This window comes from Temnothorax longispinosus, chromosome 3 (genome assembly GCF_030848805.1).
Source record: "Temnothorax longispinosus isolate EJ_2023e chromosome 3, Tlon_JGU_v1, whole genome shotgun sequence".
Lineage (NCBI taxonomy): Eukaryota > Metazoa > Arthropoda > Insecta > Hymenoptera > Formicidae > Temnothorax > Temnothorax longispinosus.
This window is the reverse complement of record NC_092360.1, coordinates 24,623,335-24,686,080: the sequence shown is the minus strand read 5'-3', so window position 1 is coordinate 24,686,080 and position 62,746 is coordinate 24,623,335. Positions and strand designations below refer to the sequence as shown.

General features: G+C 33.4%; 1 protein-coding gene, 1 long non-coding RNA gene and 3 pseudogenes across 4 annotated transcripts; 3 read left to right on the top strand and 2 right to left on the bottom strand.

The window, feature by feature from the left end:
* Nucleotides 1-17,804: 17,804 nt before the first annotated feature.
* LOC139810149 (T-box protein 2-like) lies at nt 17,805-24,094 on the top strand (annotated as a pseudogene).
* Nucleotides 24,095-32,097: 8,003 nt separating this feature from the next.
* Nucleotides 32,098-38,575, top strand: LOC139810522 (T-box protein 2-like; annotated as a pseudogene).
* Nucleotides 38,576-43,270: 4,695 nt separating this feature from the next.
* LOC139809726 (uncharacterized) lies at nt 43,271-48,293 on the bottom strand. Of its 3 annotated transcripts, none has more exons than XM_071772865.1 (7): nt 47,765-48,293; nt 46,057-46,237; nt 45,764-45,990; nt 45,364-45,489; nt 44,133-44,295; nt 43,881-44,009; nt 43,271-43,627 (listed from the first exon to the last, which is right to left on the bottom strand). In XM_071772865.1, exons 1-3 carry the CDS (start codon nt 47,812-47,814, stop codon nt 45,919-45,921), a joined length of 303 nt encoding a protein of 100 aa, XP_071628966.1. In that variant the 5' UTR covers nt 47,815-48,293; the 3' UTR covers nt 43,271-43,627; nt 43,881-44,009; nt 44,133-44,295; nt 45,364-45,489; nt 45,764-45,918. The 3 variants fall into 3 exon arrangements, with proteins under 3 accessions (XP_071628966.1, XP_071628963.1, XP_071628965.1); XM_071772862.1 differs by having other exon boundaries at nt 45,775-45,990; nt 47,765-48,291; XM_071772864.1 differs by having other exon boundaries at nt 44,133-44,292; nt 45,775-45,990; nt 47,765-48,291.
* Nucleotides 48,294-50,672: 2,379 nt separating this feature from the next.
* On the top strand, nt 50,673-52,539 carry LOC139810387 (uncharacterized). The gene is made up of 4 exons (XR_011731312.1): nt 50,673-51,141; nt 51,325-51,630; nt 51,889-52,095; nt 52,437-52,539. It is a non-coding gene; the product is annotated as an uncharacterized lncRNA (long non-coding RNA).
* A 784-nt stretch (nt 52,540-53,323) lies between these two features.
* Nucleotides 53,324-55,499, bottom strand: LOC139809861 (ovochymase-2-like; annotated as a pseudogene).
* Between the last annotated feature and the right edge of the window lie 7,247 nt (nt 55,500-62,746).

Here is a 62,746-nt window from a genome sequence, read left to right as displayed (position 1 = left end):
AAACAGGTCATTCCTTTAGAATTTTTATTTTTAAAATAGAATTATTTTTTATTTGTAATTAAATTAATTAAATTAAATTAAATTAAATTAAATTAAATTAAATAGGTACTTGCACTGTTCTTTCAGGTAGATTAAATACGTCGTGTGTTTCTCAAGGATTACGTATGGTCCGATCCATGAGACTCGAGTTTTTTCGAACGTCCGCGTCGCATTGTCTCGTCGTGTAATAGTACCTTGTCACCTACTCTTTAAACGTGTCCTTGTTACTCTTCTTATCGAATGGTTGAGATAAAAAGCGTAATAGTTTTAAATAAAATAAAATAAAAAATTTCTTTTTTTAGGTTATGATTCTGTAAAATACAAACATAAAATTCATATTAAACACTCAAAATAATCAATAATTCAAAAGATAATTCTTAAATGCTTAGAATTTTCTAATGGCTTTTGTACTCTTGTACATATGGGGTGTTTATATTTTCATTCGTTTATAGGGACTTTTAACAATATCTTGAATATTATTTATATGTATTTATAATTGAATTTTGATACATATATACCTATTGATTTTCCAATTGAATTATTTCTGTACAAAGAGATGAATTTTGTACAAAAATCTTGATTCTTGATTCTAAAAAGGTTCATTTCTTAGAATTTTTATTTCTTAAATTGAATTAATTTTTTATTTGTAATTAAATTAAATTAAATTAATTTTTAAATTATGTACTAATACCAATACTAAAAAATATATATATATACACATATATATATACATATATATATATATTGATAATATCCAATTAACCTGTGATCTTAACAATTCACATTTATTTAATTACCTCTCAAATTTTTCACATCCTCGAAATTGTAAATAAATATGTTTCATTGACAGAATCGAAGTCTCTTAAAATGTTTAAATTTACGTAATATACGATATATAAAAATTCTGGAATCAATTCTCACTTCAACTTAAAAATTTTTTGTGATTGATGTCTTGTCATAAGGTATCGTAAGGTATCATACTCACGTCCGCAACATTATATCTTTTTTTACACCCATATGTAAATCTTTAAAACAATTGGATTTGACATCAATTAGGATTTCTACTGCTCATTTATTAAGATTAATGAAAAAATTTGGCAGGTTTTTAACACACCTGCGGTTAATTTAAAGAGACTACGATCCCGTGTTATTCTTCTGAGGCGTTTATCTACTGCGTAGATATGGCTCAACGACCTCATATCTAGGTTTTTAAAAATTTTTAATATTATGGTCCGATCCATTGGGACTCGAGTTTTTTCGAACGTCCGCGTCAATTTTTCATTTGTAATTAAATTAAATTAATTATGTACTTACACTGTTCTTTCAGGTAGATTAAATACGTCGCTGTGTTTCTCAAGGATTACGTAGGTCCGATCCATTGAGACTCGAGTTTTTCGAACGTCCGCGTCGCATTGGTCTCGTCGTGTAATAGTACCCTGTCACCTACTCTTTAAACGTGTCCTTGTTACTCTTCTTATCGAATGGTGAGATATAAAAGCGTAATAGTTTAAATAAAATAAAATAAAAAATTCTTTTTTTTAGGTTATGATTCTGTAAATACAAACATAAAATTCATATTAAAACACTCAAAATACTCAATAATTCAAAAGATAATTCTTAAATGCATAGAATTTTCTAATGGCTTTGTACTCTTGTCACATATGGGGTGTTTATATTTTCCTTCGTTTATAGGGACTTTTAACAATATCTTGAATTTATTTATATGTATTATAATGAATTTTGATACATACTATACCTATGATTTTCCAATTGAATTATTTCTGTACAAAGAGATGAATTTTTTGTACAAAAAATCTGATTCTTGATTCTAAAAAGGTTCATTTCTTTAGAATTTTTATTTCTTAAATTGAATTAATTTTTTATTTGTAATTAAATTAAATTAAATTAATTAATATGTACTAATACCAAACATAAAAATAATATATATAGACACATATATATACATATATATAGATTTATTGATAATATCCAATTAACCTGTGATCTTAACAATTCACATTTATTTAATTACCTCTCAAATTTTTACACATCCTCGAAATTGTAATAAAATATGTTCATTGACAGAATCGAAGTCTCTTAAAATGTTTAAATTTACGTAATATACGATATAAAAAATTCTGGAATCAATTCTCACTTCAACTTAAAAATTTTTGTGATGATGTCTTGTCATAAGGTATCGTAAGGTATCATACTCACGTCCGCAACATTTATCTTTTTTTACACCATATGTAAATCTTTAAAACAATTGGATTTGACCATCAAGTTGGATTTCTACTGCTCATTTATTAAGATTAATGAAAAATTTGGCAGGTTTTTAACACACCTGCGTTAATTTAAAGAGACTACGATCCCGTGTTATTCTTCTGAGGCGTTTATCTACTGCGTAGATATGGCTCAACGACCTCATATCTAGGTTTTTAAAAATTTTTAATATTATGGTCCGATCCATTGGGACTCGAGTTTTTTCGAACGTCCGCGTCAATTTTTCATTTGTAATTAAATTAAATTAAATTATGTACTTACACTGTTCTTTCAGGTAGATTAAATACGTCGCTGTGTTTCTCAAGGATTACGTATGGTCCGATCCATTGAGACTCGAGTTTTTTCGAACGTCCGCGTCGCATTGTCTCGTCGTGTAATAGTACCCTGTCACCTACTCTTTAAACGTGTCCTTGTTACTCTTCTTATCGAATGGTTGAGATAAAAAGCGTAATAGTTTTAAATAAAATAAAATAAAAATTTCTTTTTTTAGGTTATGATTCTGTAAAATACAAACATAAAATTCATATTAAAACACTCAAAATAATCAATAATTCAAAGATAATTCTTAAATGCATAGAATTTCTAATGGCTTTTGTACTCTTGTACATATGGGGTGTTTATATTTTCATTCGTTTATAGGGACTTTTAACAATATCTTGAATATTATTTATATGTATTTATAATTGAATTTTGATACATACTATACCTATTGATTTTCCAATTGAATTATTTCTGTACAAAGAGATGAATTTTTGTACAAAATCTTGATTCTTGATTCTAAAAAGGTTCATTCCTTTAGAATTTTTATTTCTTAAATTGAATTAATTTTTTATTTGTAATTAAATTAATTAAATTAATTAAATTATGTACTAATACCATACTAAAAATAATATATATATACACATATATATACATATATATATATATTGATAATATCCAATTAACCTGTGATCTTAACAAATTCACATTTATTTAATTACCTCTCAAATTTTTACACATCCTCGAAATTGTAAATAAAATATGTTTATTGACAGATCGAAGTCTCTTAAAATGTTTAATTTACGTAATATACGATATATAAAAATTCTAATCAATTCTCACGCAACTTAAAATTTTATTGATGTCTTGTCATTTTTCATACTCACTCCGCACACATTATATCTTTTTAACACCCATAAAATCTTTAAAACAATTGGATTTGACATCAATTAGGATTTCTACTGATCATTTATTAAGATTAATGAAAAAATTTGGCAGGTTTTTAACACACCTGCGGTTAATTTAAAGAGACTACGATCCCGTGTTATTCTTCTGAGGCGTTTATCTACTGCGTAGATATGGCTCAACGACCTCATATCTAGGTTTTTAAAAATTTTTATATTATGGTCCGATCCATTGGGACTCGAGTTTTTTCGAACGTCCGCGTCAATTTTTCATTTGTAATTAAATTAAATTAAATTATGTACTACACTGTTCTTTCAGGTAGATTAAATACGTCGCTGTGTTTCTCAAGGATTACGTATGGTCCGATCCTTGAGACTCGAGTTTTTTCGAACGTCCGCGTCGCATTGTCTCGTCGTGTAATAGTACCCTGTCACCTACTCTTTAAACGTGTCCTTGTTACTCTTCTTATCGAATGGTTGAGATAAAAAGCGTAATAGTTTAAATAAAATAAAAAAAAATTTCTTTTTTTTAGGTTATGATTCTGTAAAATACAAACATAAAATTCATATTAAAACGCTCAAAATAATCAATAATTCAAAAGATAATTCTTAAATGCATAGAATTTTCTAATGGCTTTTGTACTCTTGTACATATGGGGTGTTTATATTTTCATTCGTTTATAGGGACTTTTAACAATATCTTGAATATTATTTATAGTATTTATAATTGAATTTTGATACATACTATACCTATTGATTTTCCAATTGAATTTTTCTGTACAAGAGATGGATTTTTGTACAAAAATCTTGATTCTTGTATTGTATAAATATATAACAGTATTTATATAAATAACTATATACTAATATATATGTATTTAATAAATTGCTACACATCCGTTACCTCAATAAATATGTCAATTCATCACTCACCGACCGTGATTCGCAACAGTGGAGTTATATCTGCCGCGTAGCTACGTTGAATTGTATAACATACAAAAATAAAATTCATAGATATTAAAATTGAGATTAAAATGGTGTTCAAAAAACATAATGTTTTAAAATGTAATTCCTATAGCATCAAACGTTTCATTCATTATTCAATTGGTTATTTATTTAAATAATATTTAAATAATAGCACATTTTCTAAAATGATATTTATAAGAATCAATTTTTATAAAATTACTCCTTTTCTTCTAACTCTTACTTCTGAATCATGATGAAATAAAAAGTCTCAAGAATAAACAAAAAAATTACTTTACACAAAATAAAAATCAATATTACCGCAAAGTTGTTCCGCTGGTGCCCGATGCCTCTTCCAGGCCTCCTCCTCCTCTCAGGCTGTCCTCTCGGTTCGCTCGATGTTCGACACAACTCCACCGGCATCACACGTACACGCGGATAACTATAATCGCGCGATAATGCTTTTAATAAATATACAACATTATATCTTTTTTGCACCATATGTAAATCTTTAAAACAATTGGATTTGACATCAAGTAGGATTTCTACTGATCATTTATTAAGATTAATGAAAAATTTGGCAGGTTTTTAACACACCTGCGGTTAATTTAAAGAGACTACGATCCCGTGTTATTCTTCTGAGGCGTTTATCTACTGCGTAGATATGGCTCAACGACCTCATATCTAGGTTTTTAAAATTTTTACTATTATGGTCCGATCCATTGGGACATGAGTTTTTTCGAACGTCCGCGTCAATTTTCATTTGTAATTAAATTAAATTAAATTATGTACTTACACTGTTCTTTCAGGTAGATTAAATACGTCGCTGTGTTTCTCAAGGATTACGTATGGTCCGATCCATTGAGACTCGAGTTTTTTTTTTCGAACGTCCGCGTCGCATTGTCTGGTCGTGTAATAGTACCCTGTCACCTACTCTTTAAAACGTGTCCTTGTTACTCTTCTTATCGAATGGTTGAGATAAAAAGCGTAATAGTTTTAAATAAAATAAAATAAAAATTTCTTTTTTTTAGGTTATGATTCTGTAAAATACAAACATAAAATTCATATTAAACTCTCAAAATAATCAATAATTCAAAAGATAATTCTTAAATGCATAGAATTTTCTAATGGCTTTTGTACTCTTGTACATATGGGGGTTTATATTTTCATTCGTTTATAGGGACTTTTAACAATATCTTGAATATTAGATATATGTATTATAATGAATTTTGATACATACTAACCTATTGATTTTCCAATTGAATTATTTCTGTACAAAGAGATGAATTTTGTACAAAATCTTGATTCTTGATTCTAAAAAGGTTCATTCCTTTAGAATTTTATTTCTTAAATCGAATTAATTTTTTTTGTAATTAAATTAAATTAAATTAAATTATGTACTATTACCAATACTAAAAAATAATATATATATACACATTATATATTGATAATATCCAATTAACCTGTAATCTTAACAATTCACATTTATTTAATACCTCTCAATTTTTACACATCCTCGAAATTGTAAATAAAATATGTTCATTCACAGAATCGAAGTCTCTTAAACTTTAAATTTACGTAATATACGATATATAAAATTCTACTCACGTCCGCAACATTATATTTTTTTTTTTTTGCATCCATATTGTAAATCTTTAAAACAATTGGATTTGACATCAAGTAGGATTTCTACTGATCATTTATTAAGATTAATGAAAAAATTTGGCAGGTTTTTAACACACCTGCGGTTAATTTAAAGAGACTACGATCCCGTGTCATTCTTCTGAGGCGTTTATCTACTGCGTAGATATGGCTCAACGACCTCATATCTAGGTTTTTTAAAAATTTTTATATTATGGTCCGATCCATTGGGACTCGAGTTTTTTTTCGAACGTCCGGGTCAATTTTCATTTGTAATTAAATTAAATTAAATTATGTACTTACACTGTTCTTTCAGGTAGATTAAATACGTCGCTGTGTTTCTCAAGGATTACGTATGGTCCGATCCATTGGGACTCGAGTTTTTTCGAACGTCCGGGTCAATTTTTCATTTGTAATTAAATTAAATTAAATTATGTACTTACACTGTTCTTTCAGGTAGATTAAATACGTCGCTGTGTTTCTCAAGGATTACATATGGTCCGATCCATTGAGACTCGAGTTTTTTTCGAACGTCCGCGTCGCATTGTCTCGTCGTGTAATAATACCTTGTCACCTACTCTTTAAACGTGTCCTTGTTACTCTTCTTATCGAATGGTTGAGATTAAAAGCGTAATAGTTTTAAATAAAATGAAAAAAAAAAACAATTTTTTTTTTAGGATATGATTCTGTAAAATACAGATATAAAATTCATATTAAAACGCTCAAAATAATCAATAATTCAAAAGATAATTCTTAAATGCATAGAATTTCTAATGGCTTTTGTACTCTTGTACATATGGGGTGTTTATATTTTCATTCGTTTATAGGGACTTTTAACAATATCTTGAATATTATTTATATGTATTTATAATTGAATTTTGATACATATTAACCTATTGATTTTCCAATTGAATTATTTCTGTACAAAGAGATGAATTTTGTACAAAAATCTTGATTCTTGATTCTAAAAAGGTTCATTCCTTTAGAATTTTTATTTCTTAAATCGAATTAATTTTTTATTTGTAATTAAATTAAATTATTACTAATACCAATACTAAAAAATAATATATATACACAATATATATATATATATATATATATATTATATATAATATATGATAATATCCAATTAACCTGTGATCTTAACAATTCACATTTATTTAATTACCTCTCAAATTTTTACACATCCTCGAAATTGTAAATAAAATATGTTCATTGACAGAATCGAAGTCTCTTAAAAATGTTTAAATTTACGTAATATACGATATATAAAATTCTGGAATCAATTCTCACTTCAACTTAAAAATTTTTGTGATTGATGTTTTGTCATAAGGTATCATAAGGTATCATAACTCACGTCCGCAACATTATATCTTTTTTTACACCCATATGTAAATCTTTAAAACAATTGGATTTGACATCAATTAGGATTTCTACTGCTCATTTATTAAGATTAATGAAAAATTTGGCAGGTTTTTAACACACCTGCGGTTAATTTAAAGAGACTACGATCCCGTGTTATTCTTCTGAGGCGTTTATCTACTGCGTAGATATGGCTCAACGACCTCATATCTAGGTTTTTAAAAATTTTTAATATTATGGTCCGATCCATTGGGACTCGAGTTTTTTCGAACGTCCGCGTCAATTTTTCATTTGTAATTAAATTAAATTAAATTATGTTCTTACACTGTTCTTTCAGGTAGATTAAATACGTCGCTGTGTTTCTCAAGGATTACGTATGGTCCGATCCATTGAGACTCGAGTTTTTTCGAACGTCCGCGTCGCATTGTCTGGTCGTGTAATAGTACCCTGTCACCTACTCTTTAAACGTGTCCTTGTTACTCTTCTTATCGAATGGTTGAGATAAAAAGCGTAATAGTTTTAAATAAAATAAAATAAAAAATTTCTTTTTTTAGGTTATGATTCTGTAAAATACAAATATAAAATTCATATTAAAACTCTCAAAATAATCAATAATTGAAAAGATAATTCTTAAATGCATAGAATTTTCTAATGGCTTTTGTACTCTTGTACATATGGGGTGTTTATATTTTCATTCGTTTATAGGGACTTTTAACAATATCTTGAATATTATTATATGTATTTATAATTGAATTTTGATACATACTATACCTATTGATTTTCCAATTGAATTATTTCTGTACAAAGAGATGAATTTTTGTACAAAAATCTTGATTCTTGATTCTAAAAAGGTTCATTCCTTTAGAATTTTTATTTCTTAAATCGAATTAATTTTTATTTGTAATTAAATTAATTAAATTAAATTAAATTATGTACTAATACCAATACTAAAAAATAATATATATACACACACATATATATATTGATAATATCCAATTAACCTGTAATCTTAACAATTCACATTTATTTAATTACCTCTCAAATTTTTACACATCCTCGAAATTTTATATAAAATATGTTCATTGACAGAATCGAAGTCTCTTAAAATGTTTAAATTTACGTAATATACGATAAAATATAAAAATTCTACTCACGTCCGCAACATTATATCTTTTTTTTTTGCACCCATATGTAAATTTTTAAAACAATTGGATTTGACATCAAGTAGGATTTCTACTGATCATTTATTAAGATTAATGAAAAAATTTGGCAGGTTTTTAACACACCTGCGGTTAATTTAAAGAGACTACGATCCCGTGTTATTCTTCTGAGGCGTTTATCTACTGCGTAGATATGGCTCAACGACCTCATATCTAGGTTTTTTAAAATTTTTGATATTATGGTCCGATCTATTGGGACTCGAGTTTTTTCGAACGTCCGCGTCAATTTTTCATTTGTAATTAAATTAAATTAAATTATGTACTTACATTGTTCTTTCAGGTAGATTAAATACGTCGCTGTGTTTCTCAAGGATTACGTATGGTCGATCCATTGAGACTCGAGTTTTTTCGAACGTCCGTGTCGCATTGTCTCGTCGTGTAATAGTACCCTGTCACCTACTCTTTAAACGTGTCCTTGTTACTCTTCTTATCGAATGGTTAGATAAAAAGCGTAATAGTTTTAAATAAAATAAAATAAAAAATTTCTTTTTTTAGGTTATGATTCTGTAAAATACAAACATAAAATTCATATTAAAACTCTCAAAATAATCAATAATTCAAAAGATAATTCTTAAATGCATAGAATTTTCTAATGGCTTTTGTACTCTTGTACATATGGGGTGTTTATATTTTCATTCGTTTATAAAGACTTTTAACAATATCTTGAATATTTTTATATGTATTTATAATTGAATTTTGATACATACTATTGATTTTCCAATTGAATTATTTCTGTACAAAGAGATGAATTTTTGTACGAAAATCTTGATTCTTGATTCTAAAAAGGTTCATTCCTTTAGAATTTTTATTTCTTAAATCGAATTAATTTTTTATTTGTAATTAAATTAAATTAAATTAAATTATGTACTAGTACCAATAATAAAAAATAATATATATACACATATATATATTGATAATATCCAATTAACCTGTAATCTTAACAATTCACATTTATTTAATTACCTCTCAAATTTTTACACATCCTCGAAATTGTAAATAAAATATGTTCATTCACAGAATCGAAGTCTCTTAAAATATTTAAATTTACGTAATATACGATATATAAAAATTCTACTCACGTCCGCAACATTATATTTTTTTTTTTGCACTTATATGTAAATCTTTAAAACAATTGGATTTGACATCAAGTAGGATTTCTACTACTGATCATTTATTAAGATTAATGAAAAAATTTGGCAGGTTTTTAACACACCTGCGGTTAATTTAAAGAGACTACGATCCCGTGTTATTCTTCTGAGCGTTTATCTACTGCGTAGATATGGCTCAACGACCTCATATCTAGGTTTTTAAAATTTTTAATATTATGGTCCGATCCATTGGGACTCGAGTTTTTTCGAACGTCCGGGTCAATTTTTCATTTGTAATTAAATTAAATTAAATTATGTACTTACACTGTTCTTTCAGGTAGATTAAATACGTCGCTGTGTTTCTCAAGGATTACGTATGGTCCGATCCTTGGGACTCGAGTGTTTCGAACGTCCGCGTCGATTTTTCATTTGTAATTAAATTAAATTAAATTATGTACTTACACTGTTCTTTCAGGTAGATTAAATACGTCGCTGTGTTTCTCAAGGATTACGTATGGTCCGATCCATTGAGACTCGACTTTTTTCGAACGTCCGCGTCAATTTTTCATTTGTAATTAAATTAAATTAAATATGTACTTACACTGTTCTTTCAGGTAGATTAAATACGTCGCTGTGTTTCTCAAGGATTACGTATGGTCCGATCCATTGGGACTCGAGTTTTTTCGAACGTCCGGGTCAATTTTCATTTGTAATTAAATTAAATTAAATTCGTGTACTTACACTGTTCTTTCAGGTAGATTAAATACGTCGCTGTGTTTCTCAAGGATTACATATGTTCCGATCCATTGAGACTCGAGTTTTTTCGAACGTCCGCGTCGCATTGTCTCGTCGTGTAATAATACCTTGTCACCTACTCTTTAAACGTGTCCTTGTTACTCTTCTTATCGAATGGTTGAGATTAAAAGCGTAATAGTTTTAAATAAAATGAAAAAAAAAAAACAATTTTTTTTTAGGATATGATTCTGTAAAATACAGATATAAAATTCATATTAAAACGCTCAAAATAATCAATAATTCAAAAGATAATTCTTAATGCATAGAATTCTCTAATGGCTTTTGTACTCTTGTACATATGGGGTGTTTATATTTTCATTCGTTTTATAGGGACTTTTAACAATATCTTGAATATTATTTATATGTATTTATAATTGAATTTTGATACATACTATTGATTTACCAATTGAATTATTTCTGTACAAAGAGATGAATTTTTGTACAAAAATCTTGATTCTTGATTCTAAAAAGGTTCATTCCTTTAGAATTTTTATTTCTTAAATCAAATTAATTTTTATTTGTAATTAATTAAATTATGTACTAATACCAATACTAAAAAATAATATATATACATATATATATATATATATATATATATATTGATAATATCCAATTAACCTGTGATCTTAACATTCACATTTATTTAATTACCTCTCAAATTTTTACACATCCTCGAAATTGTAAATAAAATATGTTCATTGACAGAATCGAAGTCTCTTAAATGTTTAAATTTACGTAATATACGATATAAAAATTCTGGAATCAATTCTCACTTCAACTTAAAAATTTTTTGTGATTGATGTTTTGTCATAAGGTATCATAAGGTATCATACTCACGTCCGCAACATTATATCTTTTTTTACACCCATATGTAAATCTTTAAAACAATTGGATTTGACATCAATTCGGATTTCTACTGCTCATTTATTAAGATTATGAAAAAATTTGGCAGGTTTTTAACACACCTGCGGTTAATTTAAAGAGACTACGATCCCGTGTTATTCTTCTGAGGCGTTTATCTACTGCGTAGATATGGCTCAACGACCTCATATCTAGGTTTTTAAAATTTTTAATATTATGGTCCGATCCATTGGGACTCGAGTTTTTTCGAACGTCCGCGTCAATTTTTCATTTGTAATTAAATTAAATTAAATTATGTACTTACACTGTTCTTTCAGGTAGATTAAATACGTCGCTGTGTTTCTCAAGGATTACGTATGGTCCGATCCATTGAGACTCGAGTTTTTTCGAACGTCCGCGTCGCATTGTCTGGTCGTGTAATAGTACCCTGTCACCTACTCTTTAAACGTGTCCTTGTTACTCTTCTTATCGAATGGTTGAGATATAAGCGTAATAGTTTTAAATAAAATAAAATAAAAAATTTCTTTTTTTAGGTTATGATTCTGTAAAATACAAACATAAAATTCATATTAAAACTCTCAAAATAATCAATAATTGAAAAGATAATTCTTAATGCATAGAATTTTCTAATGGCTTTTGTACTCTTGTACATATGGGGTGTTTATATTTCATTCGTTTATAGGGACTTTTAACAATATCTTGAATATTATTTATATGTATTTATAATTGAATTTTGATACATACTACACCTATTGATTTTCTAATTGATTATTTCTGTACAAAGAGATGGATTTTTGTACAAAATCTTGATTCTTGTATTGTATAAATATATAACAGTATTTTATATAAATAACTATATACTAATATATATGTATTTAATAAATTGCTACACATCCGTTACCTCAATAAATATGTCAATTCATCACTCACCGACCGTGATTCGCAACAGTGGAGTTATATCTGCCGCGTAGCTACGTTGAATTTGTATAACATACAAAATAAAATTCATAGATATTAAAATTGAGATTAAAATGGTGTTCAAAAAACAGAATGTTTTAAAATGTATTTCTATAGCATCAAACGTTTCATTCATTATTCAATTGGTTATTTATTTAAGTAATATTTAAATAATAGCACGTTTTCTAAAAATGATATTTATAAGAATCAATTTTTATAAAAATTACTCCTTTTCTTCTAACTCTTACTTCTGAATCATGATGAAATAAAAAGTCTCAAGAATAACAAAAAAAATTACTTTTACACAAAATAAAATCAATATTTACCGCAAAGTTGTTCCGCTGGTGCCCGATGCCTCTTCAGGCCTCCTCCTTCTCTCAGGCTGTCCTCTCGGTTCGCTCGATGTTCGACACAACTCCACCGGCATCACACGTAACACGCGGATAACTATAATCGCGCGATAATGCTTTTAATAAATTTTACAACATATATCTTTTTTTGCACCCATATGTAAATCTTTAAAACAATTGGATTTGACATCAAGTAGGATTTCTACTGATCATTTATTAAGATTAATGAAAAAATTTGGCAGGTTTTTAACACACCTGCGGTTAATTTAAAGAGACTACGATCCCGTGTTATTCTTCTGAGGCGTTTATCTACTGCGTAGAAATGGCTCAACGACCTCATATCTAGGTTTTTTAAATTTTTAATATTATGGTCCGATCCATTGGGACATGAGTTTTTTCGAACGTCCGCGTCAATTTTTCATTTGTAATTAAATTAAATTAAATTATGTACTTACACTGTTCTTTCAGGTAGATTAAATACGTCGCTGTGTTTCTCAAGGATTACGTATGGTCCGATCCATTGGGACTCGACTTTTTTCGAACGTCCGCGTCAATTTTTCATTTGTAATTAAATTAATTAAATTATGTACTTTACACTGTTCTTTCAGGTAGATTAAATACGTCGCTGTGTTTCTCAAGGATTACGTATGGTCCGATCCATTGAGACTCGACTTTTTTCGAACGTCCGCGTCAATTTTCATTTGTAATTAAATAAATTAAATTAGCTACTTACCACTGTTCTTTCAGGTAGATTAAATACGTCGCTGTGTTTCTCAAGGATTACGTATGGTCCGATTTTTTTTTCGAACGTCCGCGTCAATTTTTCATTTGTAATTAAATTAAATTAAATTATGTACTTACACTGTTCTTTCAGGTAGATTAATACGTCGCTGTGTTTCTCAAGGATTACGTATGGTCCGATTTGGGACTCGAGTGTTTCGAACGTCCCGCGTCGATTTTTCATTTGTAATTAAAAATTAAATTTGTACTTACACGTCTCCGTTCCCTGAGAAGGACGCGTGGACAAAGCAGATGCAACAGCTACGTGCCGCCGGGTCCGCGTCACAATTGACGCAGTCACGCAACTCCTTTCATGCAACCTGCAACAAATAAACCCTCATATCATGTTATACGAGCACATTCTCTTTGTCTGGAGACAAAAGTTTATAATCAACTGGCAAGATGTCTCACAGCGAAGAAAGAAATTAATATCTAATGTGTAAGAAAGTATCCAGAGGAATTGTTACCCTTCTCGCATCATAAAATTCCAAGATTCCATGCATACTTTGTACTCACCAAAAGAATCGACGAAATAGGCAACAGCGTGAGATTCAGAAACGTCCTTACACACCGACGTGCCGACACGAACGTTAAGGGCTTTGCGGATATCTCGCGGTGATGGTTTGATTACACAGAGAAAATGCAATGTATACACCGCCTATACTTTTACCGCGACTCGACGCTCAAAGTCCTCATTATCTAGGTTTTTTAAAATTTTTAATATTATGGTCCGATTGTATTGGGACTCGACTTTTTTCGAACGTCCGCGGTCATTTTTCATTTGTAATTAAATTAAATAAACTTATTGTTCCTACACTGTTCTTTCAGGTAGATTAAATACGCTCGCTGTGTTTCTCAAGGATTCGTACGTATTGGTTTTTTCGGATCGATTGGTACTCGAGTTTTTCCTGAACGTCCGCGTCGATTTTTCAACGTCCGCGGCAATTTGTAATTAAATTAAATTAATTATGTACTTACACTGTTCTTTCAGGTAGATTAAATACGTCGCTGTGTTTCTCAAGGATTACGTAATGGTCCGATCCATTGGACTCGACTTTTTTCGAACGTCCGCGTCCAATTTTTCATTTGTAATTAAATTAAATTAATTATGTACTAACCACTGTTCTTTAGGTAGTAGATTTAGATTAAATACGTCGCTGGTTTCTCAAGGATTACCCTAATGGTCCTATCCATGGACCTCGATTTTTCGAACGTCCCGCGTAATTTTTCATTTGTAATTAAATTAAATGTAAATGATGTACTTACACTGTTCTTTCAGGTAGATTAAATACGTCGCTGTGTTCTCAAGGAGAGTTACGTAATGTCGATCTTGAGATAGAACGTTTTTTCGAAACACGTCCCGTCAATTTTTCATTTGTAATTAAATTAAATTAAATTAGATATACAATACTTCTTCAGGTAGATTAAATACGTCCCGCTGTGGTTTTTCTCAGGATTACGTATGGTCCGATCCATTGAGACTCGAGTTTTTTCGAACGTCCGCGTCGCATTGTCTCGTCGTGTAATAATACCTTGTCACCTACTCTTTAAACGTGTCCTTGTTACTTTCTTATCGAATGGTTGAGATAAAAAGCGTAATAGTTTTAAATAAAATAAATAAAAAATTTCTTTTTTTAGGTTATGATTCTGTAAAATACAACATAAAATTCATATTAAAACACTCAAAATAATCAATATTCAAAAGATATTCTTAAATGCATAGAATTTCTAATGGTTTTGTACTCTTGTACATATGGGGTGTTTATATTTTCATTCGTTTATAGGGACTTTTAACAATATCTTGAATATTATTTATATGTATTTATAATTGAATTTTGATACATACTATACCTATTGATTTTCCAATTGAATTATTTCTGTACAAAGAGATGAATTTTTGTACAAAAATCTTGATTCTTGATTCTAAAAAGGTTCATTCCTTTAGAATTTTTATTTTTAAATAAATTAATTTTTCATTTGTAATTAAATTAATCGTTAATCAAATCTTACTAATCAAATAGTATATCACATGAGTAATTGTATCTCCAATAATAACCTGTGATTCATCATTCATTTAGAGAATGCCTCGCAAATTCTCGACACAACTCGAAACGGTCATCACACGTACATTCACGAATCGAACTCTAAAATATTTAAATTCGCGCGATAATGCTTTATATAAATTCTTCACTCCACAACATTATATTCTTTTTTTGCATCCATATGTAAATCTTTAAAACAATTGGATTTGACATCAAGTAGGATTTCTACTGATCATTTATTAAGATTAATGAAAAAATTTGGCAGGTTTTTAACACACTGCGGTTAATTTAAAGAGACTACGCTCCCGTGTTATTCTTCTGAGGCGTTTATCTACTGCGTAGATATGGCTCAACAACCTCATATCTAGGTTTTTTAAAATTTTTAATATTATGGTCCGATCCATTGGGACTCGAGTTTTTTCGAACGTCCGCGTCGATTTTTTATTTGTAATTAAATTAAATTAAATTATGTACTTACACTGTTTTTTCAGGTAGATTAAACACGTCGCTGTGTTTCTCAAAGATTACGTATGGTCCGATCCATTGAGACTCGAGTTTTTTTCGAACGTCCGCGTCGCATTGTCTCGTCGTGTAATAATACCTTGTCACCTACTCTTTAAACGTGTCCTTGTTACTCTTCTTATCGAATGGTTGAGATAAAAGCGTAATAGTTTTAAATAAAATAAAAAAAAAATTTTTTTTTTAGGTTATGATTCTGTAAATACAAACATAAAATTCATATTAAAACGCTCAAAATAATCAATAATTCAAAAGATAATTCTTAAATGCATAGAATTTTCTAATGGCTTTTGTACTCTTGTACATATGGGGTGTTTATATTTTCATTCGTTTATAGGGACTTTTAACAATATCTTGAATATTATTTATATGTATTTATAATTGAATTTTGATACATACTATACCTATTGATTTTCCAATTGAATTATTTCTGTACAAAGAGATGGATTTTTGTACAAAAATCTTGATTCTTGTATTGTATAAATATATAACAGTATTTTATATAAATAACTATATACTAATATATATGTATTTAATAAATTGCTACACATCCGTTACCTCAATAAATATGTCAATTCATCACTCACCGACCGTGATTCGCAACAGTGGAGTTATATCTGCCGCGTAGCTACGTTGAATTGTATAACATACAAAAATAAAATTCATAGATATTAAAATTGAGATTAAAATGGTGTTCAAAAACATAATGTTTTAAAATGTAATTCCTATAGCATCAACGTTTCATTCATTATTCAATTGGTTATTTATTTAAATAATATTTAAATAATAGCACATTTTCTAAAAATGATATTTATAAGAATCAATTTTTATAAAAATTACTCCTTTTCTTCTAACTCTTACTTCTGAATCATGATGAAATAAAAAAGTCTCAAGAATAAACAAAAAAATTACTTTTACACAAAATAAAAATCAATATTTACCGCAAAGTTGTTCCGCTGGTGCCCGATGCCTCTTCCAGGCCTCCCTCCTCCTCTCAGGCTGTCCTCTCGGTTCGCTCGATGTTCGACACAACTCCACCGCATCACACGTACACGCGGATAACTATACTCGCGCGATAATGCTTTTAATAAATTATTTACAACATTATATCTTTTTTGCACCCATATGTAAAATCTTTAAAACAATTGGATTTGACATCAAGTAGGATTTCTACTGATCATTTATTAAGATTAATGAAAAATTTGGCAGTTTTTAAACACACCTGCGGTTAATTTAAAGAGACTACGATCCCGTGTTATTCTTCTGAGGCGTTTATCTACTGCGTAGATATGGCTCAACGACCTCATATCTAGGTTTTTAAAATTTTTAATATTATGGTCCGATCCATTGGGACATGAGTTTTTTCGAACGTCCGCGTCAATTTTTCATTTGTAATTAAATTAAATTAAATTATGTACTTACACTGTTCTTTCAGGTAGATTAAATACGTCGCTGTGTTTCTCAGGATTACGTATGGTCCGATCCATTGAGACTCGACTTTTTTTCGAACGTCCGCGTCAATTTTTCATTTGTAATTAAATTAAATTAAATTATGTACTTTACACTGTTCTTTTAGGTAGATCAAATACGTCCGCTGTGTTTCTCAAGGATTACGTATGGTCCGATCCATTGGGACTCGAGTGTTTTGAACGTCCGCGTCGATTTTTCATTTGTAATTAAATTAAATTAAATTATGTACTTACACGTCTTCCGTTCCCTGAGAAGGACGCGTGGGACAAAGCAGATGCAACAGCTACGTGCCGCCGGGTCCGCGTCACAATTGACGCAGTCACGCAACTCCTTTCAATGCAACCTGCAACAAATAAACCCTCATATCAGTTATACGAGCACATTCTCTTTGTCTGGAGACAAAGTTTATAATCAACTGGCAAGATGTCTCACAGCGAAGAAAGAAATTAATAATCTAATTGTAAGAAAGTATTCCAGAGGAATTGTTACCCTTCTCGCATCATAAAATTCAAAGATTCCATGCAATACTTTGTACTCACCAAAAGAATCGACGAATCTGCAACAGCGTGAGATTCAGAAACGTCCTTACACCCCGACGTGCCGACACGAACGTTGAGGGCTTTGCGAATATCTCGCGGTGATTACACAGAGAAAATGCAATGTATACACGCCTCTACTTTTCCGCGACTCGATGCTCAACGTCCTCATATCTAGGTTTTTTAAAATTTTTAATATTATGGTCCGATTTATTGGGACTCGACTTTTTTCGAACGTCCGCGTCAATTTTTCATTTGTAATTAAATTAAATTAAATTATGTACTTACACTGTTTTTTCAGGTAGATTAAATACGTCGCTGTGTTTCTCAAGGATTACGTATGGTCGGATTCATTGGGACTCGAGTTTTTTCGAACGTCCGCGTCGATTTTTCATTTGTAATTAAATTAAATTAAATTATGTACTTACACTGTTCTTTCAGGTAGATTAAATACGTCGCTGTGTTTCTCAAGGATTACGTATGGTCCGATCCATTGGACTCGACTTTTTTCGAACGTCCGCGTCAATTTTTCATTTGTAATTAAATTAAATTAAATTATGTACTTACACTGTTCTTTCAGGTAGATTAAATACGTCGCTGTGTTTCTCAAGGATTACGTATGGTCGGATTCATTGGGACTCGAGTTTTTTTTTCGAACGTCCGCGTCGATTTTTCATTTGTAATTAAATTAAATTAAATTATGTACTTACACTGTTCTTTCAGGTAGATTAAATACGTCGCTGTGTTTCTCAAGGATTACGTATGGTCCGATCCATTGGGACTCGACTTTTTTTCGAACGTCCGCGTCAATTTTTCATTTGTAATTAAATTAAATTAAATTATGTACTTACACTGTTCTTTCAGGTAGATTAAATACGTCGCTGTGTTTTCTCAAGGATTACGTATGGTCCGATCTATTGGGACTCGAGTTTTTTCGAACGTCCGCGTCGATTTTTTATTTGTAATTAAATTACGTCGTGTAATAGTACCCTTGTCACCTCTCTTTACTCTTTAAACGTGTCCTTGTTACTCTTCTTATCGAATGGTTGAGATAAAAAGCGTAATAGTTTTAAATAAAATAAAATAAAAAATTTCTTTTTTTAGGTTATAATTCTGTAAAATACAAACATAAAATTCATATTAAAACACTGAAAATAATCAATAATTTAAAAGATAATTCTTAAATGCATAGAATTTTCTAATGGTTTTGTACTCTTGTACATATGGGGTGTTTATATTTTTATTCGTTTATAGGGACTTTTAACAATATCTTGAATATTATTTATATGTATTTATAATTGAATTTTGATACATACTATACCTATTGATTTTCCAATTGAATTATTTCTGTACAAAGAGATGAATTTTTGTACAAAACCTTGATTCTTGATTCTAAAAAGGTTCATTCCTTTAGAATTTTTATTTTTTAAATAGAATTAATTTTTCATTTGTAATTAAATTAATCGTTAATCAAATCTTACTTCAAATGTATATCAAGTGAGTAATTCAGAAATAATAACGTGAGATCAAAAGAGAGGCTCGATGCTCGACACAACTGCACCGGCATCACACGTACACGCGGATAACTATAATCGCGCGATAATGCTTTTAATAAATTATTTACAACATTATATCTTTTTTTGCATCCATATGTAAATCTTTAAAACAATTGGATTTGACATCAAGTAGGATTTCTACTGATCATTTATTAAGATTAATGAAAAAATTTGGCAGGTTTTTAACACATCTGCGGTTAATTTAAAGAGATACGATCCCGTGTTATTCTTCTGAGGCGTTTATCTACTGCGTAGATATGGCTCAACGACCTCATATCTAGGTTTTTTAAAATTTTTAATATTATGGTCCAATCCATTGGGACTCGAGTTTTTTCGAACGTCCGCGTCACTTTTTCATTGTAATTAAATAAATTAAATTATGTACTTACACTGTTCTTTCAGGTAAATTAAATATAACTTATCTCTATAAAGAGATGACTTTTGTTATTAAAATGCGCGCGTTTTAGCGGACGACGCCTGCTTGTCATTGACAATCTTCTGCCCTGTCCGGAAGTTTCTGTTTGTTTCTTTTGCGGTAAACTGTGTTTATAAATTCGTAACTAAACGAACTTTTTTTGTTAAATAATATTTAATAATAACTTGATAATATAATTATATTAACTAAACGGTCATATAAATTTTTTTAATAAAAAAAATTTTTTTTAAACAAAAAAATTAAAAAAAAAGTCTGATTTTAAGCCAGAATAGTTCTAAGTAACTCATTTGATTCCTTTCGAAACGTTCTAGAGTTCTTTATAAGTAAAAAGTTCCAAAACCTTAGAATTGTTTTAAAAAAATCATCATCAAAACTTACGCAAATGTCGTTCACGGCAGACCTTTGAAGTCGAATATCTTCTTAACTAGTGACCGGATCGTTTTCGATCATAGAAATTCCTTTCAGAATTTTTAGAGTTCTACTAAAAAACGGGACTCTTATCAGAACGTCTAGAACTTTCAAAATAATTTTTATGCGGACTTAGTCGAATTTTACGCATTGCATTCTCGAAGTCGAATATCTTCTTAACTAGCCCTTAAAAAGTTAATATATTATGTTTTGCTCAACATTTAGAGATTAAGTTAAAAGTACCAATACCCGGACATGTACCTATATCTGGACATTTTTATTATTTATAAGTATAACGCGAATTAAAATCAAAGATAAAAAAATTTTTTTTTTATAGTTTGAAACTTTAGTTATGATATCCAAACGTTTATTTCCATAAATTTATATTTTTTTAAAGGTATCTAGACATAGATACGTGTCCAGGCATTGGTACATTTACCTACTCTTAAGTGTCCGAGTATTAGTACCTTTATACCTTAATTGGATTTGAAAATTGAATAATTTTTCTCCACACTAGCCGAAATAATTAATAAGATTCTTTTTTATATTATATGCAAAATAAAGATAAACTTTATATTCTACAAATTTAGATTTTGTATTAGACATAATGATTAAATGTTTAATACAAAATCTAAATTTGTTCGAATTTTTATTAGAGAATTCGATAATTTGTATATGACAATTAAAAATAAATCCATATAATTAATTGCATTTTTAAGCTTATCGGTTAAATGGGTTTTGATAAATGATAGCATTTATCTTGTGTTTTTACTAAATCTAGAATTTATTGGTACCTACAGTATATGATAATGAATAGTTCACAAAAGAGTACTTTTTAATGAGAAGTAGATTACAGCAGATATACTGAATAGTCCGAGCTTGTGAAAACATCGTTTTGTTAATGATACCACATAAATGTAATTTTCAAAAAAGACAAAAAAAGGCGCCAAGTATACATTTATAATATATACATTAATGATACGCGAGATTCACTTACGTGTACAAGCTAAATGTCTATTGTTTTCTATTTTTTATACTTTGAGTATAATTATGTATTTTTATTTTAATATTGAAAGGCGCACATTATGTCATCGGGTGAAGTTCGACCGAAACAGTCGTTTATTATAAGTTTTAATACGATATCGTTAACACGCAATTTGGCGATTTGGCGTGAAAACGTAAATTTTCATTACCGCAGAGAGAGAGAGAGAGAGAGAGAGAGAGAGAGAGAGAGAGAAAAAGTGAAAAATCTCGAGATTCCCCGTGTACATGGATTTTTACGTAAATTTAACATTGTAATGACTTAAAGCATTTTTATTTTTCGATATCTTCTTTCTATATTTGTAAAGAGTGTACAGAAGAATAGTGCACGGAAAGAACGGTTTTACTGAAGTATCAAAAAATTTAGCTAGATACAGATCTGAAAATAATTTTGTTGCATCATCAAAATAAATATGTAAAACAATCAAACTGATTACTAAAATATCAAAATTTGTACAGCACTATCATCATACCTCAGCGACCTACTACAATTATTTTAATGGTGCAACAAAATTATTTTCAGACAGAAAACCGTTTTTTCCGTATGTGCATGTAGATTAAAGGCGTGCATTTCCATGATGCGTGAATAAGAAACTCTGCATGTCTTTGGCTTTCGTTTGCGCTTCACAAAACCGAATTTTGTACCCGTAGTATTTAAAAATTTAGCTAGATACAGATCTGAAAATAATTTTGTTGGTCCATCAAAATAATTATGTAGAACTTAAACTGATTGCTAAAATGTCAAAATTTTTTACAGATTCATCATATTTCAGCAACTTACTATAATTATTTTAATGGTGTAACAAAATTATTTTCAGATCTGTATATTTAGCCAAATTTTTAGATACTTCAGCACAACCGTTCTTTCCGTGCACATATTTTTATCAGGGTCTAAATATCGCTAATATATGTCACTAATGTAAAATGTACATAAAAGAAGCCAGTTGTTGCCGTACATACATTAATCTAATAATTTCTTTGTCTGAACGTTGTTGGAATATTATCGAATCATTAGAGAATCTTAATATCTTGAGTTCGACTGATCGAGATTCAGCGGAAAGGTAAATATGTATAATATATGAGAAGCTTGTAGAAGTGCAGGATGTCTCTACTGAGATTACCCGGAAAAGGAACAGACAGTATCTGAACATTTTTAATCCTTTAGGGGCCTGTGTACATAATTATGTACTAAACAAAAAAACCTAAAAAACTAAAAAACTTTCATCAGGGACGTCTTTTAAGACTACCTTATAAATTATAACATTTTACTCCAACGGGATTGATGTGTGGCCCTTAAAGGGTTAAAGAAAGAGAAATTTACGACAAATAGATTAACAACGCGTAATGAATTAATATTTATTTTAACTAGCTCATTAGGTTAGTGTGATTATGGCATTTAAAATTATCATGTGAACGATATTTGTTACTTTATATATTACTTTTTGTAAATCGCAGTAGAAAGGACAAAAGGTTCATGGACGCATAGTTGTCTCATGTGTTGGCGCCGAACGACCGACGACACATATATATTTCGCCTAGTTTCGGCGGATTGCACTGATCCCGTTTTGTGATACTAGGTCACTGGTAGGCGAGAACCGGTTGTCTCAGTTCCATTCTACAACTGCACTGTGATTTCGACGTTCGTTCTGACCATTTCCGTGTTTGCCTTATACCTTACACCGACGGTGTCGGAGGAGAAACGTCGATCATCGGAGATGTTTCTTCAGGATCCAAACAACACACTGATGCTACTGGAACTGAATATGCAACTGGTATCACCACTCTTCGCGCAGTCACCGATCGCTCTACAACGCAAATTAGATGAGAGGATGAATTCAAGCGAATGGGTATTTCAACCCCCATTGCTGCGCGGAGTCAACATGGAGCTGCTTAATCGAAACCTCTGGCAGCAATTCTACGAGAATAATACAAAAATGATAATTACCAAGAGCAGTCGGCGCATGTTCCCGTCCGTTTAAATAAACGTAAACGGTTTGGAGAAACGTGAGAATTATTATGTCCTCATGGAGATAGCACCGGCCTCCGATCGCCGCCACAATTACTGTGGATACCAGAACGAGAGCGAGAACAGCAATATGGGTGGCTGGAGTTTTGCGGGGCCGGCAGAGCCGCAACAGCCCTTTGGCTATAGGATTTATAAGCATCCCGACAGTCCGGCAACGGGAAGCCACTGGATGGACAATCCGATCAGCTTCAATAAATTGAAGCTCACGAACAACATCAACGACCCTAATAATAATGTCGTTGTTGTCCAACGTCCAACGTCCAACAGCCAAAGTAATATCGATGCACAAATACGTTCCTAGGATCTGGATAGTCCGTTGCTTCGATGCGAAGAACTACAACGAGCTCTTTACTCATTCAACTGCGTTGTTCGGTTTCAAAGAGACGGAATTTATCGCGGTGACGGCATACCAAAACGAGAACATCACGAAGTCGAAGATCAATAATAATCCATTCGCAAATTTTTCGCGAGATGGGTCAGTCACGGTTCAAGCGAAAGCATCATTCGATCGATCATCAGTGGCCCAATCGGATTCCAGTCCCGACAAAGGGGTCTCATTGATGTACGACTCCGAATTGAATCAGCCGAACGACCTCCCCTTAAGGGTTCCAAGCCCATTAAAGCATGCGATTATTTTCTACTTTAGCCGGGGAGTCGAAGTTGGCTAGCCTTGCAACGTGGGAGAAGCGGACGTGAATCCCGCCACCGTTGCGAGTCGATCCCCGGCGCCGGGCATGCTTGAAACGCAGTTTTACTGCGTTTGACACAGATGGATATCCATTCAGGAAATAACTTATTACTATTTATTTCTATTTTAATTTGACATGGATACTGGGGGCAAGTCTCGTTGAGACCGTGGACATGTTCGGACGTGTTTTGTCCTGAATAATTTTTGAAGATTGCTGATGCAATCAGCGCCGAGTTTGATTGAATCTTTCGAGTCTGTATTTATTATTTTCGACTTGTTCTTGGCCGTTATGTGGCCTGAGGAGGATTAGGTGCTATAAAATTTACAAAGAAGAAGAAGAATGCTATTGGGGGCCACGGCTACTCGTGACATGAGTCTCGTGCGTCAAGAGGCGTAATCGTTTCTATACCCGATAACTAGCGCCTACTCTCGAGAAGCCAGCTACGTAGTCACTGGGTGTCTCCGCACTAACCGAGTCATCAATCTCGCATCGTGCGTGCAGTGCCCGGACCATCCGAGAACACGGGCGTGAAGATTCATTTTTAACTTCTTCATATTTACTGCGTGTTGGGGAGCAAACGGATGGACAGCCGAGAGCTTCCCAGATAACCGTGCCCTTCATTGGCTCCACACAACTCACCAGCGGTACTTGGGCCCGTATCACTACAGACTTTTAGAGACGCAGTCAGATCGCCATTGACGCCACTTGGTTACTGCAGAACTGACCAGCCGACATCAGATCTTGCGACCGAGCCGTACTGAATCGGAACAGCCCCATTGCAGCAGTCCAGCGAGACCTCTGGGAGGTGGGCACATGACTTGACTGGGAGAGGCTATATATATTCGCATCACCAGACCAGTAACTGACTCTGAACCCAGGCTCAAAGAGACTCGTGCAGAGAATCAAGGGCCTAAGACAGCCTGACTCCTCCGATACAATACGACAGTGCTCGCACCAGCGTAGTTTTCAGGCCAGTTGAATCTTCGGATTCTAACACGGATTTGCCACTTTTTTCACGTTCCTTTCTGCCGCGATTTACAAAAGGTAGTAGGCTTAACACGCGGACGGGAGCGAGGCCGCCGTGGCCATCGTGATTACCGGTAGTAGGTCCGACCGAGAGAACGAGTACGTGCATACGCGATCGCGTACTTAACGCGGATCAGCGAGCGATCGGTCGGTCGGCCGCGGGTCCGGTACACGGCCAACAGTGCCTCCAATCACGTAATCTGATTGATCGTTTTTAGTATTATGACCACGCGAAGTAAGACCATCTCCGCCCGTTCGCTTAGCGGGCGCTGATGATACACCTCACTCGTTATTACATAAGTGCGAATCGCACGATTAACTTGTAACGATTATCCCGGAAAGATCGACCGGCAGGAGAGGAAGAGAGAAAAAAATTCATTTGTAAACAGTATATCAGAAAGATTCACCCACATTCAATTAAGAATTACAACAGTATAAGATACGTCCTAGAACACTATCGAAAGTAATATACAGTTATTTCGTTCGAAAACACTGTATAAGCTTCGTCGCATATACACTGTTAAATTTGTAGTGTCAAATTACATATTTAATTTAAGCTAGTTTTAACCATTCTTATAAGTTACTACTGCTACTCAGTATGTCATTAATTTAACTAAAACAATGTTAATTTAATTATTAATTTGACTAATCAATGGAGTTAAAATAACATTCTTTGTGTTAAAATAATAAATTTCGACACACATAGTAATTAAAAAGAACAAAATGTTATTTAACTCAAGGTATTGGTTTAAATTTTATCTTTTAATATTGTACTATTTCTTTAGGGGCCTGTGTACATAATTATGCAAATAAAAAAAACAAAACAAAAGAAAAAGAAAAAAAAACAAAACAAAAAACAAAAAAAAAACAAAAAAACAAAATAAAAAAACAAAAAAAACATACAAAAAAAACAGAAAAAACTTTTATCACAGACGTCTTTAACGGGATCGATGTGTGGCCCCTAAAAGAATACTATTTTTTATTTATATAGAGTATATAGACTAATGATTATATGTATAGAATACTTTGTAATTAATTGTAATTGCAAGCCGTTTTATCATACACTGTAAATCCAAGTGTGTTATTTCTACACGCATAAATGTTTTAAAATGACACATTTGACTGAAGCTCGTTTTAGTCAAATTAGACGAAGCATGTTTTGTTGCGTGTTAAATTAACACGTTTAATCGTATTAATATGTTCAACCGTGTTAAATGGCATCATTCAAAACGACAGAAATGTGTAAGAAGAGCTTTAGTTAAAATAACACACTTGAATATACAGTGAATTATAGCCGTATAAAAAAGAATTTCTCATTATTTCATAAAATTATACATTTTTTTTTTAATGAAAGAGAGTTACGCATGTTGCACGTAACTTTCTTCAACTTTTTAATACGCCATGAATGTCTGTACTCAATGCATTAAATTATGCGTTTTACTCGTTGATGATAGGCCAATTCCTTTTAGTGACACAAGTTGACACAAATGTCGTTCTGTTTTTGTTATTCATTGAATGCCAAGAAGGATAGAACGATGTTTGTGTCGACTTGTGTCACTAAAAGGAATTGGCCCATTGTTGCATCTTTAATCGATTATACGCGTATATATCAATGCTGCGAGATTTATGTCAATATTACTCGTATAACGAACTCCCTCCGTGAATATACCTCCGATTTAAGGTCGATTTAGACATAACCGTGCCATGCCCGTACCGTTTACGGACAGAAAGATGTAGACTCGTTTCACACGTAGGTATCCGGCACCGGACTACCGATGCCGGGTATCCGATCGATTTTCTTTATTTTCACAAATCGGCTATCGGACAAACGTGTAAATGCTCCCATATTAATCTAAACACTTCGCGATCGGATACCCGGCGTCAGTAGTCCAGTGTCGGATACGTGTGAAACGGGGCTTAGTCGAATTTCATCCGTTGCATCTTCGAATATCTTGTTAACTAGCATGATCGCCACTAGTTAGTGGTAGAGTTGCAGGCGTTTTGATGGAAGTTTTAAGAAGATATTCGACTTCGAAGGTCTGCCGTGAATGTCATTTGTGTTTTGATGATAATTTTTTAAAACAATTCTAAGGTTTTGCAATTTTTTACTTATCAGGAACTCTAGAACTTTTCGAAAGGAATCAAATGAGCTACTTTAAGATTATTTAATTAAATTAAATTAAATTAAATTATGTACTTACACTGTTCTTTCAGGTAGATTAAATACGTCGCTGTGTTTCTCAAGGATTACATATGGTCCGATCCATTGAGACTCGAGTTTTTTCGAACGTCCGCGTCGCATTGTCTCATCGTGTAATAATACCTTGTCACCTACTCTTTAAACGTGTCCTTGTTACTCTTCTTATCGAATGGTTGAGATGAAAAGCGTAATAGTTTTAAATAAAATAAAAAAAAAAACAATTTTTTTCTTGAGGTTATGATTCTGTAAAATACAAATATAAAATTCATATTAAAACGCTCAAAATAATCAATAATTCAAATGATAATTCTTAAATGAATAGAATTCTCTAATGGCTTTTGTACTCTTGTACATATGGGGTGATTATATTTTCATTCGTTTATAGGGACTTTTAACAATATCTTGAATATTATTTATATGTATTTATAATTGAATTTTGATACATACTATACCTATTGATTTTCCAATTGAATTATTTCTGTACAAAGAGATGAATTTTTGTACAAAAATCTTGATTCTTGATTCTAAACAGGTTCATTTTTTTAGAATTTTTATTTTTTAAATACAATTAATTTTTTATTTGTAATTAAATTAAATTAAATTAAATTATGTACTTACACTGTTTTTTCAGGTAGATCAAATACGTCGCTGTGTTTCTCAAGGATTACTTATTGTCCGATCCATTGGGACTCGAGTGTTTCGAACGTCCGCGTCGATTTTTCATTTGTAATTAAATTAAATTAAATTATGTACTTACACGTCTTCCGTTCCCTGAGAAGGACGCGCGGTACGCGGTCGCGCGGACAAAGTAGATGCAACACCTACGTGCCGCCGGGTCCGCGTCACGTTTCAAGTACAGTACTCCTGTCTCGTCACTTTCGTTACTCGGCACGACTCTGAAAAAATAAATTAGAGAACTCGTGGAACGTTTCCTTTGATCTGTTCGGGCTCATCAATTACGGATAATTAGAAGTTTTTATACCAGAGACGATTTCAGCTCTCAAATCTTCAACACGCTCCCGGCTCCCGGCTCCCGGCTTCCGCTTCAAACGAATCAGTTCATCGATGCATCATTCAAACGATGCAGTTTACGATCACGTCCACCACCTTCACAAGTTCAGCTGCAGTCTCGCGACCGGAGATCCCTGCAGGACCGCTTATCATTAAAATATAGAATGTCTATCGACAAATATAAAATCATGCCGCAGAATGAAAATAAAAGGAGTTAAAAGAATCGCAATAAAGTAATGTTAGATGCCTACCTAAATCTTAGAACGTATAATAAAGTGTTCTAAGACCTGAATTTCACATCTTTACGTATCGCTCTCTCTCTCCCATTCACTCGACTTTTGCATAGATTTGATTCCTGTCCTCTTTGCACCACCAGACAGAGTCGTATCTAAGGGTCTTTGCCGACAATCGCACTCCTAACATCAAAAAATAAAGGAAAGCGCGACGGTGGTTCGTTTCCGCGACCTGGCATACGTCACCCGAGTGAGGGGGAGGCAGTCTTCCGTTCCCTGAGAAGGACGCGCGGTACGCGGTCGCGCGGACAAAGCAGATGCAACAGCTACGTGCCGCCGGGTCCGCGTCACGTTTCGACGCGCGGCACCCACGTCGCCCGGTCGTCGCGACGATCGCGCGCGAGGTTGTCGGTGACCCCGCAACCTCGTTCTCCCCCCGGGTGCGGGTTAGGACGATGGGTGCGGCTGTAAGCGCTTATGAGCGTTACTCACGTCGTTCGCTTTGGCGTTGGGTGCATTCGGGGAGACGCTATTAACGCTATAAACGCAAACGCTATGAACTTTGTTCGAGCCAATAGCGCGACAGCGATAGCAAGCTCCCCGAACGCAGCTCAAGCGCCAATAGTATTTCATTTGTAATTAAATTAAATTAAATTAAATTATGTACTTACACTGTTCTTTCAGGTTAATTAAATACGTCGCTGTGTTTCTCAAGGATTACGTATGGTCCGATCCATTGGGACTCGAATTTTTTCGAACGTCCGTGTTGATTTTTTTATTTGTAATTAAATTATGTACTTACATTTTCAGGTAGATTATAGAAACAGACGGATAGCATATCTATAAATAGCTATGATGATGAATTTTTTTTCTTTTAAAATGCGCGCATCTCAGTGTCATGGCGGCCGACCCCTACTCAGTAGCAGTCGAACAAAATTAAATTAAATTAAATTAAATTAAATTATGTACTTACACTGTTCTTTCAGGTAGATTAAATACGCCGCTGTGTTTCTCAAGGATTACGTATGGTCCGATCCATTGAGACTCGAGTTTTTTCGAACGTCCGCGTCGCATTGTCTCGTCGTGTAATAGTACCCTGTCACCTACTCTTTAAACGTGTCCTTGTTACTCTTCTTATCGAATGGTTGAGATAAAAAGCGTAATAGTTTTAAATAAAATAAAATAAAAAATTTCTTTTTTTAGGTTATGATTCTGTAAAATACAAACATAAAATTCATAGATATTAAAACGCTCAAAATAATCAATAATTCAAAAAATAATTTTTAAATGCATAGAATTTCCTAATGGCTTTTGTACTCTTGTACATATGGGGTGTTTATATTTTCATTCGTTTATAAGGACTTTTAACAATATCTTGAATATTATTTATATGTATTTATAATTGAATTTTGATACATACTATACCTATTGATTTTCCAATTGAATTATTTCTGTACAAAGAGATGAATTTTTGTACAAAAATCTTGATTCTTGATTCTAAACAAGTTCATTCCTTTAGAATTTTTATTTTTTAAATAGAATTAATTTTTCATTTGTAATTAAATTAAGTTAAATTAAATTATGTACTTACACTGTTCTTTCAGGTAGATCAAATACGTCGTTGTGTTTCTCAAGGATTACGTATAGTCCGATCCATTGGGACTCGAGTTTTTTCGAACGTCCGCATCAATTTTTCATTTGTAAATAAATTAAATTAAATTATGTACTTACACTGTTCTTTCAGGTAAATTAAATATAACTTATCTCTATAAAGAGATGACTTTTGCTATTAAAATGCGCGCGTTTTAGCAGACGACGCCTGCTTGTCATTGACAATCTTCTGCCCTGTTCGGAAGTTTCTGTTTGTTTCTTTTGCGGTAAACTGTGTTTATAAATTCGTAACTAAACGAACTTTTTTTGTTAAATAATATTTAATAATAACTTGATAATATAATTATATTAACTAAACGGTCATATAAATTTTTTTAAAAAAAAAATTTTTTTTTAAACAAAAAAATAAAAAAAAAATCTGATTTTAAGCCAGAATAGTTCTAAGTAACTCATTTGATTCCTTTCGAAACGTTCTAGAGTTCTTAATAAGTAAAAATTCCAAAACCTTAGAATTGTTTTAAAAAAAATCATCATCAAAACTTACGCAAATGTCGTTCACGGCAGACCTTTGAAGTCGAATATCTTCTTAACTAGTGACCGGATCGTTTTCGATCATAGAAATTCTTTCAGAATTTTTAGAGTTCTACTAAAAAACGGGACTCTTATCAGAACGTCTAGAACTTTCAAAATAATTTTTATGCGGACTTAGTCGAATTTTACGCATTGCATCCTCGAAGTCGAATATCTTCTTAACTAGCCCTTAAAAAGTTAATATATTATGTTTTGCTCAACATTTAGAGATTAAGTTAAAAGTACCAATACCCGGACATGTACCTATATCTGGACACCTTTATTATTTATAAGTATAACGCGAATTAAAATCAAAAATAAAAAAATTTTTTTTTATAGTTTGAAACTTTAGTTATGATATCCAAACGTTTATTTCCATAAATTTATATTTTTTTAAAGGTATCTAGACATAGATACGTGTCCAGGCATTGGTACATTTACCTACTCTTAAGTGTCCGAGTATTAGTACCTTTATACCTTAATTGGATTTGAAAATTGAATAATTTTTCTCCACACTAGCCGAAATAATTAATAAGATTCTTTTTTATATTATATGCAAAATAAAGATAAACTTTATATTCTACAAATTTAGATTTTGTATTAGACATAATGATTAAATGTTTAATACAAAATTTAAATTTGTTCGAATTTTTATTAGAGAATTCGATAATTTGTATATGACAATTAAAAATAAATCCATATAATTAATTGCATTTTTAAGCTTATCGGTTAAATGGGTTTTGATAAATGATAGCATTTATCTTGTGTTTTTACTAAATCTAGAATTTATTGGTACCTACAGTATATGATAATGAATAGTTCACAAAAGAGTACTTTTTAATGAGAAGTAGATTACAGCAGATATACTGAATAGTCCGAGCTTGTGAAAACATCGTTTTGTTAATGATACCACGTAAATGTAATTTTCAAAAAAGGCAAAAAAACGCGCCAAGTACACATTTATAATATATACATTAATGATACGCGAGATTCACTTACGTGTACAAGCTAAATGTCTATTGTTTTCTATTTTTTATACTTTGAGTATAATTATGTATTTTTATTTTGATATTGAAAGGCGCACATTATGTCATCGGTTGAAGTTCGACCGAAACAGTCGTTTATTATAAGTTTTAATACGATATCGTAACACGCGATTTGGCGATTTGGCGTGAAAACGTGAATTTTTATTACCGCAGAGAGAGAGAGAGAGAGAGAGAAAAAGTGGAAAATCTCGAGATTCCTCGTGTACATGGATTTTTACGTAAATTTAACATTGTAATGACTTAATGCATTTTTATTTTTCGATATCCTTTTTCTATATTTGTAAAGAGTGTACAGAAGAATAGTGCACGGAAAGAACGGTTTTACTGAAGTATCAAAAAATTTAGCTAGATACAGATCTGAAAATAATTTTGTTGCATCATCAAAATAATTATGTAAAACAATCAAACTGATTACTAAAATATCAAAATTTGTACAGCATTATCATCATACCTCAGCGACCTACTACAATTATTTTAATGGTGCAAAAAAATTATTTTCAGACAGAAAACCATTTTTTCCGTATGTGTAGATTAAAGGCGAGCATTTCCATGATGCGTGAATAAGAAACTCTGCAAGTCTCTGGCTTTCGTTTGCGCTTCACAAAACCGAATTTTGTACCCGTAGTATCTAAAAATTTAGCTAGATACAGATCTGAAAATAATTTTGTTGGTCCATCAAAATAATTATGTAGAACTTAAACTGATTGCTAAAATGTCAAAATTTTTTACAGAATTATCATATTTCAGCGACTTACTATAATTATTTTAATGGTGTAACAAAATTATTTTCAGATCTGTATATTTAGCCAAATTTTTAGATACTTCAGCAAAACCGTTCTTTCCGTGCACATATTTTTATCAGGGTCTAAATATCGCTAATATATGTCACTAATGTAAAATGTACATAAAAGAAGCCAGTTGTTGCCGTACATACATTAATCTAATAATTTCTTCGTCTGAACGTTGTTGGAATATTATCGAATCATTAGAGAATCTTAATATCTTGAGTTCGACTGATCGAGATTCAGCGGAAAGGTAAATATGTATAATATATGAGAAGCTTGTAGAAGTGCAGGATGTCTCTACTGAGATTACCCGGAAAAGGAACAGACAGTATCTGAACATTTTTAATCCTTTAGGGGCCTGTGTACATAATTATGTACTAAACAAAAAAAACTTAAAAAACTAAAAAACTTTCATCAGGGACGTCTTTTAAGACTACCTTATAAATTATAATATTTTACTCCAACGGAATCGATGTGTGGCCCCTAAAGGGTTAAAGAAAGAGAAATTTACGACAAATGGATTAACAACGCGTAATGAATTAATATTTATTTTAACTGGCTCAGTAGGTTAGTGTGATTATGGCATTTAAAATTATTATGTGAACGATATTTGTTACTTTATATATTACTTTTTGTAAATCGCAGTAGAAAGGACAAAAGGTTCATGGACGCATAGTTGTCTCATGTGTTGGCGCCGAACGACCGACGACACATATATATTTCGCCTAGTTTCGGCGGATTGCACTGATCCCGTTTTGTGATACTAGGTCACTGGTAGGCGAGAACCGGTTGTCTCAGTTCCATTCTACAACTGCACTGTAATTTCGACGTTCGTTCTGACCATTTCCGTGTTTGCCTTATACCTTACACCGACGGTGTCGGAGGAGAAACGTCGATCATCGGAGATGTTTCTTCAGGATCCAAACAACACACTGATGCTACTGGAACTGAATATGCAACTGGTATCACCACTCTTCGCGCAGTCACCGATCGCTCTACAACGCAAATTAGATGAGAGGATGAATTCAAGCGAATGGGTATTTCAACCCCCATTGCTGCGCGGAGTCAACATGGAGCTGCTTAATCGAAACCTCTGGCAGCAATTCTACGAGAATAATACAAAAATGATAATTACCAAGAGCAGTCGGCGCATGTTCCCGTCCGTTTAAATAAACGTAAACGGTTTGGAGAAACGTGAGAATTATTATGTCCTCATGGAGATAGCACCGGCCTCCGATCGCCGCCACAATTACTGTGGATACCAGAACGAGAGCGAGAACAGCAATATGGGTGGCTGGAGTTTTGCGGGGCCGGCAGAGCCGCAACAGCCCTTTGGCTATAGGATTTATAAGCATCCCGACAGTCCGGCAACGGGAAGCCACTGGATGGACAATCCGATCAGCTTCAATAAATTGAAGCTCACGAACAACATCAACGACCCTAATAATAATGTCGTTGTTGTCCAACGTCCAACGTCCAACAGCCAAAGTAACATCGATGCACAAATACGTTGCATCCGTCCGTTGCTTCGATGCGAAGAACTACAACGAGCTCTTTACTCATTCAACTGCGTTGTTCGGTTTCAAGGAGACGGAATTTATCGCGGTGACGGCATACCAAAACGAGAACATCACGAAGTTAAAGATCAATAACAATCCATTCGCAAAGAGTTTTCGCGAGATGGGTCAGTCACGGTTCAAGCGAAAGCATCATTCGATCGATCATCAGAGGCCCAATCGGATTCCAGTCCCGACAAAGGGGTCTCATTGATCTACGACTCCGAATTGAATCAGCCGAACGACCTCCCCTTAAGGGTTCCAAGCCCATTAAAGCATGCGATTATTTTCTACTTTAGCCGGGGAGTCGAAGTTGGCCAGCCTTGCAACGTGGGAGAAGCGGACGTGAATCCCGCCACCGTTGCGAGTCGATCCCCGGCGCCGGGCATGCTTGAAACGCAATTTCACTGCGTTTGACACAGATGGATATCCATTCAAGAAATAACTTATTACTATTTATTTCTATTTTAATTTGACACGGCTACTGGGGGCAAGTCTCGTCGAGACCGTGGACATGTTCGGACGTGTTTTGTCCTGAATAATTTTTGAAGATTGCTGATGCAATCAGCGCCGAGTTTGGATTGAATCTTTCGAGTCTGTATTTATTATTTTCGACTTGTTCTTGGCCGTTATGTGGCCTGAGGAGGATTAGGTGCTATAAAATTTACAAAGAAGAAGAAGAATGCTATTGGGGGCCACGGCTACTCGTGACATGAGTCTCGTGCGTCAAGAGGCGTAATCGTTTCTATACCCGATAACTAGCGCCTACTCTCGAGGAGCCAGCTACGTAGTCACTGGGTGTCTCCGCACTAACCGAGTCATCAATCTCGCATCGTGCGTGCAGTGCCCGGACCATCCAAGAACACGGGCGTGAAGATTCATTTTTAACTTCTTCATATTTTCTGCGTGTTGGGGAGCAAACGGATGGACAGCCGAGAGCTTCCCAGATAACCGTGCCCTTCCTTGGCTCCACACAACTCACCAGCGGTACTTGGGCCCGTATCACTACAGACTTTTAGAGACGCAGTCAGATCGCCATTGACGCCACTTGGTTACTGCAGAACTGACCAGCCGACATCAGATCTTGCGACCGAGCCGTACTGAATCGGAACAGCCCCATTGCAGCAGTCCAGCGAGACCTCTGGGAGGTGGGCACATGACTTGACTGGGAGAGGCTATATATATTCGCATCACCAGACCAGTAACTGACTCTGAACCCAGGCTCAAAGAGACTCGTGCAGAGAATCAAGGGCCTAAGACAGCCTGACTCCTCCGATACAATACGACAGTGCTCGCACCAGCGTAGTTTTCAGGCCAGTTGAATTTTCGGATTCTAACACGGATTTGCCACTTTTTTCACGTTCCTTTTTGCCGCGATTTACAAAAGGTAGTAGGCTTAACACGCGGACGGGAGCGAGGCCGCCGTGGCCATCGTGATTACCGGTAGTAGGTCCGACCGAGAGAACGAGTACGTGCATACGCGATCGCGTACTTAACGCGGATCAGCGAGCGATCGGTCGGTCGGCCGCGGGTCCGGTACACGGCCAACAGTGCCTCCGATCACGTAATCTGATTGATCGTTTTTAGTATTATGACCACGCGAAGTAAGACCATCTCCGCCCGTTCGCCTAGCGGGCGCTGATGATACACCTCACTCGTTATACATAAGTGCGAATCGCACGATTAACTTGTAACGATTATCCCGGAAAGATCGACCGGCAGGAGAGGAACAGAGAAAAAAATTCATCTGTAAACAGTATATCAGAAAGATTCACCCACATTCAATTAAGAATTACAACAGTATAAGATACGTCCTAGAACACTATCGAAAGTAATATACAGTTATTTCGTTCGAAAACACTGTATAAGCTTCGTCGCATATACACTGTTAAATTTGTAGTGTCAAATTACATATTTAATTTAAGCTAGTTTTAACCATTCTTATAAGTTGCTACTGCTACTCAGTATGTCATTAATTTAACTAAAACAATGTTAATTTAATTATTAATTTGATTAATCAATGGAGTTAAAATAACATTCTTTGTGTTAAAATAATAAATTTCGACACACATAGTAATTAAAAAGAACAAAATGTTATTTAACTCTAGGTATTGGTTTAAATTTTATCTTTTAATATTGTACTATCTCTTTAGGGGCCTGTGTACATAATTATGCAAATAAAAAAAAACAAAAGAAAAAGAAAAAAACAAAACAAAAAACAAAAAAAACAAAAAAAAAACAAAATTAAAAAAAAACAGAAAAAAACTTTTATCACAGACGTCTTTAACGGGATCGATGTGTGGCCCCTAAAAGAATACCAATTTTTATTTACATAGAGTATATAGACTAATGATTATATGTATAGAATACTTTGTAATTAATTGTAATTGCAAGCCGTTTTATCATACACTGTAAATCCAAGTGTGTTATTTCTACACGCATAAATGTTTAAAAATGACACATTTGACTGAAGCTCGTTTTAGTCAAATTAGACGAAGCATGTTTTGTTGCGTGTTAAATTAACACGTTAAATCGTATTAATATGTTCAACCTTGTTAAATGGCATCATTCAAAACGACAGAAATGTGTAAGAAATGTGTAAGAAGAGCTTTAGTTAAAATAACACACTTGAATATACAGTGAATTAGCCGTATAAAAAAAGAATTTCTCATTATTTCATAAAATTATACATTTTTTTTTTAATGAAAGAGAGTTACGCATGTTGCACGTAACTTTCTTCAACTTTTTAATACGCCATGAATGTCTGTACTCAATGCATTAAATTATGCGTTTTACTCGTTGATGATAGGCCAATTCCTTTTAGTGACACAAGTTGACACAAATGTCGTTCTGTCTTTGTTATTCATTGAATGCCAAGAAGGATAGAACGATGTTTGTGTCGACTTGTGTCACTAAAAGGAATTGGCCCATTGTTGCATCTTTAATCGATTATACGCGTATATATCAATGCTGCGAGATTTATGTCAATATTACTCGTATAACGAACTCCCTCCGTGAATATATCTCCGATTTAAGGTCGATTTAGACATAACCGTGCCGTGCCCGTACCGTTTACGGACAGAAAGATGTAGACTCGTTTCACACGTAGGTATCCGGCACCGGACTACCGATGCCGGGTATCCGATCGATTTTCTTTATTTTCACAAATCGGCTATCGGACAAACGTGTAAATGCTCCCATATTAATCTAAACACTTCGCGATCGGATACCCGGCGTCAGTAGTCCAGTGTCGGATACGTGTGAAACGGGGCTTAGTCAAATTTCATCCGTTGCATCTTCGAATATCTTGTTAACTAGCATGATCGCCACTAGTTAGTGGTAGAGTTGCAGGCGTTTTGATGGAAGTTTTAAGAAGATATTCGACTTCGAAGGTCTGCCGTGAATGTCATTTGTGTTTTGATGATAATTTTTTAAAACAATTCTAAGGTTTTGCAATTTTTTACTTATCAGGAACTCTAGTGTTTAAAAAAATTCTATCTCTGCTCCATTTGATCGTACAGACTTGAATAAATACGAAATTGTGTGGAATTTTGTAAGCTACAATTTTTATATCTACATAAATTTTTGTAAAGTTGATATTTTCCGAGTTATTTGCGAAAAACTGATTTTTGGAATATTTTGGATTCTCCCCTCCCCGCAACGTAGCGTCTACACGTGGGGACTTTTAATATGTTGAATAGTACCCTAAAACAAGTCTGTTTACAAAGTTTCAGTCCAGTCAGTATTATTTCCTCAAGATTTTGTCATTTTACTGGGCTACTGTTCTTTCAGGTAGATTAAATACCTTGTTGTGTTTCTCAAGGATTACTTATTGTCCGATCCATTGGGACTCGAGTTTTTTCGAACGTCCGCGTCGCATTGGGTGCGTTCAGCCGATACTCCGCTAGCCTAGCGCACGTAAGCAGCGAGCGCTTTGCTACCATTTGCTACGGGAAAATTTGGCTGGACAGAAGCGCTAGTAGTTAGCGGTTGTTAGCGGTTGTTAGCGGTCGCCATCTTTTTGTAAGTCGAACATAACCGTGAATTATCTCGTTGTGCGACGACGACGACGACGATCTTGTACTCACAAACAATACGCTTAACGAGCTCGAGAGCGACGACAAGAGCAGGAATATTGATAGAGAGCGAGCTGGCGCTGAGGATCTGCTCAAGCAGCACCGACGACGAAGCCGTCGAGGAAACCGAGAACGTCGTCACCCAACCGAAGACGATCAAGAGGATCGTCCTGGACCGCTGGCAGGATCCCGTCGACGTTAACGCGCAATTCACAGCGGCCGAGAGCAAACATTATCGCGATCTCCTAGACGTACCGCTCCCAATCATTCCATAATAAGTAAATAAAAAAAAATGGACTAGTAAGTATAATTACGTCTGTTAATTTGTGAGTTATGTCTATGATATTCGCCGCCAATACACACACACACACATACGTATATTATGTACTTCTATTTATCTCCAGCATACCTGTTGAATACGTACCACCGGATGAACAACAATTGACTGAGTTGGAGACACTAACTGATGTGACACAAGATGGAACCATGTTAAAAATAACATATAATTATCAGGGCGAGTTATATGAAGTGACGGACAGTAGTGAAACTCACTCTAAACTACAGGCAGGTTAGTGGAATTTACTTACACAATATATTGAACATAGAAATTATAGGTTTCTCGTAGTAGTACAAGTGCAAGCAAGTAATATATGAATTGTCATGAAATGAACCATTTTATTGCAGATGTAAACTTCTTCGCCGAATTTTTCCAAAATGTTACTGAAAAGAACGCTGTACAAGATAACGTGGGTGAATCTGACTGTAGTTAAATCAACCCGGATTACACAATGGTAGCACCCGGATCACACAACCCGGATAACGCTGTACAAGTTAACGTGGGTGAATCTGACTGTAGCCAAATTGTACACGCTCCGAATGAATCGTGATCTACGTAATGGTGTTGAGGATTAGGAAACAAGGATTACGTATGGTCCGATCCATTGAGACTCGAGTTTTTTCGAACGTCCGCGTCGACTTTTCATTTGTAATTAAATTAAATTAAATTATGTACTCACACTGTTCTTTCAGGTAGATTAAATACGTCGCTGTGTTTCTCAAGGATTACGTATGGTCCGATCCATTGAGACTCGAGTTTTTTCGAACGTCCGCGTCGACTTTTCATTTGTAATTAAATTAAATTAAATTATGTACTTACACTGTTCTTTCAGGTAGATTAAATACGTCGCTGTGTTTCTCAAGGATTACGTATGGTCCGATCCATTGAGACTCATCATCATCATCATCATTTAATAATTCATATAAAACCAAATTATCAATATTTTCCATACTGGTTATGGAATGATTGGGAGCTCGGTACGTCTAGGAGATCGCTATAATGTTCGCTCTCGGCCGCTGTGAATGCTTACGTATGGTCCGATCCATTGAGACTCGAGTTTTTTCGAACGTCCGCGTCGACTTTTCATTTGTAATTAAATTAAATTAAATTATGTACTTACACTGTTTTTTCAGGTAGATTAAATACGTCGCTGTGTTTCTCAAGGATTACGTATGGTCCGATCCATTGAGACTCGAGTTTTTTCGAACGTCCGCGTCGACTTTTCATTTGTAATTAAATTAAATTAAATTATGTACTTACACTGTTCTTTCAGGTAGATTAAATACGTCGCTGTGTTTCTCAAGGATTACGTATGGTCCGATCCATTGAGACTCATCATCATCATCATCATTTAATAATTCATATAAAACCAAATTATCAATATTTTCCATACTGGTTATGGAATGATTGGGAGCTCGGTACGTCTAGGAGATCGCTATAATGTTCGCTCTCGGCCGCTGTGAATGCTTACGTATGGTCCGATCTATTGAGACTCGAGTTTTTTCGAACGTCCGCGTCGACTTTTCATTTGTAATTAAATTAAATTAAATTATGTACTTACACTGTTTTTTCAGGTAGATTAAATACGTCGCTGTGTTTCTCAAGGATTACGTATGGTCCGATCCATTGAGACTCGAGTTTTTTCGAACGTCCGCGTCGACTTTTCATTTGTAATTAAATTAAATTAAATTATGTACTTACACTGTTTTTTCAGGTAGATTAAATACGTCGCTGTGTTTCTCAAGGATTACGTATGGTCCGATCCATTGAGACTCATCATCATCATCATCATTTAATAATTCATATAAAACCAAATTATCAATATTTTCCATACTGGTTATGGAATGATTGGGAGCTCGGTACGTCTAGGAGATCGCTATAATGTTCGCTCTCGGCCGCTGTGAATGCTTACGTATGGTCCGATCTATTGAGACTCGAGTTTTTTCGAACGTCCGCGTCGACTTTTCATTTGTAATTAAATTAAATTAAATTATGTACTTACACGTTTTTTCAGGTAGATTAAATACGTCGCTGTGTTTCTCAAGGATTACGTATGGTCCGATCTATTGAGACTCGAGTTTTTTCGAACGTCCGCGTCGACTTTTCATTTGTAATTAAATTAAATTAAATTATGTACTTACACTGTTCTTTCAGGTAGATTAAATACGTCGCTGTGTTTCTCAAGGATTACGTATGGTCCGATCCATTGAGACTCGAGTTTTTTCGAACGTCTGCGTCGACTTTTCATTTGTAATTAAATTAAATTAAATTATGTACTTACACTGTTCTTTCAGGTAGATTAAATACGTCGCTGTGTTTCTCAAGGATTACGTATGGTCCGATCCATTGAGACTCGAGTTTTTTCGAACGTCTGCGTCGACTTTTCATTTGTAATTAAATTAAATTAAATTATGTACTCACACTGTTCTTTCAGGTAGATTAAATACGTCGCTGTGTTTCTCAAGGATTACGTATGGTCCGATCCATTGAGACTCGAGTTTTTTCGAACGTCCGCGTCGACTTTTCATTTGTAATTAAATTAAATTAAATTATGTACTTACACTGTTCTTTCAGGTAGATTAAATACGTCGCTGTGTTTCTCAAGGATTACGTATGGTCCGATCCATTGAGACTCATCATCATCATCATCATTTAATAATTCATATAAAACCAAATTATCAATATTTTCCATACTGGTTATGGAATGATTGGGAGCTCGGTACGTCTAGGAGATCGCTATAATGTTCGCTCTCGGCCGCTGTGAATGCTTACGTATGGTCCGATCCATTGAGACTCGAGTTTTTTCGAACGTCCGCGTCGACTTTTCATTTGTAATTAAATTAAATTAAATTATGTACTTACACTGTTTTTTCAGGTAGATTAAATACGTCGCTGTGTTTCTCAAGGATTACGTATGGTCCGGTCCATTGAGACTCGAGTTTTTTCGAACGTCCGCGTTGACTTTTCATATGTAATTAAATTAAATTAAACTATGTACTTACACTGTTCTTTCAGGTAGATTAAATACGTCGCTGTGTTTCTCAAGGATTACGTATGGTCCGATCCATTGAGACTCGAGTTTTTTCGAACGTCCGCGTCGACTTTTTATTTGTAATTAAATTAAATTAAATTATGTACTCACACTGTTCTTTCAGGTAGATTAAATACGTCGCTGTGTTTCTCAAGGATTACGTATGGTCCGATCCATTGAGACTCGAGTTTTTTCGAACGTCCGCGTCGACTTTTCATTTGTAATTAAATTAAATTAAATTATGTACTTACACTGTTCTTTCAGGTAGATTAAATACGTCGCTGTGTTTCTCAAGGATTACGTATGGTCCGATCCATTGAGACTCGAGTTTTTTCGAACGTCCGCGTCGACTTTTCATTTGTAATTAAATTAAATTAAATTATGTACTTACACTGTTCTTTCAGGTAGATTAAATACGTCGCTGTGTTTCTCAAGGATTACGTATGGTCCGATCCATTGAGACTCGAGTTTTTTCGAACGTCCGCGTCGACTTTTCATTTGTAATTAAATTAAATTAAATTATGTACTCACACTGTTCTTTCAGGAGATTAAATACGTCGCTGTGTTTCTCCGGCCTGATTACGTATGGTCCGATCCATCGAGACTCGAGTTTTTTCGAACGTCCGCGTCGACTTTTTCATTGTAATTAAATTAATTAAAATTATGTACTTACACTGTTCTTTCAGGTAGATTAAATACGTCGCTGTGTTCTCAAGGATTACGTATGGTCCGATCCATTGAGACTCGAGTTTTTTCGAACGTCCGCGTCGACTTTTTCATTTGTAATTAAATTAAATTAAATTATGTACTTACACTGTTCTTTCAGGTAGATTAAATACGTCGCTGTGTTTCTCAAGGATTACGTATGGTCCGATCCATTGAGACTCGAGTTTTTTCGAACGTCCGCGTCGATTTTTCATTTGTAATTAAATTAAATTAAATTATGTACTTACACTGTTCTTTCAGGTAGATTAAATACGTCGCTGTGTTTCTCAAGGATTACGTATGGTCCGATCCATTGAGACTCGAGTTTTTTCGAACGTCCGCGTTGACTTTTTATTTGTAATTAAATTAAATTAAATTATGTACTCACACTGTTCTTTCAGGTAGATTAAATACGTCGCTGTGTTTCTCAAGGATTACGTATGGTCCGATCCATTGAGACTCGAGTTTTTTCGAACGTCCGCGTTGACTTTTCATTTGTAATTAAATTAAATTAAATTATGTACTTACACTGTTCTTTCAGGTAGATTAAATACGTCGCTGTGTTTCTCAAGGATTACGTATGGTCCGATCCATTGAGACTCGAGTTTTTTCGAACGTCCGCGTCGCATTGTCTCGTCGTGTAATAGTACCTTGTCACCTACTCTTTAAACGTGTCCTTGTTACTCTTCTTATCGAATGGTTGAGATAAAAAGCGTAATAGTTTTAAATAAAATAAAATAAGAAATTTCTTTTTTTAGGTTATGATTCTGTAAAATACAAACATAAAATTCATATTAAACCACTCAAAATAATCAATAATTCAAAAGATAATTCTTAAATGCATAGAATTTTTTAATGGCTTTTGTATTCTTGTACATATTTGAACAATAACGTACTACATATTTTTTATCAATATGAATTAATTTCTCATATCAATATTGCTTTATTAACTCTTTTTACTAAGCTTAATTTGTAAGACATTGCTTGCACGTTGAAAACTTTTACACAATAATGTAACAGTAAAAAGAAACGTAGCAGTTGAACAACTAATTTTATATACCTTACATCTTTTTTACATCTTGATACCAGCTTTACTTGAATCTAATAGGTGATGGTAGTGTATTTGCTGCGAAAATGTACTTTCCATAATCCGTTATAGTGTGCATAAAAATAAAAATGCTGATAAATCAGCCTATATATTTAACATGTGACTGCAATCTGTATTAAAACAGAAATCATTATTTGTTATTTAGTTTGGGTGTATGCACAAGCAACAGACTTATTACCACAACCACTACGTGATTTTCCAATTGAATAATTTCTGTACAAAGAGATGAATTTTTGTACAAAAATCTTGATTTTTGATTCTAAACAAGTTCATTCCTTTAGAATTTTTATTTTTTAAATAGAATTAATTTTTTATTTGTAATTAAATTAAATTAAATTAAATTAAATTAAATTATGTACTCACACTGTTCTTTCAGGTAGATTAAATATAACCTTCTAAACAATGTGTCGCTGTTAACACGTGTAGAGGTGATATAATAACAGCACCACATCAATGATTTGATCGACTGTGCCCTCGAACTCGAATGCTGGCCTAAATATTATTTAACAATCTCTTGTATCACTAATATCTCGCTACACATCTGATCGCAATATTTATTTTAACATTAAACAAAAAAATAAATCTAACATTTTCTTTGCAGTAAAAATTATTTACCTGCCAGGGATAAGTGCCTTTTGTGCAATGGAGCCATGCACTACTTTTTGAAATATTAAGTCTCCATCGTCATCAAAATCTTTGGCGCGCTGACCACAATTTGACGGAAGTAGCTCGTTAATGCTTTGTTCCGGATTTCTTGGCTGTTTATCCAGTATGGCTGCTTAATAAGAAAGAACATCGGGAAATAAACGAACAAATCATGCATACACATGTGCATATTATAAAGTTTTGTCTATTTTGAGATTGTTATCAATAATATAATTATTACGACTTATGTCAAGTCATATTTTACCGTATATTTTTTAAACAATTAATCTTTATACTTCCAAGATTATTTGCAGAACATAAACTCCCAAGGGTCCCAAGTGGAGCGGAGATTTGTCGGAGGAAAAAGTGGTACAGGACTTTTTTAACTTGATTTGGTCGCAATTAAGAATATGCTAGTGCAATAATGCCCTAATTTTTATAAACATTTGTGTACACATGAAAGTTCCAAAGAGATTTTAATCATGTGGAAATTGCATACTCATGTGGAGTAGAAATGTATAATTATATATAGACCTCGTTATCCGAATCAAAATCCCGATGCAGGATCTCGCTTTTTGCATCGAAATTGTAAACCCATGTGAAACTATTTTATGTTAAGAATAATCGTTGCACGTTCAAATAGAAGAAAATTGGAAGTGGCGTATAATGAATAAGTACTTAAATAATTTTTTTTACTGGACAATGTAAATAGTAATCTATTTATTGTCTGTTATTAATTATATAGTTTGTTAGTGGATATATAATTATTGTGATTAATTGATCAATTCTTTCAGAGTAATTATAAAGACGTTTAAACACAAATTTTAGCTGCTATGCAATAGTTACAATGTTCTTCTTTGGTTCCATAACGAAGTATTCCATCTCGCATGTTAGGGACACGTCGTTTACAACATATGTCAAGGTTAAGATCGTTGGAGGTGGTTCCAATAATTTATCAAGATATTAATTTGAAAAATTTATAAACCAAAACTTTTTTACATAATTATAAAAAAAATCATTTTATAGGAAGAGTACCTTGCCCCATTTAGGAGTTGAAAAGTTAAGCATTTTACACATACTTTTCTGTATATAAATATTTCAAGTTCTAATATTATTGTAGAATGTATCTCAAATGCACAGCCTATGATAACATTTAGTCTCAAAAATTGTGATAAAATGAATGAAGATTTGTTTTATTTACTTGGGCATTGTTAACATCTCCAGGTGAACAAATTACATCTGCGTCTTCGTTATGATCGCATTTATGTTGACCTCAATGATTATGTTCGCATCGATATAATTGCGATTCGTTTCCATGACAGAAAACCTATTTTGCAAAAATTAAAAAAATTATTTTAGATTAATAAAATATCGATTAAAAACAGCTAAATAATTAGGACATTGAAGGTATATTAATTAAATATAAGGCATATATATTTAAAGAAATGTTAAAGTAAGATAAATAAGAATTAAAAAATTAAACGAAGGAGAATCTCAAACATAAATATAACTTAAATGTAAATTAAAAGATCTTTTACAACAAAGATTGTTCAAGTAACAAATCTCTTCTTGCAAGAAATAAAAAATTAAATGTGAGCTACAAATGTAATACTTCATCGAGCCATATTGGTCCTTGGCCAGGCCCAAAAAGAAACCATTTTTCTTAGCTATTGCGATACCACCGTATCCCAAAGATCTGCAAATGACTATTGCCGTAGCATTTGTGAAATCATCATCGCACACGGTACCCCACACGCTATGATGACGCACTTCTACCCTTCCTTGCATATGGATTGCTGCCATTCACCAAGCGCAACTTAAACGGTACCTGAAACCGAAATCATATAAAAATAAACAAGTCTATCTATTTTTACTTTTCTCTCAACTCTCTTACATCGCAATGTTCCGGATTCTCATCAAAATGATCTGGACAATCGACCACCTCGTCGTAAATAAAAGGAGTCGGTATGCAAGTTGGACTATTGTCGCATTTCCAGCAACCCTCCTGACAAGTGTTGACCGCGGTCTTGCAGATGACTCCAGCCTCTTCCGATTGACAATTATAAATTCCCCATCTATAAACGGAAATATAAATACTTTATTTAGCTCTATACCAGTTCTAGTAAAATCGTTATTTTAAGCAACGTGTAGTGTAGCGATCGAGTGTTAGAAGAAATATTATGTTACAAGAAATAAGAAATAACATCAATCTTTTTACCCGTTAAAATCGCATTTAAAGGTTGAGTGTCAATAGCGCGATTTTTTACGCTCAAGCCGCGCGATTGCAGGCGCGCGTTTTTGATTATGGTCTGCTTTGCATGTAATACAATGGAACTATTGCCAATCCCGCGTTTTTAGTCGCGCGACTCTAGCGATTGTGACGACGCGATTCAGAATCGCGCGACTCAACTGCTCCTGGAGCAGTCTAGCCGCGCGGCTCAGTTCACTCAATTGTATTTGGAGCAGTTTAGTCGCTAATATTTTGGCAAGTTCTACTTTTTAATTAAAAAAACGTTCCACAACATAAATGATTGTATGCTGTGTGAATTGGTGAACAAGTAAATGGTTATATGACCCACAAGATAAAAATTATAAAATTTTTTGAAATTCTTCTGCTCTCTTGCAATAAGCAAATCATTTGAAGCACTTCTATAGCTTTTACAAAATGATAATAATGTAATTTCTTCCTCTTCTTCTTCTTTAAGCATAGCATGAAGAATCATTAAAGTTTTTTCTTTCATGTTTTTCATAAAAGACTGCACACAGAAAAATAATTATTCTACAGTCAAGAAAAGCACTTTATTTATTTTATTTTACTTCTTTTAAATAAGTTTTTTTTAACCAAGAATATTTTCTTAGTAATAGTTTTCAAATATTTTGACACAAGTCAAGAATATTGTTTTGAGTAAATGTAATGCTTATAATGACTTTATGATAAATTTGCGGATCGAGTATTTGATAAGGTGTATCCGCAAATCTACCATAAAGTCGTTGTAAGTATTACATTTACTCAAAACAAGATTCTGGCTTTTCAAAGACTTGTGTCAAGATATTTGAAAACTATTAGTAAGAAAATATTTTTTGTTATAAGAAAACTTACTTAAAGGAATAAATAACGTAGATGGGCTGCTATGAGAGCCGACGCAAGATCTAATGTGCAGGGATATTATATTTAGAGATACTTAGTCAGTACATTAAAACTTTAAAGTAATTATTCAAACGTTTCAGTTCTAAATCGGGCCCTCTTCAGTGATATTAGTCGACAGCACGCATCCACGTGATGTACAAAGTTATCTTACGCGCGTACAAAGGTATCGCAACGGGCTAACTAACAAAGTAAACGAGCTAACGCAAACGCAGGTACAATATTGGTGTGGTTCGCATTATAAGAGCGTCAAGTTTGCGTTCCCGAATCTCCATGGGAGTATCGATAAGTTACAGCGCGAATGTCCTGCACGTATCCGCTCGACGATCGACCGCGAAGAAATGTCGTCCTCTATTGCAGAAGGAGACGAAAGGCAGCAAACTGTGGCCCGACAAAACTACAGAACATTCCGTGTCTGTTAGGAATGTTATAAGAGATAAACGTACAATTAACTTACTGCGTGTTACGCGAACCGCGGTCAAACGTCTCTATAGCGTCCATGGCCATTCTCCATCTGAGGAGAGCGATATGTATTCGTTGGTGTCTGAAACACGAATGCGAGTTCAAAAACGCACGTCATCATCGGACAATCATCATCGGACGCACGTCATCATCGGTCAAGTGCCTCCACCAAGCTCAAAGTCTGTAGCGTGGTGTCTGGGAATATATTAATATCTAAATAATAAGGTTGTCTTGAAGTTTTTTGTCTTACAAACATCTTCAGTCTTGGAATATTTTTATTAGGGCTAACATCTCTGAGGCCTAATTCTAGAGACTGCCAGCCTTAACCTAAAGAAGAAGAAGGAGAAGAGGGCTGTAGTCGCATTCTAATTTGTTTCGCCATTTTGTTACAAAAGGTTGATTGAGCCAATACGAGTGAGTCTAATCTACTCAATGGCCAGACTCTTATATAGGGACTCTAGTATGACCTTTGAAGCCCTATTCTCGAATCGTTTTCATGAAACTCGAATGTGAAATTCAATGTTTTTCAAATAGAAAGGCTGCGGTCCACTTGACGCTACAAATTTTTTGGAGCATTTTTCTTCTCCTTCTTTCTTCATTGAAAGAAGAGAGAAGAGGTATGCTTCGAAGCATTTGTAGCGTCAAGTGGACCGCAAACAAAGTCGCATACGAAAATCATTAGGGCAGGCTCGAGAATACGGTCCCTGGGGATCGATTATGTATCTTTTCCCCTAGGACGGAAACGTGAAAAGTGAAACATTTATCTCTTTCTATTCAACACCAATAGAAAGAGATAGTTACATGAAACTTTTCACTTTTCACGTTTACGCTCTAGAGAAAAAGTAGCCGTGAACTACGAATTGTTTTTCACAAATTTTAGCTAAATTAATTAATGAATCTCATTAAACTTATGCTCGTTTTAATCAGTAAGATCAGCCGCAAACCGCTACATAGCCGGATTTTGGGAAAAGGATCAAAATAAATTTTCCGAAAATAAATATTACGAATATTGCAGTTAAAGTGCAGTTTAAAGTGCACTTAGTGCATAAAGTGCACCCGTGCTCCGTACTCATGTCGACCTTTAACAGGATTGACCAATAGAAATGAATCCACCCTGCTAACTTTGGCTACGGTCAACGTGACGCTACAAATGCTTCGAAGCATTCCTTTTCTCTTTTCTTTCAATGAAGAAAGAAAGAGAAGAAGAACGCTCCAAAGCATTTGTACCGTCACGTTGACCGTAGCCTTTAACCGTCGGTTAAGCTAACCCTGCACACAGAAAAATATCGTTCTATAGCCAAGAAAAGCAATTACTTATTTTATTTTATTTGGTTTGAGTAACAGTTTTCTTTAACAAAGAATATTTTCTTAATATTAGTTTCTTAATATACTCATCATAAGTATTAGAAAAGCTTATCATCATGTGCTTAAAAGAAGAATTTATTCTTCTTTCAAGTATATTCCGAAACTTTATCTAAGAAAAGCAACATAAGCTTGATTTGAATATTTACTGATTTTTTAGGTAAGAATATGAAACACTTGGCTGTAGAACGACATTCTTCTAGGTTAGGAGGTTTTCGTGCGCGGTCCGGAGGGGTACAGTTTAGAATATTGAAATTCCTGTCATCAGGTGGACTTGAAATCCGGTTCCTCGTGGTTATGAGTCTGATACTTTATCACTAGGCCACATCTCTGATTATATTTTTAGTGCTGCAGTATCTAGTTTTGACAGAAAGTGATTCATTAATTTCAAGTATATTCTGTAAACTTTATCTAAGAAAAGCCACATAAGCTTGATTTGAATATTTACTGATTCTTTAGGTAAGATTATGAAATACTTGAAATCAATAAATTACTTCTGTGAAAACTAGATACTGCAACACTAAGAATATAATCAGAGATGTGGCCTAGTGATAAAGTGTCAGACTCATAACCACGAGGAACCGGGTTCAAGTCCACCTGAAGACAGAAATTTTTATATTCTAAACTGTAATACTACCCCTCCGCACCGCGCACGAAAACCTCCTAACCTACATTCCACTTAGGAACTAAAGAATTAAAGAAAATTACAAAAATAAAAATAATATTAATTGTAATCATCAAGAATACAAATTCTTTTTTGAAGTAAACGATTATTCTAGATGAATAAAATTTTTACTTGATTCAAATAACGGATAAACTTCTCTCAAGAAAATGTAATATCTTTATTGAAGTATATGCTTCTCTTCCGTGGACTCTATATTGTAAGTAAACAAAATGTTCGTATTAATTTAATATTCTTGTTTCAAGTACTAAACTTGCTAAGATCTAGAATATGTTTTGAGTAAATGTGATACTTATGACGACTTTATGGTAGATTTGCTCATATATGAACTTATCAAATACTTGAATCAAGTAATATTAACTTGCAGGTAGTTTATATTTTTCTGTGTGTGGTTGGTAAAATTGGTTCTTATTTGAGAATGCCATGCACGACAAAATAGGGTCATTTCTCGCCTCGATAGCAAGAAATTCAATATGGCCGCGGTAACTATAGTATATACCCAGGATCCTCTTAAATGGCTGCTAACATCCAGAAACAAAAAAATAAGCCGAGCTAACTTGCACCGAGATCGTTAACGACATCGACGACTGTCTGTAAACGTGTTTTTAGAGTGTATAGAATTAGGCCTCAGAGATGTTAGCCCTAATAAAAATATTCCAAGTAAGACAAAAAACTTCAAAACAATCTTATCATTTAGATATTAAGGCCCTAAGCAGAATGACTGTATTGGCAGTGTTTTATGCCTTAAGTCTTTGTCTTATGTAACGCACAATACTGTACAGCATTGTGCGTTACATAAGACAAAGACTTAAGGCATAAAACACTGCCAAGACAGCCATTCTGCTCAGGCCCTATTAATATATTTCCAGACACCACGTTTGTAATAAATATATGTGTGCGTGAGATTGTAAGCTTAAATATAATTTGTAATTCTTTTTTTTTTTTTTTTATTTTAAAGCGTATGTATATGTGTGTATTGACAAAACAAATTATAACTTGAAGTGGTTACCAAAATTCTATGTTTTTAAAAAATCTTAGTTCTTTAATAAATTTATTATTGTGTTTATCGTTTATTTTACTCAAGTAACGACATTAGCAATACAGAGTAGATAACATAATTATTATAAAGTTTAATGTAATGTTATTTATTAAGATTGTACAAACGTAGCTGACGAAAGAAAATGTATATTGGATTTGAATCTCTTTGACAAATCTGCAAAACATAAATTTGAGAACTACGATATGGAAAAATGGTTGAACACACCTTTAAAAATCTCTGCTTTAAGATGCAAAGAAGCTGATTTTACTTGTCGCTCATTTAACCATAAGTTCGTTAAAAAATTGTTTTTATTTATTAAACTAAACGACAATATAACGATAACGAAATTGTCGTTGAGAGTTATAGAATAGGTCCATACTGAGATCTACATCGATTATAGAGATTAATTATTATCTTTGTGTATGATGTACAATTAATAAAGTTACAAATACATCTGCACGTTCTGTTTTAGATCGGATGGCAACGTGTGTTTATTGAGTAACAGTAACATCGGCTTGACTGGTGCACTCAAACCAGACAAAAAGTTCGATTATTACGAACTGAATGAGAGAAGCGTGAGCTATGATGGCATGTATATTTGCGACAAAGACCGTGATTTGCGATAATCGCAAGTGTATAAATCAAACAACAGTTTGCGATAGTAAAAACGACTGCAATGATCACAGCAATGAGAGTATCTGCACGGCTGAAAATTTTGATTACGGTATCCGCTTAGCTGGCACAAATAATAGTTATGAGGGTCGAATAGAAGTCAAAAGTAAGTACATATACTGCAATATATAAAAAAAGGTGGACAAGTAAATAAAGTAGATAAAAATATATAATGTAGTATGTTTTAGAGTAATACAACAAGGTTTTTATTATTTTTATTGGTGATATTAGTTCCAATGCTTCTTTCTTATTACATATGATATACATTTAAATTAATTTCTTAAAAAATTTATTATAAATTTTTTTCTATGGATAATTGTATGCGTAAAAATAAAATCTTATACATATATATATTTTTTTATAGCAAAAAATTATAAGGAAAGGCTGAAATAAATATTTTAGAAGCAAAGTGTGGCTTAAAAGCTATACAGAACCATGGACAGAAGTATTGGAACGCTGGACGAAAACAGCACCAAATCGGATTGCCCAGTTTACCAAGCGCAAAGATCTCTCAATAACTAATATTCTGACGGAATGGTCATTATTCAAACATCCATTAAAATACTCTTTGGTATGATATTCTCCAAATATATTTTGCATACTTTATTGAAATAAGATGGATAGGATTTACAAAAAAAAAAAAAATTGAAAAATTGAATGAAGTGAAGCGAGAGAAATAATTATGGCAAATTAAAGTAAATTTTTAGTAAATCTAAAGTTGTTGAGATAAAACGCATTCTACTGAAATAAAACATATAAATAAGGTTTGGAATTTACTACATTTAACTTGGACAAATAAACTGTATTGCATTCGACTAAATGGATAATTAAATTTTGAAAAATTTGTATGATTTGTAAAATGTTGTCATTGTGTTGTAAAATTGCGTTCTTCAAATGATCCTTTCTTTACAGATTTCGATTGATTTCACTGTTCTGTTTCCGGAGAAAGGATTAATGTATTTTAATAAAATATTTTTATTTTTTGTACGGTTACCTCTGTAATTCTTTGCAATGCGATTAAATCTTTTAAAATACATATATAAACTTTGTATTTAAATAACTTGTATTCCCTTGTTGGGTTTAAATATTTTAATAAAATATTTGTATTTTGTACTGTTACCTCTGTGTAATTTTTCATGATTCAATTTTTTATTCTAATCGAAGAAAAGCAGTAGTAATATTATACCTCGAAAAAACCTAAGTAACAAGTGGTAGACGTAATCTTTGTATTTCGAAAAATATATGTTCTCTGTAATTGGCGCTGTAATTTAAAAAGAGATATCATTTCTTTTTTGTAATTGTAATAATAGATGACTTGAAGCGCGACTCATTTTTTGATAAGGTAACGTAATTTTGTGATGTGTATCACTTGAGTAATAATTTTTTGGAAATAAAAATAATACTGCTTAGGTTTTTTCGAGATTTTTGGAGATACAAAGATTACGTCCACCACTTGTTACTTAGGTTTTTTCGAGGTATAATACTATTACTTTGTTTTTTTTCGATTTAATTTACTTTAATATTATTAATTCAGAATATAATATTTTCTTTTTTAAAATAGAATGTCCAAACTTTAATTCTCGAGTAAAAAATTATAAAGAATTATATTCTTTCCAGATAAAAAAATTTTTATAATATTTTCTGAATTTTACTATTACTTGCCCATCCTAATATTTAAATATATTTTTATAATTCTGACTGCAATCTATATTATATTTAAAAAATTTATTGTTGTACGTGGCTCGTCGTACATGATATGATTTTTCATTATGATTAATTTATTGATTATATTTCAACATTACCATTATGGTAGCAGGCTAAAGGGCCTCCAGAATTGCCATCACATGTGTCGATACCCTCATCAAGAAATCCAGCGCACATCATTCCGTCGCTTACCTTCACTATAAACATAACTAGCTCGGCAAACTGACTGATCTAACAAAAGCACCCAGCCATATCGTAAATCCTTTGATTGCGCTGCAAAAGAATCTGAAGTGTGTGGATCCTACGAGATTCAGTTTAAAGTAATTCTCTCCAATATTTCACTTACTCGTCTTGCCTGTTTCAATACTACCGAATCCGCTGATCGTGCAATTCAATCCCGGCGAATATTCAATATTTTCAGACGGTAAGCAAATTGGCATGATATCTTTGCCAAGCGGAATGCCAAGGCCTTTAAGTAGAACCAAAGCAATATCATTGTTCATCCTATTACCTTTACGAAAGTCTTCGTCCACGTAATAATCCTCGATATTGACTTCCACTTCCGTTCCTTCGTTTAACTGATAATGTCAAACACAAGGTAAATAAAAGTGCAATGTCTGAATTGTTTAACAAATATATGCATGTAAATATTTTTGGGAATTTTGTGACGATATATAACTATATATATTTACTTGATTAACTTACATCCGTGTTATAATCTCCCGCACATACAAAATAGGTGCCTTTGTTGTAACCTTCTAAACAATGTGTCGCTGTTACACGTGTAGAGGTGATATAATAACAGCACCACACCAATGATTTGATCGACTGCGCCCTCGAACTCGAATGCTGGCCTAAATATTATTTAACAATCTCTTGTATCACTAATATCTCACTACACATCTGATCGCAATATTTATTTTAACATTAAACAAAAAAATAAATCTAACATTTTCTTTGCAGTGAAAGTTATTTACCTGCCAGGGATAAGTGCCTTTTGTGCAATGGAGCCATGCACTACTTTTTGAAATATTAAGTCTCCATCGTCATCAAAATCTTTGGCGCGCTGACCACAATTTGACGGAAGTAGCTCGTTAATGCTTTGTTCCGGATTTCTTGGCTGTTTATCCAGTATGGCTGCTTAATAAAAAGGAACATCGGGAAATAAACGAACAAATCATGCATACACATGTGCATATTATAAAGTTTTGTCTATTTTGAGATTGTTATCAATAATATAATTATTACGACTTATGTCAGGTCATATTTTACCGTATATTTTTTAAACAATTAATCTTTATACTTCCAAGATTATTTGCAGAACATAAACTCCCAAGAGCCACACTCACAATGTTCTTCTTTGGTTCCATAACGAAGTATTCCATCTCGCATGTTAGGGACACGTCGTTTACAACATATGTCAAGGTTAAGATGGTTGGAGGTGGTTCCAATAATCTAACGATTTATCAAGACATAATTTGAAAAATTTATAAAACAAAACTTTTTTACATATAATTATAAAAAAAAATCAATTTATAGGAAGAGTACCTCGCCCCATTTGGGAGTTGAAAAGTTAAGCATTTTACACATACTTTTCTGTATATAAATATTTCAAGTTCTAATATTATTGTAGAGTGTATCTCAAATGCACAGCCTAACAGAGGTGATAACATTTAATCTCAAAAACTGTAATAAAATGAATAAAGATTTGTTTTATTTACTTGAGCATTGTTAACATCTCCAGGTGAACAAATTACATCTGCGTCTTCGTTATGATCGCAATTATGTTGACCCCAATAATTATGTTTGCATCGATATAATTGCGATTCGTTTCCATGACAGAAAACCTATTTTGCAAAAATTAAGAAAATTATTTTAGAATATTAATAAAATATCGATTAAAAACAGCTAAATAATTAAAACATTGAAGATATATTAATTAAATATAATATATATATATATTTAAAGAAATGTTAAAGAAAGTAAGATAAATAAGAATTAAAAAATTAAACGAAGGAAAATCTCAAATCTAAATTTAACTCAAATGTAAATTAAAAGATCTTTTACAACAAAGATTGTTCAAGTAACAAATCTCTTTTTGCAAGAAATAAAAAATTAAATGTGAGCTACAAATGTAATACATCATCGAGCCATATTAGTCCTTGGCCAGGCCCAAAAAAACCATTTTTCTTAGCTATTGCGATACCACCGTATCCCAAAGATCTGCAAATGACTATTGCCGTAGCATTTGTGAAATCATCATCGCACACGGTACCCTACACGCCATAATGACGCACTTCTACCATTCCTTGCATAGGATTGCTGCCATTCACCAAGCGCAACTCAAACGGTGCCTAAAACCGAAATCGTATAAAAATAAACAAATCTATCTATTTTTACTTTTCTCTCAACTCTCTTACATCGCAATGTTCCGGATTCTCAACGGAATGATTTGAACAATCGACCACCTCGTCGCAAATAAAAGGAGTCGGTATGCAAGTTGGACTATTGTCACATTTTCCAGTAACCTTCCTGACAAGTGTTGACCGCGGTCTTGCAGATGACTCCAACAGCCTCTTCCGGTTAACAATTATGAACTCCTCATCTATAAACGGAAATATAAATACTTTAGCTCTATCAGTTCTAGTAGAATCGTTATGAGATCTCAACATCTCGAGTATTCGCAAATCGTCGCGTCGCGTAAAAGACCACGGTCGGTCTCCCTCCGCGTGTACTTGGCGCGAGACACTACCGTGTCTCTTGATTTTAAGCAACGTGTTAAGCGATCGAGTGATAGAAGAAATATTATGTTACAAGAAATAAAAAATAACATCAATCTTTTTACCCGTTAAAATCGCATTCCCGTAGTGTGGTCTCGTTTCCGCGACACTTCAACTGATCTACCATAAATCTCGTTGGTGGATCGAGATTTCCGTAAACTCCACCCGGCCTAAATTCCAAAGCTTCAAGATCGAAACCAAGCTCTTTGCAAATAACATCAGCATTGATTATACCAAAGCCGTCGTCACATACCTGTACCCAATGTCCTAGAACTGTTTGACAATGTGAACATTGATTAAAATTGTAAAACATGGAAAGAAAAGAGAAAGAGAAGGAAAGGAGAACCCAAGGAGCTGTTGCTCGGACAGTACTACAATAAATTAATATTGAAGAAATGATATACAACTATTCCCAATTGATTAACATACGGACGGAGTATAAATGTAAGTAAAAGGCATGTACTTTAGTATGATTCATATGATGTAAACTACTTACAATTTTTAATCGTTATATCGTTAGAGGAAACCTGATTTGAAGAAGATTTTGAAATCATTACACCTCTCTCCTTCATAGAAGTCTTAAGGTTTCTATACCTATAAGGTAATTTTCCTTTTGACACCTTTTGTTTAACACCCTCCGTATATGGTTCTATGTAGTATGCGTACTAAATCAACACACTTTTTAGTTCCTAAGTTAATGGAACTTAAGAATTCGTGACAGATATAAAAATCGTACGTACTGAACATTCTGTTGGAAACACTTCGGCAATTAATTTCGCCATGGTGTTAAAATGCGAATTTCTTAAGTCGTTTCCATAAACGATCATCAAATGTTCAACGATTATAGTAGTTAATTTCCGACGCACGGCTTCATTGAGTTTACCATTTTTTTCGAAAGTACTCAGCACAATTCGTCCATCGTTACACGTTGTTAAGAAACTTTCTAATTCCTAAAATTCATATAAATAAATTAGAACAAATGCAATACTGAATAAAGCAAATATCGAATAACTAACTTTAATTAATAATATTCTATAAAAATTTTATAGAAGAGGATAATGGAGCCCATTATAAAATTTTACGTTCAATGATCGCAATTTTTAATCGGGCCCTTTTTTTTAATTATCATAATAATATATGCACGTAATATATACACACATATACGTGTGTGTGTGTGTGTAGTTCATTATACTACATATATATTTTGTGCAAGCTCTTATAGTTTAGAATCAAATGTAAAAAAAGTAGATTATATACAAAATTTAAGAGAAAATTTAGTAAATAATGAAAAAGTAATTAATGTACCACTTTTGATTTTAGTTTGTTATTGATGATCCCCGATATTAACGAAGATATACTGATTTCACTTATTGATGATGTCGAAAGTGAACTTGACCTGTACCTAATATCTTCGAGCTTGACTTTCTTACATGGTTGAGATTGCAGCAATTTCAGCAATTTCTTCAAATTTCTCATGTGTGTTAATTTTATTAGGTATCACCTATATATTTTGCGTTTTTCGATTAACGCAACTGATGTAGATATTTTTTTAGAATATATCTATTTGGCTTTCATTAAATAGCATAATGTCATCAAAATCTTCGTCTTCTTTCGATTTAGAAGAACTCGGTGCAAGTTCCGAATTAAAGTTTGTTATTCCTGTTTCTCGTACAGGCGGTTTCATTTGATCGAATGTTTCTATTCCACTTTCACATTGCATAGGCTCATTAGCGGATAGGAAAATTAGCGTCACTCATATCTGTTAATCTAGAAGTACTCGGTGCAGATTCAGTGCTTTGTAGTGATGGACAAACTTCTGGTTTGAGATATCTTTTAACATAACTTCCGTATATTTTGTAAATAAAGTTTGATTTTTTGAAGTGCTTGCTACAAACCGAACTAGTTCGGCTTGTCGTTTGTCTTGCGACCAATAAATCCAAACCATTTTCCTCTATCCTCTTCATTCTTCGGTAATCTGTGAAAGGATACGTCATGTTCTTGTCCGTGTTCCAGCTTGCAAATGCAACAGTATCTAACCATTTTTGCAGTACAAGTACACTCTCAGAAAGGATTTAGTTTATTCTCGGTACACTGAGTAGTGGCTGGATTTCGAGAACCGGTGGAAGTTCGGATCTCACGCAGCGGATACAATCCAGCGCGGTGAAATTATCAGCGGTGACAGTATTGACAGTTCAATCGGAAGGTCTGTGTGATCAAACGTACGAACCACGCAGATTCTGTCTCACAATCAACGAAAGCGTAACGGAAAAAGATTCTTTGCTGAGAAAACTGCTGAGCTACTGTTGTTACTGCGAAGTCTACTTATGTATGAAGTAAAATGGTAGTTGTTCCATAGTAATTGATTGACACGTAAATACAGGCAATCAGAAACAAGGCACACAGCGACGTATTTGATCTACCTGAAAGAACAGTGTAAGTACATAATTTAATTTAATTTAATTACAAATAAAATACTATTGGCGCTTGAGCTGCGTTCGGGGAGCTTGCTATCGCTGTCGCGCTATTGGCTCGAACGAAGTTCATAGCGTTTGCGTTTATAGCGTTAATAGCGTCTCCCCGAATGCACCCAATTGCAACGCCAAAGCGAACGACGTGAGTAACGCTCATAAGCGCTTACAGCCGCACCCATCGTCCTAACCCGCACCCGGGGGGAGAACGAGGTTGCGGGGTCACCGACGACCTCGCGCGCGATCGTCGCGACGACCGGGCGACGTGGGTGCCGCGCGTCGAAACGTGACGCGGACCCGGCGGCACGTAGCTGTTGCATCTGCTTTGTCCGCGCGACCGCGTACCGCGCGTCCTTCTCAGGGAACGGAAGACTGCCTCCCCCTCACTCGGGTGACGTATGCCAGGTCGCGAAAACGAACCACCGTCGCGCTTTCCTTTATTTTTTGATGTTAAGAGTGCGATTGTCGGCAAAGACCCTTAGATACGACTCTGTGTGGTGGTGCAAAGAGGACAGGAATCAAATCTATGCAAAAGTCGAGTGAATGGGAGAGAGAGAGCGATACGTAAAGATGTGAAATTCAGGTCTTAGAACACTTTATTATACGTTCTAAGATTTAGGTAGGCATCTAACATTACTTTATTGCGATTCTTTTAACTCCTTTTATTTTCATTCTGCGGCATGATTTTATATTTGTCAATAGACATTCTATATTTTAATGATAAGCGGTCCTGCAGGGATCTCCGGTCGCGAGACTGCAGCTGAACTTGTGAAGGTGGTGGACGTGATCGTAAACTGCATCGGCTGATTCGTTTGAAGCGGAAGCCGGGAGCCGGGAGCGTGTTGAAGATTTGAGAGCTGAAATCGTCTCTTGTATAAAAATTTCTAATTATCCGTATTGATGAGCCCAAACAGATCGGAGGAAACGTTCCACGAGTTCTCTAATTTATTTTTTCAGAGTCGTGCCGAGTAACGAAAGTGACGAGACAAGAGTACTGTACTTACCCAAGAAACCTTCCCAGGTAGCAAGCACTCGTCATTTTGACGTCAATTGACGTCAAAAGTCTGTCATTTTGACGTAAACTTTTTATATATTTGTATACTTATGCAATTTCCTATATTACTGCTGAGTGCACTGACTACGCGATTTACGATATGTCTTTCTTGTTAGATATAATCCAGCAGGATCACTTACTTATCTGTTCGCGATCATCTGAGATATGGGAAATGTGCGACCTAAATTGGGAAATGTGGGAAAACAGAATTTAATTTGCGAGTGCATCGAGTATATCTACGATCGCGATTTATGACGGGCACTACGTGCTAGCTAAGCCGACAGGGTTATCTGTCTACCCGTAATTACCCGAGATATTGAGAATATGCAATTTAATTAGCAAAATGTGAGAAGTTGCTATTTAAATTGTGAGTGCATCGGCAACAAACATTTGTATTTATCTCCGATTACAATCATATCACTTACAATCGCATAGATATGCTAAAAATTGTACCCTTTATTTTTAAATAATCCACCAAAATTAAATACTGTCTCTAATCTGTTCTAGTCTATGTCTATATTTTAAAATAAGAAATTTGTGAGATATCATACGTCTATTTAATATTTTATGTCTCTGGAAAAGTATTTGCAACTCTTTATTATACATATATATTATACATACATATCATCATACAATTATTATTTTCATAGAGATCCATTTCCTCAACATAAAAAATATTAATATAATATAAATAAATGTTACTTTGTTACTCTCTTCATGCTACGATTTGAAAACGTTGCTCAACACCATTTCAATAAGATCTAATTCTATTGAAGTGCGATCACAGCACAAAGGAGGATAGATCAAATGGTTTAAAGAGAGTTTTTTTTAAATATTTACATGACGCTCATAAATTTAACGCACGACGCGACGAACCGATTTATTTATTTAGCTAATTGTAAGCAGCGGCGACAATCTATATTAATTTTTAGGTTTTTGTTAGGTTTTGAGCTCTCGTGCTAAGCCTTACACATCAAGGGTACCCCATAGAATATGTGGTCAATGAAAAGAGATGCTTTAAAAAATAATCAAACTTTTGTCAATACGTTAATAATTATTCAATGCACTGTAAAATAAATTCCCATTGTTTTGTTTAATGCATCACAAATTAATTATTAATAAATAGTCGATATATAATGATTCATTACTTGAATCATTTAATATGGCGGTACATGTATTATTCCACACTTCTGATCCGAAAATAATATGAAAATTACATTTAATTCTACGAACAATTAAACATCACCGTTGAGGTATACTATTGTTGATGCGTTTTTTTTTTAGTGGTTTCCCCAGTAGGCCTATTCCACTGTCAAATAAAAAATGTCCTAACTTTGTGTAGTGGGAGCAAAGTGTCTTTTGTCATTCAAACTTATGTCGTCAATTACAATTATATCATCGGTGATGATTCCGTCACTTTCTACTTTTGAAAGAAAAAATTTTTTTTATCGCTTTCAGGGACGAAACATTTACGTCAATAGTTTCATCATGGACGATTTCAGTGGTGACGGTTCCATCACTCAAATTGTCAACGTCTACATTGATCAATTAATTTATCAATTACAATTTGTTTCAATTAAAGACGTATAAATGTAGTAAGTTTTACCTTTTGGTGTAGTGCAGGGATCTTCGACAGATACATCGAAGTGTCCTTTGTCAGTTTTATTATTGAAGTTATTGTCTACATTGACAAACTAACTCAATCATGATTATTTCTTCAGTAATGATTCCATCAACTTACTTATGTTTTTTTAAATGTTTGAATAAATATCCATAGTCCGTTATACATTTTATTACTATTCCGCATTTATTACATTGTTCTTTATATTCTCCTAAGTCTGTGTAATGGTTTCGTAATTTCTCAGGTAATGTGCGATTTTCGGGACACATCTTATGTTCCAACCTTTTTACGAGTTCTTCTTTTACCTATGTAATATTGAACAGGAGCTATAGGTATAGTTGCCACAAGACTTAAAATATGTCATCCGTTGATATTCATTTTTATTAAGGTGATCGAATTGATTTTCTAAACAATGGCCTCAAAAAAAACAGAACGTGTTTGTGTTGTGAGAGTATTTTGATAAAAACGGAGACGCATGGAAATGCAGAAAATGCGGAGAAGACATTCGGGTGCGTTCTAATAACGCAATAAGAACATTTAGAAAACATTTACTTACAAACTGAAGTAATTGTCATAGACACTATTTTAGCTGTGGATCAAAGCTCAGATTTGCAGCGGCACCTAAAATATTATCAGACACACCAAAATGTGTGTCTCCTACATGTAATGTATGTGCTAATCGTTGCAATGCGTTCTAGCAGTTATTCATTAAAGTGTCTGCCGTGGTTAAATTTTTGTGACTCTTACCTAACGTCTGCATAACGTCTACAGCTAAATAAAAATGGCGACGCTGCTAAACTTTTATTTATCCATATGTTACTACTAAAATTTAGCTACCACACGCAAATTCTTGCTACCGCAGCTAATCTTTTTTTTCTGTGATATATTTAAATTATTTAACATTATTACAAATATTATTATAAATGATTTATAATTAATTTTTATAGAATTATTATTTAATATTCTTTATATACAAAGTATAAATAAATATTATAAAAATTTAAATAATAAAATAGTTTTATTAACATTTAAATTTATAACTATAATTTATATATGCTTGATATATGTAATATTCCATGATATTAATAATAATCTATAAAAAATTAATTGTCCTAAGATAAGAAATTATGATCAGAAATATTCTTCGTCCTATGATAAGAAATATCATTGTCCTATGATAAAAAATTATACATTTAAAAGATAAGTATACATAATATAAATATATATTGGCCTAAGATGTATAAAATGTAGAAGATGTATAAAATGTCTGCTTCTCCCGATGTCACACTTTCTCATATGCGGCTATTATCCAATTATCTGGTATAACATCAGAATCCACAAAAGAGATTGGTCCTGAGTTATCCAGGACGGCGCCTTTTTGTCCTTCTGCGTGTTTAGTAGAAGGCAGTTCCTCGTGTGGAGGTGAGATACCAGGAACATTTCTGTTTACGGCACAATTGAAAACAATACATGCGATAGTCATTTTGATTATGATAACTTAATTATAATTTATTTTGCAATTTTTAATAAGTTCTTGAATGTGTACTTACATATCTGGAGACTGTATTGTTTCGTGTGTTTTTAAATGGTTGTGT

Excerpts from the sequence above, each read along its gene's own strand:
- LOC139809726 (XM_071772865.1), bottom strand. The coding sequence starts at position 47,814 with ATGGCCATGGACGCTATAGAGACGTTTGACCGCGGTTCGCGTAACACG. Across the intron at positions 46,238-47,764 it reads CGCGGTTCGCGTAACACGCA|ATGGGGAATTTATAATTGTC; the intron begins GTAAGTTAATTG and ends TTCCGTTTATAG. Across the intron at positions 45,991-46,056 it reads AGAATCCGGAACATTGCGAT|GTACCGTTTAAGTTGCGCTT; the intron begins GTAAGAGAGTTG and ends TTTCGGTTTCAG.